This window comes from Mobula hypostoma, chromosome 28 (assembly GCF_963921235.1).
Source record: "Mobula hypostoma chromosome 28, sMobHyp1.1, whole genome shotgun sequence".
Classification (NCBI taxonomy): domain Eukaryota; kingdom Metazoa; phylum Chordata; class Chondrichthyes; order Myliobatiformes; family Myliobatidae; genus Mobula; species Mobula hypostoma.
Genome location: NC_086124.1, coordinates 15,182,474 through 15,243,421, shown reverse-complemented (window position 1 = coordinate 15,243,421; position 60,948 = coordinate 15,182,474). Strand labels below are relative to the sequence as shown.

Genomic DNA, 60,948 nt, shown 5'->3' with positions numbered 1-60,948 from the left:
GGTCTGGAGGGCTATGGGAGTAGGCAGTTTAAATAGTTTTGGCATGGACTAGATGAGCCAAAGGGCCTGCCTCTGTGCTGTACTTTTCTACGACTCTATGAAAGCTGTTTTGCCTTCGTCTGTGGCTGCACAGTGTGATATCTAGAACTGCTGTGGCTTGTTCTTGCGGAAACATGGCTCCAGCACAACATCCATACACCATCAATCTGCAAGCCACGACACTCAGGGACTTGGGCTATATTATTACTTTTGTAATATTATTTTTTTGTAACTATGTTTTTCTGCTATAATTATACGTGCTAAGTGTGTTTTGTGCTACTGTTGGTTCTGCGCTTTGCACCTTGGTCCCAGAGGAACTCTGTTTTGTTTGGTTGTATTCATGTGTATTGTTGAATGATAATTAAACTTCAACTTCTGTATTTTTAATGAAGATAGTAAATTGTTTCAATTCAATCAAATTAATGAACAAAGGACTTTCAACAGGATATGCATTTCTATTCATATCACTATAGGACAGTTGTAAGTCCAATATTAAAGATGCAATATTTAGCAATCCAGGAAAAATAAATTGTTGGAACTAAAATGGGAACGTTTTGGCAGAAAAATAAGACCTATCATTCTACAAAACAGTAAAATATTGCAACTGTTATTTTACAACAAAATTGTGTATTCAAATTTATCTTGCAACCAAATACTGTACAATACATTACATCATTAACAAGGAAGGAGAGAATCGCCAGTTTAACTTCCTTGAGTATTAACTTTTCTATACCAATATCCTCAATCACAAAATTCCGCTTTCAGGGTTTCTATAGTTCTTGCCTATTCCTTCTTTCTGGAATCTTTATGTTTCTTGTGTTTTTTGTGTTTCTTCTTGTGTGACTTTCGAGCCTTTTTTGAATGCCTGTGCATTTTCACATCTGCTCGGTCTTGCTCACTGTTCGTGTCTGATGTCTCTGAAGAACGGGATTTGGCGGAAGCTGCGTTTCCCTTACCCTTCTTCAGTTCCTTTTCTTTCTCCTGCAGGAGATCATACACTTATTTATGATAACACTGGTAAAATAGCAGATATTTCCTTTCACAAATCTGGTTCAAAAATAGCTACACTCTATACTTGTCATTTTTATTGTTATCCTCAATGCTGTCAGTTCTTCCAGTTACAAATATGGTCCATCATTCTTGTCAACATCAATCATCTCAACATAGCCACTAAGTACCTTCATAATGCCAGACAAAAATAAGACCATAAGATATTGGAGCAGAATTAGGCCTGCTCTGCCATTTCATCATGGCTGATCCAATTTTCCTCTCAGCCCCAATCCATCCCTATGTCCCTTCGTGCCCTGACCAACCAAGAAATTATCAACCCCGCCTTAAATATACATAAAGCCTTGGCCTCTACAGCTGTCTGTGGTAAAGAATTCCACATATTCATCACTCTCTGGCTAAAGAAATTTCTCCTCATCTCTGTCCTAAAAGGACACCCCTCTATTCTGAGGCTGTGTCCTCTGGTCTTAGACTCTCCCACCATAGGAAACATCCTCTCCATATCCACTCTATCAAGGACTTTCACCATTCAATAGGTTTTAATGAGGTTACCCCTCATTCTTCTGAATTCTTTGGGCACATGGCCAAGAGGATAAGGTGTTCGTCTAGTGATCTGAAGGTCGCTAGTTCGAGCCTCAGCTGTGGCAGCGTGTTTGTGTCCTTGAGCAAGGCACTTAACCACACATTGCTCTGGTGTCTGTGCGAGGAGTGGCGCCCCACACAGACTTCCAATCTGCGCCTTGTAAGGTATGAAAGTGCCCGACGCAGGCCTCTCATGGTCTGAGTCGATGTTCCCCTCCCTTCTGAATTCTAGTGAATACTGGCACAGAGACATCAAAAGTTCTTCATATGACAAGCCATTCAATCCAGGAATCATTTTCGTGAACCTCCTTTGAACCCTCTCCAGTTTTTGCACATCCTTCCTAAGATTAGGGGCCCAAACCGGCTCACAATATTCCAGTGCTTTATAAAGTCTCAACATTACCTCCTTGCTTTTATATTCTAGTCCTCTTGAAATGAATGCTAACATCACATTTGCCTTCCTCACCACAGACTCAACCTGCAAATTAACCTTTAGGGAATCCTGTACAAGGACTCCCAAATCCCTTCGTTCCTCAGATTTTTATACTCTCTCTCCATTTAGAAAATAGTCAACTCTTTCATTTCTTCTACCAAAGTGCATGACCATACATTTCCTGACACTATATTCTATCTGCCACTTTTTTACCCATTCTGCTAATCTGCCCGTCCTTCTGTAGCCTCCCTATTTCCTCAAATCTACCTGCCCCTCCGCTTATCTTCATATCATCTGAAATATTGCAACATAACCATCAATTCCATCATCCAAATAATTGACATCTAACACAGAAAGAAACAATCCCAACACAGACCCCTGTGGAATACCACTAGCCACTGGCAGCCAACCAGTAAAGGCTCCCTTTATTTCCACTCTTTGCTACTGCCAATCATGTACATGGGCTCATGTATGGCACCTTGTCGAAGGCCTTCTGGAAGTCCAAGTAATCATCATCAACCATTTCCCTCTGTCTATCCTGCTTGTTATTTCTTCAAATAATTCCAACAGATTTGTCAGGCAAGAGTTCCCCTTGAGGAAACCATGCTGACTATGACCTCCAAGTACCCTGGATCCTCATCCTTGATAATTGACCCCAACATCTTCCCAACGACTGAGGTCAGACTAACTGGCCTATAAGTTTCCTTTCTTCTGTCTCTCTCTCTTCCTGAAGATTGCAGTGACATTTGCAATTTTACAGTCTTCTGGAACCATTCCAGAATCTAATGATTCTTGAAAGATCATTACTAATGCCTCCACAATCTCTTCAGCCACCTCTTCCAGAACACCGTTAGATTCGGGTGACTTACCTACCTTCAGACCTTTCGGTTTCCCAAGAAACTTCTTTCTAGTTATGGTAACTTCACACACTTCATGCCCCCTGATACCTGGAACTTCTACCATACTGCTAGTGTCTTCTACAGTGAAGAATGATGCAAAATACTTATTCAGTTCGTCTGCCATTTCATTGTCCCCCATTACTACCTCTCTAGCAGTTGCTTTCCAGCGGAACAACATCCACTCTCACCTCACTTACACTTTTCTGTATCAAAAGAAACTTTTGGTATCCTCTTTAATATTATTGACCTGCTTACTTTCATATTCATATTCACCTTTACCTTCTTAATGACCTTTTTAGTTGCCTTCTGTTGGTTTTTAAAAGCTTCCCAATCCTCTATATCTGCTCTTTTCTTAACCTCTTCTTGCTCTATTCAAAAAATCACGAATTGTGAACAATATTGCAAGTATCATAAACAGGAGAAATTCTGCAGATGCTGGGAATCCAAAGGCATACACTCAAAATATTGGAGGAACTCAGCAGGTCAGGCAGCATCTATGGAAATGAATAAACAGTCGACGTTTCGGGCCAAGACCCTTCTATGAGACTGGAAAAGAAGGGAAAAGATGACATAATAAAAAGGTGTGTCAGGGTCAGGAGGATAACTACAAGGTGATAAATGAAGCCTGGTGAAGCCAAGAAAAATAAGGGGCCAGAGAGAAAGGAATCTGAAAGGAGAGGAGAGTGGACCATAGGAGAAAGGATAGGAGGTGGGGACCCATGGGGAGGTAATAAACAGGTAATGTTAGTTAAGTGGCCAGAGTGGGGAATAGAAGAAGAGGGGATGGGGAGAGATTTTTTTTAATCGAAAGGAGTAATTGATACTCATGCCACCAGAATATAAGGTGTTGTTGTTCCATCCTGAAGGTGGCCTTATCATGGCCACAGGACAACTTGTTGGAATGGGAATTGGAATTAAAATGTTTGGCCACCAGGAAGTTCTGCTTTTGGTGGATGGATCAGAGGTGCTCAACGAAGTGGTCCCCCAACTTACAATGGGTCTCACCAATGTAGAGGAGGTCACATCAGAAGCACCAGACACAATAGGTGACCCCAGCAGATTTGCAGGTGAAGTGTTGCCTCAAACGGAAGGACTGTTTGGGGGCTCTGAATGGAGGTGAGGGAGGAGGTGAATGGGCAGATGCAGCACTTTGGTTGCTTGCAGGGATAAGTGCCAGGATTACTGTAGAGGGACGAATGGACAAGGGAATCACAGGGGGAGCAATCCCTGAAGAAAGCGGAGAGATGGTGGGAGGTAAAGATATGTTTGGTGGTAGGATCCCTTTGGAGATGGCGTAAGTTATGGATAATGATGTGTTGGATGTGGAGGCTCATATGATAGTAGGTAAGGACAAGAGAAACTCTATCACTGTTAAGGCAGTGGGAAGACTGGGTGAGCACAGAAGGTTCGGAAACTGAGGAGATGTGTGGAGGAAGGGAAATCCTGTTCTTTGAAGAAGGAAGACATCTGAGATGTCCTGGGAAGAAAATCTGCATCCTGGGAACAGATGCGGCAGAGACAGAGAAACTGGGAATAGGGAATAGCATTTTTACAGGAGACAGGATGGGATGTAGTATAGCCAAGATAATCATAGGAATTGGTAGGTTTATAATAGACAGTTTGTCTCCAGGGATGGAGGCAAAGAGATTGAGAAAGGGAAGGGAGGCATCAGAAATGGACCAAGTGAATTTAAGGGCAGGGTGGAAGTTGGAGGCAAAGTTAATGAAATTAACGAGCTCAGAGTGGGTGCATCAAGACAGTCAATATAGCAGAAGAACATTCAGATCAGATCAATATTGAAGTGTCTCTTAGTTACTAAAACATCTACTTATAACCTGGAATTACAAGTTGAGCTTCCAACTTTTAAGTAAGTAATTACCTTCTTTTTCTTCTTTGGAGGTTGACATTCAGATTGGCTGGAACAGTTGGCTAATTCCACTTCATCATCAGAAACCAAGCTATATTTAGTGCCTCCTGGCTGCATGAAGCAATCTTTTGCAAAATGCCCTGGAAGGAAAAGGAAGATTACTTACATTCGGTATGAAACTGTGACTCATCCTTATTAATTGCCAATGATACAACCGGAGCACGATCATGCAGCGTGCGGTACTTGTGTGAAAGTAGATTTCCAGCGGCTCCAGTTCCCTCCCACATCCCCAAATCCTGCGGGTTAATTAATCATTGTAAACTGCCCTCTAGTGTTGTCAAATGTTGCCAAAAAGTAGTGAATACACCCTACCCCACAGGAAAAGCCTTGCCCGCCATTGAGCACATCTGCAAGAAAGCAGCATCCATCATCAAGAACACCCACCACCCAGTCCATGCTCACTTCTCACTGCAGCCATTGAGAAGGAAGTACAGGGGTCTTAGGCCCCACAGCATCAGGTTAGGAACAGTTATCACCCTTCAACCATCAGGCTCTTGAACCAAAGGAGATAACTTCACTTCACTTTCCCCATCAATGAAATTTTCCATGGATTCACTTTCAAGGACTCTTCATCTCATGCTCTATATAGTTACTGCTAATATATTATTATTTCATAGATTTGTTGAGGAGGCCCAGAATCCAATGAATCGTTATACATTTTATAGGCATCCGTTAAGTCTCCTGAGACCATGGATTTGCACCTTGGAAGGTTTCCAGGCCAAAGACCTGAGCAAGGTTGTACAGAAGACCAGCAGTTGCCCATGCTGCAAGTCTCCCCTCTCCACGACACCGACGTTGTCCGAGGGAAGGGCACTAGGGTCGATACAGCTTGGCACCGGTGTCATCGCAGAGCAATGTGTGGTTAAGTGCCTTGCTCAAGGACACAACACGCTGCCTCAGCTGAGGTTCGAACTAGCGACCTTCAGATCACTAGACCAATGCCTTAACCACTTGGCCACGTGCCAACACATATGGTAACATACATGTACCTTGATAATAAAATTTATTTTGTATGCATTATTGACTAAAACATTATTGACTACTCAACTAGTCTCATTTTTTTTTGGTCGTATCCTCAGAATGGACTGCCCAGTCCCTTTTTTCCTTTTTTTTTGTATAGTGTAGTGGGGTTTTTTTTTCTTCATTTAAAATTCAAAGCTTTTTCTTTCCTCTTCATGAACTGATAAGAGAATTGCTGTTTTCTTTTTTATTATACATTATATACTAGCTTAACACTACGTATGATTTTGATAATGTCTATTTCAATCTCTGTTTGTATTGTTATTGATATATATATTTGAGATAATTCCGCTCTTGTTTGTATTTATGTTCCTTTTAAATCAATAAAAAGACTAATAAAGAGAGTAAAATTTATTTTGAACTTTGCTTAGACAGGAGTTGATTCCAGCAACGATCAACCTCTCAAAGGACTTCATTACATTAGTTGTGAGTGCCACTGGGCAATCGTCATTGAGACAGCTCACCATCCTTTTCTTGGGCACTGGTATGATTGTCACCCTTCCGAAGCTGGTGGGGAACTCTGACTGCAGCCGCGAGAGACTGAAGATGTCCTTGAACACTCCCGCCAGTTGGGTGGCACAGGTTTTCAGAGCCCTACCAGGTACACCATCAGGGCCTGACATCCTGTGAGTGTTCGCCCTCTTGAAATGCGTTCTGAAGTCAGCCTCCGAGACAGAGACCACAGGGCCACTAGATACTGTCGGGATTACCACAGGTGTAGTTTTATTCTGCCTTTATAAGTGTGCATAAAAAGCGTTGAGCTCAGCTGGTGGTGAAGCATCACAGCCATTCATGATGTTAGGTTTCCCTTTCTAGGAAGCAATGGCCTGCAAGCACTGCCAGAGGGGATGTGCATCCAATTCCATCTTTAACCTCAATCGGAACGGTTTTAAAATAGCTTTCCCCAGGTTGTACCTTGACTTCTTGTACAGCTTTGGATCACTGGTCTTGAATGCCACACACTCAACCACACAGGTCTTGATGAAGTCGGTGACAGCTATGGCGTATTCATTCAGACTCGAAGATGAATCCCTGAATATTGTCCAGTCCGCCAACTCAAAGCAGGCAAACCGATTTCCAAGTGTATCAAAGTGAGATTAACTCCACCTGCATGTTCCACTCGTGTTCAGTCAGTGGACTCAAGCCGCCTTTTGTTGGTCACGGTGATCAGTACAAAGTCAAAATGTGCTTACACTCACAGACGGCTAATTCTCATAGAACTAAAATGTATGCCCGCTAGAAGCATGGTGACACTTGCAGACTGCCACCAACACATCTTCGCACTGTGTTGGTCAATAACACAAGTGACGCATTTCACTATGTTTTGATATATGTATGACAAATAAAGCTAATATTTATCTTTAAGATCTTTAAATTCATTTATCACTCTGGGGTTTTATATTTCAAAGCAATTTGCTTTTGGAAAACTGCCAGGGATGGTGGTAGAGGCATTAATGACTTTTACGAGACTGAGATAGGCACATGGACAAACGAAAGATGAAAGGCTATATGGGAGGGAAGTGGTACATTGATCTTAGAGGAGATTAAAGGGTCAGCACAATACCATGGACAATAGAGCCTATATTCTGCTATTATGTTCTATTGATCCCAAACTGAACTCTGCTAAAACTAACCAGAGTTATAATTTACAGTACCTGAATTCCTGACTTTTTTTTAAAAAGTCTTTTTTTTTCAAACAAACTCTTAATTGCAAATAAGATCAATGATGCAAGTACCTTTACATCCACATTTTTTGCAAACTGTGTTTAGGACTGCTTCAAGTGTTATCTTCTGTGTGGTAAAATCTTTGAACTTGCGTTTTCTCCTCTCGTCCTGGCTGTAAATAGTCACAGAGTGGTGTTAAACTTAGCCACTTTCTGTCTTTCATCTAGAAATATTATGTTGCATTGGTGCTACAATGTAGCATGGTATTTAGTTTCTTTTTGAATAAAACTAATTTCTTGTTCGGATTACAGGAAGCTGCAAAGCATTGTGTGGGAGAAGCACAACAGTAACTGGTAAAATACTCAAAAAATATCCCCATCTCAACTCTGTGGTAAAATTGTTCTAATTCTCAAAGCATACTTAATAAACCAACAGAAACTCATACTCAAGAGCCACGTTATTTGGATCGAGGTCCTTCCCAGTTCCTTGATTGACAGACTTCATTGACAGAGAAAGCTTGACTTTGCCGTCCTTCTCCTAAAAATACAAGTTTTACATTCATACAGCAATAGAAATTTGACCTTGGTCACTTGCAGCAAATGTGTAATTTAGTGACAGATTGACTGCAGTGGTGTGCATTTAAGTGAAGGCAATCAATAACAACTTTCCATCCTAAGGTTGATTAAAAAATGTTCACTGTAACATTATGTGAATACTTTGTAGACTTGAATCTCAGAATTCATGTTCGCATAAATCTTAAAGGTGATGGTATACTTTATCAACCATCATAGATGATGCTATGAATCTCAGAGCAAGAAAGTACATGTACACCCACCTACATCAATCCCACCTTCCAGCACTTGGCCCATGGCCTATTTTGCTTTGGCGATTCAGTGCTTATCTGAATAATTCTTAAATGCAGTCAGCGACCCTACCTGCACCACCCTCTCAGACTGTGCATTCCAAATACCTCTTTGGGTGGAAGAAGATTCTTCTCAGGTTCCCTTTAAATCTCTGACCCGTACCCTACTTTTTCTAGAATGATACCTGGGTTTCATCACCTAAGTTACAGAGAAAGATTGAACAAGTTGGGTCTTTATTCTTTGAAACGTAGAAGGTTGAGGGGGGACTTGATAGAGGTATTTAAAATTATGAGGGAGATTGATAAAGTTGACGTGGATAGGCTTTTTCCATTGAGAGTGGGGGAGATTCAAACAACAGGACATGAGTTGAGAGTTAAAGGGCAAAAGTTTAGGGGTAACATGAGGGGGAACTTCTTTACTCAGAGAGTGGTAGCTGTGTGGAACGAGCTTCCAGCAGAAGTGGTTGAGGCAGGTTCGATGTTGTCGTTTAAAGTTAAATTGGACAGCTATATGGACAGGAAAAGAATGGAGGGTTATGGGCTGAGTGCAGGTCGGTGGGACTAGGTGAGAGTAAGAGCTTGGCATGGACTAGAAGTGCCGAGATGGCCTGTTTCCGTGCTGTAATAGTTATATGGTTATATATATCCTTAGCCTGCCCACTAGCTTTATGCACCTCAGATATGGGGAAATGTTTCTTGCAGTTTCTCCCTAATAATTCAGTACCTCAAACATGTTCAACATGGACTGGATGGGCCAAAGGGCCCGTTTCTGTGATATAGTTTCCTATAACTCTCTGTCCGCTCTTAACTTCCTCCATGGTAAACAGACCTGGCCTCTCCCATCTTTTCTCATAAGTAAACTGCTCCATCTCAGGAAACATCCTGGTGAATCTCCTCTGTATGCTCTTCAGTGCAGTCCTGGTTGCCTCATTACAGGAAAGGTGTAGAAGCCTTAGAGAGGATGCAAAGGAGGTTTACTAGGATGTTGCATGGATTACAGAGTATGTTTCATTAGGATGAGCAAGTTAGGGCTTTACTCTTTGGAGCAAAGGAGGATGAGAGGTGACTATATAGGGGTGTATAAGATGCCAGAAGGCATAGATAGAGTGGACAGCTGGGGCAGAAATGCCAGATACACTGTAGCATAATTTTAAGGCGACACACACAAAATGTTGGAGGAACTCAGCAGACGAGTCAACATTTCAGGCCGCCACCCTTCTTCAGGACTCAGTCCAAAGATGCTGCCTGACCTGCTGAGTTCCACCAGCGTTTCATGTGTGGTGCTTTGGAATTCCAGCATCTGCAGAATTTCTTGTGTTTGAAATTTAAGGTGACTGGTTGGAAGTATAGGGGTGGATGTCAGATAGTTTTTTTTTTATTTTACAAAGAGTGTGGCTAGCAGGGGTGGTGGGAGAGGCAGATACATTAGGGACATCTAAGAGACCATTAGATAAGCAAAATGGATAAAAGAGAAAGGAGTTCTATGTGGGATGGAAGGATTTGATTGATCTTAGAGTATGTCAGGTTATGGATGTGGATGTGGTGAGGACCTATTAGTACCTAGGGATGCATCTAGATGACAGACTTGAGTGGAGCACCAACACAAGAGGCTGTGTACAAGAAGGGCCAGAGTTGCCTCTACTCCCTGAGGAGACTGAGGTCCTTTGGAATATGCAGGCTTCTCTTTCACATGTTCTTCCAGTCTGTTGTCGCCAGAACAATTTTCTGTGCGGTGGTGTGCTGGGGCAATGGCATCAACACAGGCGATGTCAACAGGCTCAATAAACTAATTACAAAGGCTGGCTCTGTTGTAGGAGTCAAACTGGACACACTGGAGACTGTGGTAAAACAAAGGACCCTATGGAAAATCCTGGCAATTCTGGACAATGTTTCTCACCCTCTGCATGCCACCTTGGCTGAACAGAGGAGCACCTTCAGCAACAGCCTAAGACAACTGCACTGCTCCAAAGAGCGCTGTACGAGGCCATTCTTACCCTTGGCCATTAGGCTCTATAATGAGTCAACCTATAGTTGGGAAAGTTAATACCCCTCCTGTTAGCCTGTTTGAGGTAACTTATTTTCTAATCTTTATTACTTTTCTTCCAATATTTGTATATCGGTGCCCTTGTAATGCTACTGTGACACTGTAATTTCCTTTGAGATCAATAATCTATCTATCTGTTGGTCTATTTTGTAATTGAAGGTGATTGACTTCAACGTTGACTTTGCTCTGCTTTCCACAGATGCTGCATGATTTGCTGAGAGTTTACAATATTTTTATTTTGGTGACTATAATACTGCTGATGCTGAAAATCTGAAATAAATATGAAAAATAAAATGCTCAGCTGTAATTGAAGGTTATTAACTTGAATGTTAACTTTGCATTTCTCTCCATAGATGCTGCATAATTTGCTGAGTGAGAGATCACAATATTTTATTTTGGTAACTAACTGTCTTGTACAAGGCACATAGGGAAAATGTACCCCTCATAATGAAGGCTCATTGACCCGCAGATTTTAACTCATAATTCTCTGCCCGCATATGCTGCCCAGGTAGAATGTCCTGCACAGGTTATCAGGATAAAGGAGTTGGGGGTGGAGTGGGAAAGATAAAGCAAGACGTTCCTGTACCTCCTTCCCAATTACTTTAACCCAGACTTTTTCTCCAACATCAACAATCTCCGATGGGTTATCCACCCGACTCGCTGACATTTGCGACTTGTGGACAAGACCTGTGAAAACGAAGCAAGCTTTCAGGGCATTGTAACACACACAAATTGCCGGAGGAACTCAGCAGGCCAGGAAAGGGATAACGAGTCGACGTTTTGGATCAAGACCCTTCATCAGGACTGGAAAGGAAAAGGGAAAAAAGACAGAATAAGAAGGCAAAAGGCAGGAGGCAGAGGAAGAAGCACAAGCTGAAAAGTAAAGCCAAGTGAGGGGAAAGGTCGGTGGGTGGGGGAGGGGGGATGTAATGGATGTTATGGGCGGAAAAGGTAAATGGCTGAAGGTGAAGGGATCTGATAGGAGGAGAGTGGACCAGAGGATAAAAGGAAGGAGGAGGGACATCAGAGGGAGGTGGTAGGCAGGTGCGGAGAAAAGAAGGGGCATGAGGGGAGCCAGATGGGGAATGGAAAAAGAGGGAAGGGGTGAGAGGGGAGAGAGAAATTACCAGAAGTTATAGAAATCGATGTTCATGCTGTATTATAATGCAGAGACCCATCACATGCCCTGTTTTGACCCACACTTCTAAAGGAGGATCTCGTCCCGAAACATCGACTTTTATTCATTTCCATCGATGCTGCATGACCTGCTGAGCTCCTCCAGCATTTTGTGTGTGGTTTCCTTTTCTATTTGAGTTACATTTTTGAGTTCGCCATCTTAAATTTAAAAAATATTTAACTGATAGTATATTACATTAGTAGGATTACTTAATTTGACAATTGTCACAACACAGGATTATATTCATTCAGTGAGAGGAAATGGTTGTTTGTCATAACAAGTATGCGGTTTGTTAAGGATGTGGTTCCAAGGTACATAGAGACACATGATAGTCACGGGGATTTCAATATGCAGGTAGATTGGGAAAATCAGGTTGGTGCAGGTTTCCAAGAGGGGGAGTTTCCAGAATGCCTACGAGATGGCGTTTTACAGCAGCTCATGTTGAGCCCACTAGGGGATCAGCTATTCTGGATTGGGTGTTGTGCAATGAATCAGAATTGATTAGAGAACTTAAGGTAAAAGAACCCTCAGGGGAAAGTGGTCATAATATGATCGAATTCGCCCTGAAATTTGAGAAGGAGAAGCTGAAGTCAGATGTTTCAGTATTACAATGGAGTAAAAGGAATAACAGAGGCATGAGAGAGGAGTTGGCCAGAATTGTTTGGAAAAGAACATTACCAGGGATGACGGCAAAGCAGCAATGGCTGGAATTTCTGGATGCAATTACAAAGGCACAGGATATACACATTCCGAAGAGGAAGAAGTATTGCAAAGGCAAGATGGCACAAACATGGCAAACAAGAGATATCAAAGCCAACATTAAAGCCAAAGAAAGGGCACATAATAGAGCAAAAATTAGTGGGAAGTTAGAGGATTGGGAAGCATTCAAACACCTACAGAAGGCAACTAAAAAGTCATTAAGGTAAAGATGGAATACAAAAGTAAGCCAGCCAATAACTTAAGAGGATACCAACAGTTTTTCAGATACATAAAGTGCGAAGAAGAAGCAAGAATGGATATTGGACAGCTGGAAAACAATGCTGGGGAGGTAGTAATGGGGGACAAACAAATAGTGGACAAACTGACTAAGTATTTTGCATCAGTCTTCACTGTGGAAGACACTAGCAGTATGGTGGAAGTTTCAGGTGTCGGGGGTCATGAAGTGTATGAAGTTACCATAACGAGAGAGAAGGTTCTTGGGAAGCTGAAAGGTCTGAAGGTAGTTAAGTCACCTGGACCTGATGGTGTACACCCCAGGTTTCTAAAAGAGGCAGCTGAAGAGATCGTGGAGACATTAGTAACAATCATTCAAGAATCACGAGATTCTGAATGGTTACGGAAGAATGAAAGATTGCAAATGTCACTCTGCTCTTCAAGAAGGGAGATAGGCAGAAGAAAAAAAATTGTAGGCCAGTTAGTCTGACCTCAGTGGTTGGGATGATGTTGGAGTTGATAGTTAAGGATGTGGTCTTGGGGTACTTGGAGGCACATGATAAAACAGGCCGTAGTCAGCATGGTTGGTTTCCTCAAGGGAAAATCTTTCCTGACAAATCTGTTGGAATTCTTTGAAGAAATAACTAGCAGGATAGACAAAGTAGAATCAGTTGATGTTGTGTACTTGGATTTTCAGAAGGCCTTTGACAAGGTGCCACACATGAAACTGCTTAACAAGGTGCGAGCCCATGGTACTACAGGAAAAATTCTAGCACGGATACATCAGTGGCTGATTGGCAGGAGACAAAGAGTGGAAATAAAGGGAGCTTTTTCTGATTGGCTGCCAGAGACTAGTGGTGTTCCACAGGGGTCTGTGTTGGGACCGATTACTTTTACATTATACGTCAATGATCTGGATGATGGAATTAATGACTTTGTTGCAAAGTTTGCATATGATATGAAGATAGGTAGCGGGGCAGGTAGTTTTGAGGAAGTAGAGAGGCTACAAGAAGAGTTAGGCAAATTAGGACAATGGGCAAAGAACTGGTGGATGGAATACGATGTCGGAAACTGTATGGTCATGCACTTTGGTAGAAGAAATGAAAGGGTTGACTATTTTCTAAATGGAGAGAAAGTTCAAAACTCTGAGGTGAAAAGGGATTTGAGAACCATTGTGCAGTAATCTCTAAAGATTAATTTGCAGGTTGAGCCTGTGGTGAGGAAGGCAAATGCAATGTTAGCATTCATTTCAAGAGGACTATAATACAAAAACAAGGATGTAATGTTGAGACTTTATAGAGCACTGGTGAGGCCTCATTTGGAGTACTGAAAGGAATTTTGGCCACTTATCTTAGAAACGATATACTGAAACTGGAAAGGGTTCAAAGCAGGTTCACGAAAATGATTACAGGATTAAACGACTTGTAATATGAAAATCGTTTGATGGCTCTGGGTCTGTATTCACTGGAATTTAGAAGAATGAAAAGTGACCTAATTGAAACCTATCCAATGATGAAAGGCCTAGATAGATTGGATGGGGAGAGGATGTTTCCTATTGTGGGAGGATCTATGACTGAATAGAGGGGTGTCATTTTAGAATGGAAATGAGGAGGAATTTCATTAGCCAGAAAGTGCTGAATCTGTGGAATTTATTGCCACAGGCTATGGAGGCCAAGTCATGTATATTTAAAGCACAGGTTGATAGATTCTTAATTTGGTCAGGGCATGAAGGAATACGGGGGGGGGGGCAGAAGATTGGGGCAGAGAGGAAAATAGAATCAGCTATGATGAAATGGTAGAGCAGACTCGATGGGCCAAATGGCCTCATTCTGCTCCTATATCTTATGGTTTAATGATACACAAAACAGTAACAGGATGATATACCTTGCCGTTTGCAACCAGGAATTTTAATAAATGCTCCATATTCTGTTACAGATGCAACCTAAAAAGAAAAAAAATTAATTTTATTTTATGTTATTTTATTCTGTACTTTATTATTAGTTAATATTATTATTAATTATTATTGCTAAGTGTGTTTTTAAATGTCGCTGTTGTAACAAAATAATTTCCCACGGGATCAATAAAGTACTTGTTATTATTATTATGATATAGTGATTAACAATTGAAGGAAATCTGTGTGCATTTAAAGCAATAACAGACATACCTCACCCTGGGAGACTGAGTAGATCTCAGGCATGTCATCCATCTTTTTGCAGTAGGAAGAAAGTGGAAGTTCTTGCAGGATTCAGCTATGAAATACACATTTGCCAGGAATACTTTGTTTTTTGCATTTTTTCCCCAAGAGGCTCTATTTGCAGAAAATCAAATGCAACTAATAAAAAAATTGTGTTCTGAATATGACAGAATGCTGCAAAGTTACACCAACCCATTTATGAGGAGATAAGTTTTCACACATTCTCAATGGAAATCAAATACTCCCTAAACTAATACTTAAAATTTGTGTCCCAGGGCACTTGTTTCAACTTCAAACTCAATTATGAAGTATTCTTCATAAATTAGTCAGACATTTTTGAATGTAAGTAAAATCTGTGGGATTCAAAATTTTAAGTGCATTCTGAGCTGCACATCAGAGTGAAAATTTAATTTAGACTTTCATTATTGGCACAGAATCACTGGAGGTTTTGCAAGAGCCACAGCAATTAAATATTTGCAGAACGATTAAAACTACAATCTGAATGTATCACAATTACTTTTGTTTTCATAGAAAACATAAACGTGGTGCAGTAGGATATTCAGCCCATTAAATCTATCCCATATCTCAGAGCAATCACATTTTCCCATCCATTCATTTCCTTGTGACCTATTCTATCTCATCTGCCCAGAGCTCGCAGAACTCCACCTAGGTCACATGTACAGTCGGCCCTCCTTATCCGCGAGTTCCGCAAGCGCGAATTCAACCAACCGCGAATCGAGAAAACTCGGAAGTGCTCTTCCAGCACTTGTTGTTCGAACATGTACAGACTTTTTTTCTGGTCATTATTCCCCAAACAATGCAGTATAACAACTATTTTACATAGCATTTACGTTGTATTAGGTATTATAAGTAATCTAGAAATGACTTAAAGTATACGGGAGGATGTGCGTAGGTTATCGTGGATCGGGATCGAAAAAAAACAGAAGTTCTCTTAATAAGTAAGTTGGAACAGGTACATTCGGTATTATTTGGCATCAGTTAGTCAAATGTTTGTCTTAATATATAGTATTTATTTTACCTTTCTATGCATATAAAACACTTAAGAAACATATGTTTCAGCGCTGGGCTCGGGAACGGAAATTCCTGAGTTCGATCCAGTGACAGACCGCTCCCGAGCGCTCTCCATCCCTGCCGGGCTGATGTGGAGGATCAAAAACCCAAAACCCAATAATTAAACCACTGCGTTGCTTAGTAATAATTGTAGCTTTAATCGGGGCAGGGCTTTACTCACTTCATCCTTTAAAATTGTTCCGATCGTTGACTGACTGTAGCCTAACGCTTTTCCAATGACTGATGGCGTTTCGCCTCTTTCCAATTCGCTTTATTATTTCCACTTTATTTTAAATCACGATCGTGATTATTTTCGTGAACGGAAACACTGCGGATTCAGAGCTCTGCCGCCGGTCCTAATGTCCACCACACTGAGACCGGTTAAATAAGGGCCAGGGTTCTGCTGGGTCCTAGGGTCCTAAGGTCCACCGCATTTAGACAGGTTGACTAAGGGACTTGAGCATCCACATTTTTTGGTATCTGCGAGGGGTCCCAGAACCAATCCCTCGTGGATAAGGAGGGCTGACTGTAATTCACCTAAGGATGGTGTTTGGTAATTAACAGTAACCACTTAGTTCCTAGTCAATGACTCATAGAACAGTACAGCACTGGAACAGGCCCTTCAGCCCACAAAGTTGTGTCAAACTTAAATTAGTAATTACATGGCAAACTAAACTAACCCCTTCTGCCTACACAATGTCCACATATTTCCATCTCCCTCATATTCAGAATCACAATCAGGTTTGATATGACTGGCTTATGTTATGAAATTTGTCGTCTTTGTGGCAGCAGTTCAATACAATAGAGAAAAAAACATGAATTATAGTAAATAGAGAGAGAGATTAAACAGTTAAATAAGTAGTGCAAAAATTTTTTAAAAACGTAAAAAGTAATGAGGTAGTGTTCATTGGTTCAATGTCCAGTCAGGAATCAGATGGCAGAGGGGAAGAAGCTGTTCCTGAATGGTTGAGTGTGTGCCTGCTCCCCAATGTAGCAATGAGAACAAGGTATGTCCTAGGTGATGAGGGTCCTCAATGATGGACACTGCCTTTTTGAGGCATCATTCCTTGAAGATGTTCCGGATACTACGGAGGCCAATGCCCATGATGGAACTAAGTTCACAACTGTCTGCAGCTTTCGATCCTGGGGCTCCCCCGCCACCCCCCATCCCCGTCGCCACATTCCAGATGGTGATGCAGCCAGTGGGAAAGCTCTCTGCGGTACATTGTAGAAATTTTTGAGTGTCTTTTGTGACATACTGAATCTCCCCAAACTGGTCCTGAAATATAGCCGCTTTGTAGCTGCATCGATATGTTGGGCCCTGGATGGGTCCTCAGAGATACTGACACCCAGGAACTTGAAATTGCTCACTCTCTCCACTTCTGATCCTTTTCATGTGCCCATCCAAACATCTCTTTAAAGGCTCTAATATATATTCTATCACCTCCCCATGTAGCACATTCTGGGCACCCACCTCTCTCTGTGTAAAAGAAAACTTGACCCCACATCTCGTTTCAACTTAACCCCTCTCACCTTAAATGCAGGCCCTCTGAATTGCTGTTATTCTTAATAAATCAATTGGGTTAGCCATTTTACATCTTTCAAATATCAATATTTTGAAGAATAAAAGGACTGCATATGATGGAGGTAGAAAGAGAAAATAGTGGAACTATTTGACTAGTTACCTCCAAGAGGACCACAACTTTGTCGTTGGGTTTGGAAGCTTGTGTGCCTCAGTGACCCGGAGAGCTATATTGGCTGGAGTCAGGGATTTATGCTTTGGCTCTTGGTATGGTCACCCATGCCCAACAGGTCAAAGGGTAGAGGTGGTCCGTCGGTCCTCCAGGTTTAGCTCAGGGCTAACAACCCTGACTGTTAAAACAAAATCGTTATGGAAACAACGAAGAATCCTTCTACATCTGAGTGCGACAGTATTCCTGAATCTCCACCCGGGACTTACATGATCAACTGCAGTGAAAACCGAGAGGAAGCTACTGACACGATGAAGGAAGCCATGAACGCCGCCAGAGATGGAGGACCTTCATTGCTGCCCTAAACGCCAGCGGGTAATAGGGAAGTAAAAGAAAACTCAACAGATTAGAGCGAGTTTTGTGAAATAAGAAACAAAGATAATGTTCCCAGTCAATGGTCTTCTATCAGTGGAGGACAGTAATGTGACAATAAGTGCAGATTTTAGAACTACTGACCCAGACTTTCGCATTACCTTCCCTACTCTTCATTCTTCTACATCTCTTCAGAGTACAGGCAGCTATGAGACAAGGGCTACAAGTTTAAGTGAGTCATTCAGCTGAGAGTCCTGCACTTTGGAACATACGAGGACTTCACAATACGGTCTTGTCCAAAAAAAAAGGCCTCCAACAGTGCAGAACTCCCCCAGTACTCAAAGGTTCATTATAATATCAGAGAATGTATACAGCATGCAACCTGAAATTCTTACTCTTCACAGACATCCACAAAACAAGCAACACCATAGAATGCAAACACGAGGAAATCTGCAGATGCTGGAAATTCAAGCAACACACATCAAAGTTGCGGGTGAACACAGCAGGCCAGGCAGCATCTCTAGGAAGAGGTACAGTCGACGTTTCGGGCCGAGACCCTTCGTCAGGACGAACTGAAAGAAGAGATAGTAAGAGATTTGAAAGTGGGAGAGGGAGGGGGAGATCCGAAATGATAGGAGAAGACAGGAGGGGGAGGGATGGAGCCAAGAGCTGGACAGGTGATTGGCGAAAGGGATATGAGAGGATCATGGGACAGGAGGCCTAGGGAGAAAGAAAAGGGGAGGGGGGAAGCCCAGAAGATGGGCAAGGGGTATAGTGAGAGGGACAGAGGAAGAAAAAGGAGAGAAAGAAAAAGAATGTGTGTATATAAATAAATAACTGATGGGGCACGAGGGGAGGTGGGGCATTAGCAGAACACCATAGAATGAATGACAGAAACATCAAAGCCCCGATGACACCCAGCCCTTCTCGCAAAACCTAAAACATTTCAGGATTTAAATTTGAAACCTTCTGACTCAGAGATGAGAGTACTGGCTGTTAAGCCACAACTCATGATACTCTTTACATTTAAGCTCATACTTCTTAGTTGTCATGTTCTCATTTTTCATGTTGATTTTTCTATATTTTTACGATACAGTTATATCACCACTTGTTATTTTGATAACCCAGTAATATTGTATTTGTCACATATCGTAAGTGTTGGGAATCTTCCTCAGGAGGCCATCTCACTGCCTAACAATGCTGGACAAGTTATTCTGCTATTTAATCCCCCTCCCCAACAGCAAAATGTGTACACTTTATTTATAGAATTTGCTATTGGACCAAGAATAAATATAAATTTGGGGTACAGGAGTGAAATAGAGCTGCTGGTTGAGCTCTATTTCAACAACAAGTTCACGCTCAACATCAGCAAGACCAAGGAATTTCTCACGGGCTTCAGGACGGGGAATTTGAGAGAACACGTAACAGTCTTCATCGAAGGGTCAGTGGTGGGAAGAGTGAGCTGTTTAACGTTCCTGAGCGCTAACATCTCGGAGGGTCCCCCACCCCGCAATCACGAAGAACGCATGCCAGCAGCTCTACTTCATTAGGTGTTTGTGGAGTTTTGATAAGTCACCAAAGACTCTTGTGAAATTTCACAGGTGGACAGTGGAGAACATTCTGACTGGTGGCATCACACAGCTTGTTATACAAACAGCAGGCTGAGGAGGGTTGACTTGGCCAGTTCCACCGCAGGCACATTCCTCACACCATCCAGGGCACCTTCAGAAAGTGCCGCGACAAGAAGGCGGCATCCTTCATTAAAGACCCTCACCGTGCACTCCTCTTTTTGGAAGAGAGAAGGTAAAGGAGTCTGAAGACCCACACCCAATGTTTTAGGAATAGTTTCTTCCCCTCTGCCCTCAGATATCTGCACGGAGCATGAATCCATGAACACTACCCCATTATTTGTTTCTGTACTAGTTTATTTAGATGTCTAATTTATAATATTTTTATGTCTTGCACTGTACTGCTGCTGCATAACAAATTTCCTAACAAATGTCAGCTCTGAACCCGGAAGCAAGTTGGAAGCACAGCCTAAAGTACAACGATCACCCTTTACTGATAATAGCGTTAAAATATAAAATTGAACTTAAAATAACACAGACAATTAATTAACAATGAACAAAGTCACCATTCATCCAGTCACCACCATCTTGCTGCAACCTCTGCCATCAGAACCAATAGTAAAGATCCTTACTCAATCCTGACACATCGGATAGAAGATTGGCAGCGGGATTAGACCAATCATAGCACAGGTCCTACTGGAAACCCGCCCACTGTGTATGATTGACATTGAAGGTAGCCTATGGAGCTAGAGATGTGAGTGGCTAACCCGTCACCCCGCGGAGAGGCAGGTGTTGGGCAATGAGGAGGGGCGTTGTTAGGACGTCAGAGATCGGCCTTGACGACGGGCTGTGGGATCGGCGCCCGTGGACGAGATGATCGACCAGAAGCGCAAGGCGCAGGAGATGGCGCTGGTGCAGGTTAAGCGACCCCGTAATGATCTGGTGCCCTCGGCGCAGGGTGGTCCGCAGCAGGCCGTGCTACAGGCGGTAAGTACGGCGATAGGGCATCGGTGGCCACGTTACTGAGCTCGTAGTCAGAGGCCTAAACTAACTTACAGGCAGGAGTTTCTTCCCTCTGTGTTGGTTCACCCGCGGGCTGGAGAAACTAACACTTACTGCAGGCAAGAAGTATCAGCGGGTCAGGCAAGCATTTGTTGAGGGACGTGTGCGTCAGTATTTCAAGTTGAGAATTCATCGAGACTGAAAGAGAGAGGGTGAGAGTCGATCTAAAGGGGTGTAGCAGGAGCTGGCGGATGATAGATGGACCCCGAATCCTATCCTCTGTCACCCTCCGGCTCCTGCTCCACCCCTACCCCTTCCCTCCACCTTTTAAAATCTGCTTTACCCCCCCCCCCAATCCCCGTCTTTCAGGCCGATGTAGCTTGTTGACATGGAATGTTGTCTCCCCATGTTAGCAAATAAATGTTCCTTCAGTGCTTTCTCTGTTTCAGCATCTGCAGAGTCTTGTGTCTCCACTTATCACCAGCTCAGAAAGTTTCCCGTGAGCTGTCAAGATTTGTCTGTCCACAGTGGTTAAGACAAAAAAAGAAACACATAGGAGCAGAAGTAGGCCATTCAGCCCATCGATTCAGCTCTGCTGTTCCATTATGGCTGATTTATTATCCCTCTCAACCCCGTCCTCGTGCCTGCCCCCCATGACTTTTGATGCTTGACTAATCCTATCAACCCCTGCTTCAAATATACCCAATGACGACCTCCCCCGCTGTCCGTGGTAATGAATTCTACAGATTAACCACCCTCTGGCTGAAGAAATTCCTCCTCGTCTCCATTCTAAATCAGTGTCCCCTGTTCTGAGTCTATGCCCTCTGGTCCTGGACTGCCCCCACTATAGGACACATCCTCTCCACATTCACTAGGTGTACACTCTGAATCTAAGTTCAGATCCTTCTTTGAGAATTTAAAATGAAATTACTGTTAATAATGATGACTGAGAAACAATTAAAAGTCCTCCCAAGTGTTGCCTGTATCCATCTCCAGGCCCACATCTTTGACCCTTAACATGCCGGAAAATTGATGTTAAAAATAATTCTGTTCAGAGATGGACAATAGCGGTTTAGATGTGAATGTGGGAAATTTGATTAATACATTTGCAGGTGACAAGGACGTTGTGTTTGTGGGAAGGGGAATCTCAGGCTCTAGAATGATGTTGAAGGAATCTTCAAAAGGCGGTGCCTCAAAAAGGTAGTTCATTTTCAGAAAATTGTAGCTCGGGTGGTTGATGGTTGGGTTCAGTTATTCTCCATTCTTAACAATTTACCTGCAAGTGTTTTGTCACTACATGAGGAGACTTTGTCAGTGTGCTGTTAATTCGGACAATCAGCGCGCTGGCGATGTCTCCTCACATGGTAACAAAATGTTTGCGAGTAAATTGCCGAGATCGGAGAACAACTCAACCCAACCAGGCTGGTCATCAGTAAGGGCCCCCTTTACCCAGGACATGCCCTCTTCTTGTTACTACCATCAGGGAGGCGGTACAGGAGTCTGAAGGCACAAACTCAAAGTTTTAAGAAAAGCTTCTTCCCAGATTCCGGAACAGCCCATGAACACTACCTCACTATCTTGCTCTCTTCTTGCACCACTTATTATTTATATTTTATATTTATTGTAACTTGTATTTCATGGATTGGCGTTGGTGCGTGGCCAAGTGGCTAAGGTGATTGTCTAGTAATCTGAAGTTCGAGCCTTGGCTGAGGCAGCGTGTGTGTCCTTGAGCAAGGCACTTAACCACACATTGCTCTGTGACGACACCGGTGCCAAGCTGTATGGGTCCTAATGCCCTTCCCTTGGACAACATCGGTGGCGTGGAGAGCGGAGACTTGCAGCATGGGCAACTGCTGGTCTTCCATACAACCTTGCCCAGGCCTGCGCCCTGTAAACCTTCCAAGGTGCAAATCCATGGTCTCATGAGACTAACAGATGCCTTTAAATTTCATGGATGGCTACTGCAAAACAGCATGCCAGTGATAATAAACCTGATTCTACTTCTGAAAAGCATAGATAGAATAAAAGATAGGCAATACCCCAGGTTACTGAGAGGGGCAAGTCAAGAGATTGTTGGGGCCTTGACCAATAACTTTGTGTCCTCTCCAGCTGCAGGCAAGGTCCCGGAGGACTGGCGAATAGTAAAGTTATTCCATTGTTCAAGAAGGGAACCAGGGAAAGTCCTGGAAACTATAGACTGGTGAGTCTCCCGTCACTTGGAAGACCCTGGCCCAATTAATGAGAGACAGCATGGCTGTATGGGCAAGTCGTGTCTTTTTGATGAGGTAATGGGAGTGACTGATGAAGGTAGAGCTATGGATGTTGTCTACATGGATTTTAGTAAGGTGTTTGTCAAGGTCCCTCATGGGAGGCTCATCCAGAAGATTAAGATGCATGGGGTCCATGGTGAATTAGCCGTTTGGATTTTGAACTGGCTTGCCCAAAGAAGACCGAGGGTGGTGGTCAAAGGGACTTATTCCAGCCAGAGGTCTGTGATTAGTCGTGTTCCACGGGTTTCTGTACTGGGACCTCTGCTGCTTCTGAGGTGTATAAATGATGAAAATGTCAATGGGTATGTCAGTAAGTTTGCAGATGATGCAAAGATTGGTGGTGGTATGGATAGCATAGAGAAATAGGAAAGATACAATGGAATGAGATCAGTTGCGGATATGGGTGGAGAAATCGCAGATGGAGATTAAACTGGCCAAATGTGAGGTGTTGCAACTTGGTAGGTCAAATATAAAGAGACAGCAAGGCCCTTAGCAGTGTAGATGAGCAGAGGGATCTTGGGGTCCAAATTCATAGTTACCTGAAAATGGCTACACAGGTCGATAAGAAGGCTTATGGCAGACTTGCCTTTATTAGTTGAGGCATTAAATTCAAAAGTCAGGAAGTTATGTTGCAGCTTCATGAAACTCTAGTTAGATACTTTATTCATCCCAAAGGATATTGCGGTGTCACAGTAACATTACAAGTACACAGATATATAAATATTAGAACGAGAGGTAAGAAAGAATTAAAAAATAAGTGACCTCAAACAGTCTAACAGGAGAGGGTCATCACTTCCCCGGCTATAGGTTGACTCATTGCAGTGCCTAATGGCTGAGAGTAAGAATGACCTCGTATAACACTGTTTGGAGCAACGCAGTTGTCTTAATCTATCACCAAAAGTGCTCCTGCGTTCAGCCACGCAGAGGGTGAGAAACATTGTCCAGAATTGCCAGGATTTCCTGTAGGGTCCTTCGTTCTACCACAGCCTCCAGTGTGTCCAGTTTGACTCCTATAACAGAGCCAGCCTCTCTAATCAGTTTATTGAGCCTGTTGGCATCATCCGTGTTGATGCCATTGCCCCGGCACACCACCACATAGTTAGGCACATCTAGAATATTGCATACAATTCAGGTCTCCCTATTACAGGGAGGATGTTGAGGCTTTGGAGAGGGTGCAGGTGTGGTTTAAAGTTGCTTGGTTTAGAGGGTGTGAGCTATCATAAGAGGTTGGACAAACTTGGTTTGTTTTCTCTGGAGGGGAGATCTGATAGAGGTTTATAAGATTAGAAAAGACAGAGTAGATAGATGATATCTGTTTCCCAGGGTTATAGTATCTAATACCAGAGGGCATGAATTTAAGGTGAGAGGGGGTAATTTTAAAGGAGATGTGAGGGGCAAATTTTTTTTACAGATCAGGTGGATTGTGCTGCCTTGGGTGGTGGTAGAGACAGATACATTAGGGACTTCTAAGAGACGTTTAGATAGGTTCATGAATGAAAAAAAATGGAGGGATATGGACATTGTGTGGACAGAAAAAATCAGTTTGGTTAGCCATTTGATTACTGATTTAATTGGTGCTGCACAACGTTGTGGGCTGAAGGGCCTGTGTCAAATTGTGTATAAAATGATAGCGGGTTCAGAGGAAATTCATGAGAATGACTCCAGGAATGAAAGTGTTATCATGTGAGTAGCGATTGAAGGCTCTTTATTCTCTGGAATTTAGAAGAATGAGGGGATATCTCATTGAAACATATTGAATGCTGAAAGGCTTCGATAGAGTGGATGTGAATGGTGGGGGAGTCTTAAGTCCAAAGGACACAGCCTCAGAATAGAAGGATGTCCATTTAGAACAGAGATGAGGAGGAATTTCTTTAGTTAGCGTGTAGTGACTGTGGAATTCATTGCCGCAGGTGGCTGTGGAGGCCAGTTCATTGGGTCTGTTTAAGGTAGTGGTTGATAGATTCTTGATTAGTCAGGGCATGAAAGGATATGGAGAGAGGACAGGAGATTGGGGCTGAGGGGGAAATGGATCAGCCATGAGAAATGGTGGAGCAGACTCAAAAGGCTGAATAGCCCAATTCTGCTCCTATATCTTGTGGTCTTATGGACTTGAGAAGAAAGCTGGTAAGTAGGGTTAGTATTGTAGCCTCCTGGTGAGCCTCAGGCTTGCTTAGCTTGTTTTCGTCTAGGGGGAGCAGCCTTCGGCCCCACCAAACTGGGTAATCAATTTGTGTGGATGCTGTGTGATGTACCCCACCACGCCAAATAACAGTACACCATATGCGATTAAATGATTACACTTTATAAGTATTTGGTGATGGGTCAGTAGAAACAAATACAATAAAGGTGCCAAGTCAGTAACTCTATCAGTTCTGTGCACAAATAATTCGTTGGAGCTCACGAATCAGGTATCCTTTCCTCCAGTCGATGTCCTCCGGACTCCACGGGTTCCGAGCCTCCCCTCGAGGTCCGCTCCGCCAGCCAGCTCACAGCATCTCTCCGTGTGCGTCTTCTCTCTTCATCCCTACTGCTAGATCTGCTCAAAGCCCACGAAAACCAATAGCTTTCGCACACAAGAAAGAGTAACATCTGTTCTGTTGCTCAGCAATGACATTCCAAAGTCACGTTATTTATGATTATAACCCAGATATGCTGCTATAGAGAACCCCTTACATCAGCAGTTAATATTACAAAGAAGCTATTTTATTCGCCTTAGCCGTTAACATGAAAAAGAAACCCCTTACGGTATGAATGGGTGCCAGATGGTCAGCACGAGGATGATGAACTGAAGGATCTGTGCCTATGCTGTCTAACTCTATGAAAGTAAAATACTGACCTTACCAGTGAGACCCATGTCCTGAAAGTTCAAGCATAATACTGTGGTTCTGGAAATGCATACAAGATCATGAAAGATTTCCATCCGTAATCTCTCAGATCAGCAGTAAAGGTATAGAGCTTCAATTGTGTTGCACTCTTCGGTTTCTGGAAATCATAAAATGGCCTAAAATTAACAAAATCATAAACACGAGGAAATCTGTAGATGCTGGAAATTCAAGCAACACACATCAAAGTTGCTGGTGAACGCAGCAGGCCAGGCAGCATTTCTCGGAAGAGGTACAGTCGACGTTTCAGGCCGAGACCCTTTGTCAGGACTAACTGAAGGAAGAAATAGTAAGAGATATGAAAGGGGGAGGGGGAGATCCGAAATGATAGGAGAAGACAGGAGGGGGAGGAATGGCGCCAAGAGCTGGACAGTTGATTGGTAAAAAGGGATATGAGAGGATCATGGGACAGGAGGCTTAGGGAGAAAGAAAAGGGGGAGGGGGGAAAACCCAGAGGATGGGCAAGGGGTATAGTGAGGGGGACAGGGGGAGAAAAAGAGAGAGAAAAAGAATGTGTTTATATAAATAAATAACTGATGGGGTACGAGGGGGAGGTGAGGCATTAGCGGAAGTTTGAGAAGTCAATGTTCATGCCATCAGGTTGGAGGCTACCCAGGTGGAATATAAGGTGTTGTCCCTCCAACCTGAGTGTGGCTTCATTTTTACAGTAGAGGAGGCTGTGGATAGACGTATCAGAATGGGAATGGGACGTGGAATTAAAATGTGTGGCCACTGGGAAATCATACTGCTTTCTAAAGTAACGTTATATTCACAAGGTACCACTAAACAAACATGGTAAAGCTTGATACGGTTGTGGGATAAATACTGGAGGAGGAAGATTTAGGAATTCCCTTAATCGTTGATTGATCTGCCTGTGAATACAGAAAGGGCCTCATTTGTTTCTTGAGAAGCAGCAACACTAACAGTACAGAACTCGCCCTGTATTAAAAATAAAGCTGCTCCATGCTAGAATTCAAATTTGTTTACATCCAGGATACTGGATGCAAGTTCAACTTGTAAACACGAGAGATTCTGCAGATGCTGGAAATCCAGAGCAACACACGAAATGCTGGAGGAACTCAGCAGGTCAGACAGCATCTATGGAAATGAATTAACAGTTGACAATTTGGGCTGAGACCCTTTTTCAGGTCTGGAAAGGAAGGGGGGAAGATAACGGAAGGTGGTGGAAGGAGGTGGAAGGAGGGGAAGAAGTACAAGCTGGAACTGGTGATGGGTGAAGCCGGGTGGTTGGGGGAGGAAGTAAGAAGCAAAGAGATGATGGGTGAGAAGAAGGAATCTGTTAGGAGAGGCGAGTGGACCATGGGAGAAAGGGATGGAAGAAGCACACTAGGGGAGGTGAGAGGGACCTAGAGTAGGGGAATGGAAGAAGGGGGAGGGGGGAAAATTACCAGAAGTTTAAGAAATCGATGTTCATGCCTTCACATTGGAGGCTACCCAACGGAAATATGAGGTGTCGTTCCTTCAACCTGAGAGTAGTCTCATTGTCGCAGTAAAGGAGGCCACGTACCAACATGTTGAAATAGGAATGGACCGGGAAATCCTGCTTTTTGTCAATGGAGCAAAGGTGCTTGACAAAGCATTCCCAATCTATGTTGGGTCTCACCTGTGTAGAGGAGGCTGCATCGGGAGCACAGGATACAGTAGATGACTCTTAACAGATTCACAGCTGAAGTGTTGCCTTGTTTCAAAGGACTGTTTGGGGCACTAAATGGAGGTGAGGGAGGAGGTGAATGGGCAAGTGTGATATTTCTTTCATGGATAAGTGCCAGGAAGGAGATCAGTGGGGAGGGATAAATAGACAAGGGAATCATGAAGGAAGCAATCCCTATAGCAAAATGGAGAATGAGGGGGATATAAAGGTGTGTTTGGTGGTAGGTTCCCATTGAAGGTGCTGGAAGTTACAGAGAATGATGCACTGGATGCAGAGACTTGTGGGATGGTAGGTGAAAGTTCAACTTTATTCGCTCATGCTGTTTTATTATTTCTGAAGGATAGTAAGAGTAGTCCTGCTGAACATTAACAAAAAATGCATTTAAGGTGAATTATAAACCAAAATCCTTACTTTCAACAAATTTTGTATTAAAAAAAATACCTGGGCTTAATGAATTTTCTCGTTTCACTTTGACAAAAACAGGGAAACAGAATAGTTGTTTTGGTTTAATGTTCAGAACTGATAGTGAATAAACACTTTTTTAGTTGCAGTAAGGGGAAATGGAGAGAAGATAGTTTCAGTAATAGGGTGCAGTCAAAATTATCAACAATTACATTTTAATAAAGAAAAATTAGCAGTTGGGACAAAATGATAGAATAATTGAACGAAGAGTATAGCCACATCTTTTGGGGAAGAGAGGGGAAATAAAGGGTGTTATCTAAAATTGTTCACCTGAATATTAAGCTCCAAGGATTGTAATAGGCCTACTTGGTCCATGAGATGCTGTTCTTCAAACATGAGGTTGGCTTTCTTGGAGCAATCTGGGAGGCTGAAGCCAAAAGCCATGTGAGTAGGATGGAGAATTAAGGCGAAAATAACTGAGAGCTTAGGGGTGGCACCATAGCCTAGTGGTTAGCACAGTGCTTTACAGTACAGGTAATCTGGGTTAAATTCTCACCGCTGCCTGTACGTCTCCCCTTGACTACATGGAGTTCCTCCGGGTGCTCCGGTTTCCTCCCACAGTCCAAACACGTACTGGTTAGCAGGTTAATTGGTTGTTGTAAATTGTCCCGTGATTAGGATATGATTAAATTGGGGAATCGCAGGGTGGTGCGGCTCGAAGGGCCGATTCTACACTGTATGTCAGTAAATTTTTTAAAAGATACCTTTTGCAGAGTGGAACAAGGTATTCTGCAAAGAGGCCACCCAATCTGTGTTGGGGCCCTTTGCAAAAAAAATTTATTTGGAAGATCACAGATCAATTTCCCTTGGCCTGTGCAGTCCATGCAAGATCTTTGGAGTGATGGAAGTCATTAGTTCAAAGTAAAATTTATTATCAGACTACATGCATGTCACCACATACAACTCGGAGATTCTTTTTTTGCAGCTGTACTTAGCAAGTCTATAGAACAGTAACTGTAAACAGGAGCTGTAAACAAACTGCAAAATGCAGATAATAAATAAATAGCATTAAATAACAAGCATGAAGTAACGAGGTAAGAGTCCTTCAATGAGTGTAGTTATCCCCTTTTTGTTCAAGAGCCTGATGGTTGAGGGGTAGTAACTGTTCTTGAACCTGGTGGTGTGAGTCCTAAGGCTCTTGTACCTTCTACCTGATGACAGCAACAAGAAAGGAGCATGGCCTGGGTAGTGAGGATCTTAGATGGATGTTGCTTTTCTACGGCAACATTTCATGTCAATGTGCTGAATGGTTGGGAGGGTTTCGCCCTTGATGTTCTGAGCCAAATTCACTACCTTTTGTGGGATTTTCCGCTCAAAGGCGTTGGTGCTCCCATACCAGGCTGTAATGCACACTTTCCAGCACTCATCTATAGAAGTTTGCCAAGGTTTTCGATGACAAGCTGAATCTCCACAGACTCCTGAGGAAGTAGAGGCACTGTTGTGCTTTCTCCATAATTAGTAAGGTGTGGATAAAAATACTATTTTCTTTATGATTTTATGCCAATCTTAGGGTCCTCCGAGAACATCGAGTCTTCAAGCTCCTATAATGCTTTTAACGGGTCACGAGGGAGAAGTTTATTGTTGTAAATTTCACCCAAATGGATCAACACTGGCATCTGCAGGATTTGACAGACTCATCTGTAAGTAAAATAAATCAATTATTTTTTCATTTTGAACTTTCTACTGTTATTATAAGCTATAGTATTTGGTAGATATAATTGAAATTAATATTCTGGAACTGCTTGTACAGGGCTAAGTATTTCACTAATGGCAAGGCAGTTGTCCCATTATACCAATAATCACCAAAGTTTAAGAATCATTCTTTGGTGTTATTACAGTGAATTTGATGATCCAAGTATCAGCCATACAACTTTGAATTCAAGGCAAGTCATTGTACCTTTTATAATGAGTGCAAGAACAGAAACGGATGTCGTGCAGTTCTGTAACTATGGTAGTGATGTGAGCTTTAGTGTAGTTTGGTAGAAAAAAATGACCAAAGGTAAAAGTGCTGTGCCGTGTTGTATGACGTGGGTGATCATAGTCTCCTGACCATGACCGTTCTTGGCAAATTCTTCTAAAGATGTGGTTTGCCATTGCCTTCTTCTGGGCGGTGTCTTTACAGGATGGGTGACCCCAGCCATTATCAGTACTCTAAAGAGATTGTCTGCCTGATGTCAGTGGTCGCATAACCAGGACTTGTGATGTGCACTAGCTGCTCGTGCGGCCACCCATGATGGCACCTATGTTTAATGTCACAGTGTTTTTAAACAGTTAATAAGGGGCTAGATAAATTCCTGTTCATGTGAGTTATGGTAAAATTGCTCTAATTAAGATGCTCCGAATGATAACTGATTTGATAGATATAGTCTCTCAAAAAAGATGTATTAAAGTGAATCAGGAGTGCAGTTTTAAACATTTTTATTCCCTATCAATTAAATAGCCAAAACACTTTTGCACAGAAGATTAGCATAAATCCATAAGACCATAAGATATAGGAGCAGAATGGGCCATTTGGCCTATTGAGTTTGCTCCACCATTTCATCATGGCTGATCCATTTCTCTCAGCCCCAATCTCCTGCCTTCTCCCATAACCCTTCACGCCCTGACCAATCAAGAATCTATCAACCTCTGCCTTAAGTATACCCAATGGCTTGGCTGCCACAGCCTTCTGTGGCAATGAATTCCACAGATTCACCACTCTGTGGCTAATCCAGGGCAATCTCTCCCCGAAGATGTGGATGGAGTGTTTAGGACTAGAATCAAGGGAGTTCTCAAATGTAGGAAAATCAAAGTAATTAGCCATGGGTTTATTGGTTGACATTGTATTCCTGAGGGGGGGAAATTGTTTACCGACACACTTAAATGTTTAAAATACCCAGAAGAACAAATACAGAGCTTTGTCTATTTCGTCTTGTCCCTGGTGATACTGAGCTGTGCAGCACTTGTGAAGGATTATTGTTAGTTGTATAAAGACTAGTTTCGGCTGATAAATTGTGACTCTTATAAAAGCTCCTTTGCAAATACCCTGAGCATATTTGAAACAAAACAGTAAATATCCCTGATGGCAATATTTTAAATATTCTCTTTGAAACACAAGACAGATTTGAAGCTTTTAAAATTGTCTTCTGTCAGAAATGTCAGAGATGGAAATCCACCTTTGCATCCTTTTAAGTGTCTAGCACCAGAAAAGCTAGCCTTTGATAATTGGCTCATTTCTTACAAAATCAAGAAGCAACTGAGCATGTTACAACAAAGGCTGTTCCCGTGACAACGTCCTGGCTGAGAGCTGCTACAAACATGCCTCTGAACCTGCTCCGAAACTTGCCAGAACACTACCATCCAATCTCATCATCATTATCAGGTGCCATGTCCATTTTGAGCTTTGACTGCCATGGCCCATACACTCCTGTTTTGGGTCAAGTAGATCAATTCATTGGTATTCATTTCCAGTTCTCTGGCTGCTGTCTCCATCATCACTTGTCTTTGCTTTCCTCTTTCTTCCCTTCAGTCTTTCTCATAATTACTGTGCATTCTAACTCCTCTTTCCTAATCATATGTCCAATGAAGTTACATTGCCTTTTCATGATCTCATACATTATTTCTCTTTTTGTGCTTGCTATGTTCTTGACATCCTTGTTAGATATTCGTTTCGTCCATGATATTCTTTGCATCCTCAAAAACCACATCTTTGCTACTTTAATTCTTTTCCTCATGTTACTAGATATTGTCCAACATCCGGAGCCATATAACATAACTGGATAAACGTAACATTTCAGTACTCTAAGGCGGGTTGTCATGCCTAGTTTAGTGTTGGTCACTATACTCTTCATTCTCGTAAAGGTGACTTTTGCCATCCTTATTCTTCTTTTGATGTCCATGTCGCATCTGCCGTCTGATGTCACTCAGCTTCCTAAGTAGCAAAAGTTCTGTACTTGTTTTATGTCTTCCCCATTTATTCTCAGCCTGCAGATAGGATTCTTCTTTTTGGATATCAGCATACATTCTGTCTTTTTGCAATTGATTTGACCCACTTTTGTACTTTCTTCAACAAGTGCAAAAAGATTTGTTTGTTTTATCGACTACACAAGAGCATTTGATAAAGTGAAACACAATAAGTTATTCGAAATATTACAGGAAACTCTAGATCTAGATTGGAAAGACCTCCGCCTAATGGAACAAACTACCGCTGTAAGAATAGATGGAGAAGTGAGTCAGTTTACGAAAATCAAGAGAGACATTAGACAAGGGTGTTGTTTCTCCCCTGATTTATTTAATGTGTACAGCCATCCACTCTACAATGTGAAAAATTGTCAAGTGATCCTAAACACAAAGGACAAGTGAAAAACACAAATTCTGCAGATGCTGGAAATCCAAAGCAACACCTGTACAAAGGTGGAGGAACTCAGCACATCAGGCAGCATCTGTGGAAATGAATAGATAGTCGATGTTTCATGTCGTGGCCCTTCGAGACTGGAAAAGAAGGGGTGGGGGGGGGAAGACACCAGAATAAAAGTGGGGAGGGAAGGAGGCTAGCTAGATAGTGATAGATGAAGTCAGGTGGATGTGAAAAGTAAAAGGCTGGAGAGGAAGGAATCTAATAGGAGAGGAGAGTGGACCATAGGAGAAAGAGGAGGAGGGAGGGGCACCTGGGGGAGGTGATAGCCAGGTGAGAAGAGGTAGGGAGACAGAATGGGAAATAGAACAGGAGAGGGGCAAAATTGATATTCATGCCCACAGGTTGAAGCTACCCAGATGTTGCTTCTCCACCCTGATGTGGCCTCTTCAGGCACAAGAGGAGGCCGTGGACCGGCACGTCAGAATGGGAATCTGAATTTAATGCTTGGCCACCAGGAGGTTCCGCTTTAGACAGAGCGGAGGTGCTCGATGAAGTGGTCACCTAACTTACGATGGATCTCACCAGTGTAGAGGAAGTTGCATCATGAGTACCGGACACAGTAGTCGACACAAGTAGATTAGCAGGTGAAGTGTTGCCTCACCTGGAAGGACTCTTTGGAGCCCTGAATGGAGGTGAGGGAGGAGGTGTATGGGCAGGTGTAGCACTTTGGCCACTTGCAAGGATAAGTGCCAGGAGGGACAAATGTACAAGGAAATCATGGAGGGAGCAATCCCTGTGGAAAGCAGAGAGTGGTGGGGGCGGGGTGGCGGGGTAAAGACGTGTTTGTGGTGAGATCCCTTTGAGGATTATGGAAGTTGTGGAGAATGGTGTGTTGGATGAGAAGGCTTATGGGGTGCTAAGCAAGGACAAGACGAACCCTTTATCACTGAAGGTGGTGGCAAGATAGAGTGAGCGTAGATGTTTGGGAAATGGAGGAGATGTGGGTGAGGGCAGCTTCAGTGGTGGAAGAATGGAAAACCAGTTCTGTGAAAGATGTCTCTGATCTTACTGGAAAGGAAAGCCACATCCTGGGAACATGCAGTGGTGACAAAGGAGCTACGAAAAGGGAATACCACTTTTACAGGAGACAGGGTGGGAAGAGGTATAGTCAAGTTAGCAGTGGGAATCAATAGGTTTGTAATTGATCCTGGTCTCCAGAGATGGAGACAGAGATTGAGATAGGGGAGGGAGGTGTCAGAAATGGACCGAGTGAATTTTAGAGACATTAATTGAGTGATTTGATGTCATTGAAGACAAACCCAGCTAGTAGATTAGACTCCTTTACATCTGCTTGAGGGAATAGATGGTGTTGATTTTGTGTCTCACTACTGAAAGACGGCACTTGTGACAGTTCAGTGCTGCATCAATACTACACTGGAGGTCGCCCTTGTGAATCTATCGTGGGACTTGAACATTGGATTGTCTGACTTGGAGGGCAAAGTCCAACCTGCATTTAATCGAGCCTTGTTTCACAATGCCCTGGTAAAACTGAAATAAACAGGCATTGATGGAAAAGCACTCTGAGGGACAGTTCCAAGCACTAAAGTAAGGAAGTTATAATTGTTGGGTGCTAGTCATCTCAAAATCATTGCGGTGCTCTTTGAACCAATAGTCTTTCCTCCATGATATTCAAAGTACAGTGTTCAAATGTTATTTGTAGCACTTCAGATGACGCAGTAGTCTGTGTCCCATGTGCAGCAAGACCCAAGCAATCTTCCCTCTTTGGCTGCTAGGTAACTTCCACGCCAGGTATATGAACATGAAGGGCAGATGTTAAATTCTAAAATATCATCAAAATTTTAACCCCCCCCCCCGCCCCCAGAATGTTCAGCTGAATCACTAGGTTGTGTCTCCTGCTTGCACATTTATTTCCTGGGGGTTACCATTGAACCAAAAATAACTGGGCAATCAAATATTGTGGCGATGCAGGGTGACCAAATAGAGCTATCCTGTGAGCATTGACCACAGTGATTCCCTCCACAACCTGTGCTCTGTGGCTGTACTGTGTGGTATCTTCAAATGCAAATCTGTATATTCCTAAAGTTTTCGGAAAGAACCCAAGATTGAAATGCTCAGGAAAATTTGTTGCTCCACAGTAACTTGTAAACATATGCTTTTTCACTGAAATCTTAGAAGTCTGTGCACTTAAGTTACTTAGAAATGGTGAATCGATTCCATTAACTATGAGGAAATTAGGATGGACATGAGATCCAGATCTTGCCATGAATGCTGCTATCTTCAAGAAGGATTTAGAAATAAAGCTGTGGAGGTTACATTGGTTCGAGGTGACATGACAGATTTAAATGTGTACAAATGTCAGCTCAAATCAAACCAAGGTGCCAAAAACGCGAATATGCCTTTGACGGAAATTAGACCTAAACAGAACGATTGGAGAGTAGAGGGAGAGGAGAACAGAAAGAACACTCAATTCGCTGCTGCAGATGCACAGAGTTTTGGCCTATAGGATTCTTGCAGTGTTTTGGCAGCATGTGAACATCCAGGTAGTTTTTTTTTCACCTGAGAACATCACATGATTTAAAGCTTTTCTGGTACTTGGAGTTTCTGTTAAAATTGTGTTGTTGAGTGAATGAAATCACCAGAGGAAATTATTGGTAGATACAAAGCAGCTTCTTTATTTGACAAAACAAGGTACAGTAGGCATCATATGGAGACACTTTCGGCGGAAAGGTCTGCTGGCCTAACATGGGGCTCGATATTTTATGTGCTAAACACAAAGGAATCTATATTTACAAAGTATAGACAATGCTTTCTTTTGAAACTACGTACAAACTTCACACCGCCTGATTCGCATGCATACCACAGATGCCAGCATCGTCTGGACTGGGATTCACAGCTTTTAGGAATCCATTGTTCAGACCTGCACTCCAAATAAAATCCACAATACATATTCAAAGGTAGAAGACTGGTAGCCAAAGCCATTTGCTAAATGTAAATGACCTAAACCCAAAAATCACTCTAACGTGTTAAATTTTTAAAATTTTCTTACTTTGGATTTAGTCTACCTGCAGGCTGCTGATGTTTGGAAAGTCCCAAAGGCCATGTGGTATGATGTATGGTCTCTTGTTCTTCTGTTTCAGTGTTTTGGAATGTTTATGGAGACTGTGATAATTTTGCTACATTGAAAGGCCATAGTGGAGCAGTCATGGAATTGCATTATAACACAGATGGCAGGTACTGTAACACTATACTTCATTCTCACAATGAAGAGGCCTGTTTTCTTTATTAATAGAAATAGTTTTGCATCAATGTGTAGTGTGTGGTTTTTTTTCCCTCTAAAATTCAGGATGAACTCGGATTGAAGTCTAACGTTCTAGTCTGATTAAGTTGTACTTTCCTTTAAAACTGTTGCAATTTTTAGTTCTAAGAAAATACTAGTTGCCTTGAACTAATTCATATAACTAAAGAAATGTACTATGTAGTATGCCTCACTTTTAACTTTCCTCACTTTGTTGATTTCACCAACTGGGGGATCTTAAGATTATGCAAGAATTTCTCTGCCTTCCCTCCTTCACACAGTCTAAAATTTGGCATCAAACTACTTTAGCTTATTATCATGTCATTTAGACCATAAGACATAGCAAAATTGGGCTATTTGGCCCATGTGCTATTCCATCATGGCTGATTTATTATCCCTCTCAACCCCACGTTCTCATGCTTTCTCCTTTTGGCACACTGACTAATCAAAAGCCTATCCAACTCTGCCTTGAGTATACCCAATGACTTGGCCCCCGCAGCCTGTCTGTGGCAATGAGTTCCCCTTCATCTCTGTTCCTTGTATTCTAAGGCTGTGCCCTCTGGTCCTAATCTCCCTCCACTATAGCAAACATCCTCTCTAATAACTTAGCTTCCACAGCTGTCTGCGGCAGTGAATTCCACAGATTAACTACAAATTCTTCTTCACCTCTGTGCCTTGTGTTCTGAGGCTGTGCCATCTGGTGCCGGACTCCCACACTGTAGGAAACGTCCTCTCCACTGGCCGTCAAGCAGCCATTTACCCTCATCCTTTATTGGTCTCATCTTGCATTTCAACTCTCTTCTCCCCCCCCCCCCCCATTTTCTCCTCAGTCCCATCAAGTTGTATTATTCCCCTTCACACTCGGCACAATTTACCAACTTGCCTGACTTTAAAATATGGGGAAAAACAAAGAAATCGGGAGAATATGCAAAACTCCAAGCAGTCAGTGCTGGAGCTCATGATTGAAACTAGGTTGCTGTGGCTGAGAGACAGCAAGTCTACAAGTTGTATCCCCTTGTATTAAGTAATGTCAAAAGCTGATAATCTTCGTATTAAGCAGTATATATGGGGGAAAACACAGTTACCATTACTGATTGATGACCTCTCATGAGATTTGTTTTTCCATTACACTCTATTGCCTCCGGAGTTTTGAATACAGAATGAGTCACATTTCATTTCATTTATCGAGATACAGCTTGGATACCTTCCAACCCTTTGAGCCATACTGCCCAGCAACCCCCCGATTTAATCTGAGTTTAATCACAGGACAATTTGCAATGACCAATTAACCTACCAGCCTTCGGTTGTGGGAGGAAACCGGAGCACCGGGGAGAACGTACAGCGGCAGGAATTGAACCCGGGTTGCTGATACTGTAAAGCGTTGTGCTAACCTCTACGCTACTGTGCCGCCTATTCACGTGTTCACATCTCTGCCAGCGTAGTATAGGCACTTCGAGCTTTGGGCTGAACGGTATTGCAGTGGGCAGTAAACAAAATCCTAAAAAGAGAAGGCTAAGTTTCATCAGCTTAAGTAAAGTGTATAGTGCCTTTAATAAAAATATCCACTTCCCCCTTTCACCTACTCCCGTTTAATTCCTGGCCTAGTTGTGCATCTGTAGCCCCCCCGGCACGCCTCAGGGTTGCTCAGCTCACTGTCGTCTAGGGAAACAGCCCTCGGCCCCGCCAAACTGGGTAATTAGTTTGTGTGGATGCTGTGTGATGTATCCCACCCAGCCCAAATAACAGACAATACACCAGATATGATTAAATGAATTACAGTTTATACATATTACTGGAACTATATAATTAATAGAGAATAAAATATAAAAGGAAAATAAAAGGCGCCACACTTATCAAAGTTCAATCTCTTCGTGCACAAACAGTTGGAGGTCAGGACCCTCCTTCTTCACCCTGTGATCCCCTCAGGCCACCTTGACCTGCCGCCTGGGACCAACAGCGGTGGTCGACCAGACGCTCCACACGAGTCCGTCTCCGTCTCCATCTCCTCTCCTTGCCGAACACCCTGGACCTCGGACTCCTGATGGGGTTCCGACCCCGTTAGCCGACTCACAGCGCCTTGTCCCCCTTCCCCCTTCCCCCCCCCAAAAACCCGCGCATCACAATAACTTCCAGACACACAGAAAGAATAACAGCTATCCCAATTGGTTTGTTCACCCTCTTATCAGTAACATAATCCAAACAAACTCCTAGCGGGAGGACTTTCCCAGCAGTTAACATAACAAGCCATTTTAATTAGCCTACACAGAAACATAAAAGAAGAAACCCCTTACACATGAACTTACGGTGATTTGTTTTATCCCCCAGCATGCTTTTTTCAGCGTCAACAGACAAAACTGTAGCAGTGTGGGACAGTGAAACGGGTGAAAGAATCAAGAGGCTAAAAGGCCACACATCCTTTGTGAACTCATGTTATCCAGCCAGACGGGGACCACAGTTAGTCTGTACAGGAAGCGATGATGGAACAGTGAAGGTGATCACAATTTAACATTTGAGGCACACTGATTTTTTTTTTCCCAGCCTAATCGTTTACAGAAACCTTGCAAAGCTAAAAATTCGATGGTTTTGTTCAGAAGTTCAGAAGGACTGAATACGTAATAGCACAAAAGAAATACCCTCTACTTCTATGCCTGAATAATTGAGCCCTGCTGATGGAGTTTATCAATGAATGTCTGAGTTGCACAGACTAGACATGTTCTAGATTCTGCTTTGGGTCTATGTTGAATTTGGAAATGTGGAACTACAGTTCTGTTCAAGTTACAATTGACTGAGGTACACAAATTAAGGAGCGAAGGATAGTTGTAACTTTAATTTCCACTAGTTGATTTATATTGGGTAAGATGAGATCTGTATAGTTGGGGCCAGCTGGTGGTGCAATGACATTGTCGCCGGACCCGGGAGCGGAGGTTCCCAGGTTTGAAACTAGTCGGGTCCGCTCCCGAGTACGCTTTCCATCCGTGCCAGGTTGAGTGTCGAGATCGCAACTTGTCCTCGTAAAATAAACGGAAAATACTGAGTAAATGTCTGTGTGAGGAGTGGCGCGCCACAGTCTCTCTCTTGCTTTGTGCTTTGTAAAAGCCATGAAAAAGACATCATCACGCACACACAGACGCGCACAGACTCGCACGTACGCAGCCAAGAAAAAAAATGTTAAAAATGAGATCTGTATGGTTGTGGCAGGTAATCCTAAGGATGCCCACTATCTGGCTTTGTACATCAGGAAATACCATTTGAACAAGTACCAGAAATCTTAGCTGACTGTAGAGCTGTAACATTAAAAAGGTTAATGCTGCCAAGAAAAGAGGAAATGTGAAAGATATATTGGTTGTAAAATGGTATTCATAAAAGATGATGTGAGAAGAAGATTGTGCTTTAATAGCAAATTATAAAGAATTCCAAAGGAGTGTTTCTTCTTGACTTTGCAACTTTTGTTACTTTGAATGTATGTCACAACTAAATTGCACTTATTTTCCTGAACCTAGCTGTGGGACATCAGGAAGAAGGCTGCAATCCATACATTTCAAAACACATATCAAGTACTAGCAACAACGTTTAACGACACAAGTGATCAGATTATCTCTGGTGGCATTGATAATGACATTAAGGTAAGATGCATTTTGGAGTAAATATCTGCACAAGAAAGTAAAATTGAACTCGTTAACAGGGTTAATAAAAATACAAATATTGAGTTTTGGATTTATTTGGTTGTTACTTTTGGTAAAATAACCCTATATTCCTCAAATTTTCTTGGTTCAGTCTTTGTTGAACATCAGCATTCTCTTTGAGATTAGTTTCATCAGGTATAATGGCTGCTTCAGATCATTCCTCAATAAATATTTCAGTTCCATTTCTAACTAGCTGAATGATCTCCCAGTGCTCTCGTGTTATAATGGTAATTATTAAAACCTGTTCCACAGCTGTGACGCCAGGTAGGACAAGCCATGTGTGTTTCTCAAAAGCTGTCTTGCTGATGAATTGCTTCTGGGAATGTTGATTCCTCAAAGAAAAATTCCAATAGCTAGCTGAGGTTTTAATACAATACTGTTCTGCAATGTGGGGTGCTAGCTACATTTTTAATCATCTTGTCCAATTACTAAGCAAGGACACTTCTGAAAGGGGTTTACAGTACTTTATACTTTATTGTCGCCAAACAATTGATATTACAACGTACAATCATCACAGCGATATTTGATTCTGCACTTCCCGCTCCCTGGATTACAAATCGATAGTAAATATTGAAATTTTAAATTATAAATCATAAATAGAAAATAGAAAAATGGAAAGTAAGGTAGTGCAAAAAAAAACCGAGAGGCAAGTCCGGATATCTGGAGGATACGGCCCAGATCCGGGTCAGGATCCGTTCAGCAGTCTTATCACAGTTGGAAAGAAGCTGTTCCCAAATCTGGCCGTACGAGTCTTCAAGCTCCTGAGCCTTCTCCTGGAGGGAAGAGGGACGAAAAGTATGTTGGCTGGGTGGGTCGTGTCCTTGATTATCCTGGCAGCACTGCTCCGACAGCGTGCGGTGTAAAGTGAGTCCAAGGACGGAAGATTGATTTGTGTGATGTGCTGCGCTGTGTTTACGATCTTCTGCAGCTTCTTCTTTGGGGGCTACCATGGGAATACAATTTTATTTTGAGGAGGTGGTGGTTAGCCTCTTTATTTCATCTGGATTTAGACGCCGCAGCTCTGATCCAGGGCTCAGACCCAGTTACTCTGAAGGAATGGTGATGTATTTACAGGTTACTGTGGTTTGTAAATTGAAGGGGAACCTGCTGGTAGTGTTGCTCCCATATGCCTGAAACGATTGTTATTGGTTGTAGTGGCAAATTTGAAAGGTGGTGTTAGAGCAGCCAAGGCAAGTAACTACATTATATTTTATAGACGGCACACTCTATGGTGACTGTGTTCAGATGGAGGAGGGATTGAATCATCATGATGCCTGCTTCATCCTGGATAGTTTTGAGCTTCAGAAGTGTGATTGGAGCTGCACACCTCCGTCACATGTTTGATTTGTGCCTTGTGAATGGGCTGAAAGGTTTTTTAGGTGTCAGGAGCCAAGTCATTTGCTGCAGGATGCCCAGCCTCTGATCTGCTCCTGTGGCTACAGTATTTAACTTGCTGCTCCAGTCCAGTAATTCATTTTCTGGTATGTGGTGTACCTGCTCATCCATGTAGGTGCCCCTCGCACTCACCCAGGATGTTGGCATTGGGCACTAGGTAATGCCATTGAATGCCCAGGGTAAGTAGTGAACCCTCTTTTTGGAGTTGGTCAATGCCTGGCCTAATTAATGGTGTGAAAATTATTTTTCAGTTAACCACTCCATATTGTAAAACAAAATCCTCTGTCAAAAGTGTGCAGTTATTATGGATGAATAAGATTAAACTCATCCATAAAATCATAATACAGGCCATCAAGTCTGCTTCACCATTTCATTCAGTCATCAAGTCATTCAGGCCATCAAGTCTGCTTCACCATTTCATCGTGGCTAATCCATTTTTCCCCGTCAACCCCATTCTCTTGCCTTCACCCCATAACCTTTCAAGAACTAATCAAGAATATATCAATCTCTGTCTCACATACACACAATGACTTTGTCCCCACAGCTGCCTGTGGCAACAAATTCCACAGATTCACCCCTCTGGCTAAAGAAATTCCTCGTCATCTCTGTTCTAAATGGACATCCCTCTATTCCGAGGCTGTGCCCTCTGGTGTCTGACTGCCTCACCAAAGAAAACATCCCTTTTACATCCACTCTATTGAGGCTTTTCAGCATTTGATAGGTTTCAATGAGTTCCCCTCTCATTCTTCTAAATTCCAGCAAGTACAGCCCTAGAGCCATCCAACACTCCATACGATCAGCCTTTCATTCCAAGAATCATTCTGGTAAATCTCCTCTGAACCCTCTCGAATGTCAGCACATCCTTTCTTAGATAAGGAGCCTAAAACTGCTCTCATTACTCCAGGTGGGGCCTCAGCAGTGCCTTAAAGCCTTAGCACAACATTCTTGCTTTTATATTCAGCCTTCTAGAAATGAGTGCCAACGTTGCGTTTGTCTTCCTCACTGCCAACTCAACCTGCAAGTTAACCTTTAGGGTATCTTGCATGAGGACTCCCAAGTCCCTATGTACCCTGGGTTTTTGAATTTTCTGCCCATTAAGAAAATATCTACACTTCTGTGTACCAAAGTGCATGACCATACACTTCCTGATACTATTCCATCTGCCAGTCCTTTGCACATTCTCCAAATCTGTCTTTAAGTCCTTCTGCCTCCCTAGTTCCACAAAACTACCTCCTCCTCCACTTACGTATCTTTGTATCATCCACAAACTTGGCCACAAAGCCATCAATTCTATCATCCAAATCATTGACGTAAAACATTTAATAAAAAAGCAGCCCCGACACCAGTCCCTGCAGAACACCACTCGTCAACGGCAACCAAACAGAAAACGTTCCCTTCATTTCCTCTCTTTGCTTCCTGCCAGTCAGCCAATGATCTTACTAAGCAGCCTCATGTGTGGCACTTTGTCAAAGGCCTTCTAAAATTCCAAGTACACATCATCAACCAATTCTCCTTTGCCTATCCTGTTTGTTATTTCCTCAAAGAATTCCAGTAGACTTGTCAGACAAGATTTTCCCTTAAGGTTTCTCTACCTTAAGCTCCCTAATCAAATCTGGCTCATCACACAACACCCAATCCAGAATTATCTTTCCCCTAGTGGGCTCAACCACAAGCTGCTCGTAAAAGGCCATCTCGTAGGCTTTCTATAAATTCTCTCTCTTGGGATCCAACACCAACCTTATTTTCCCAATACACGTGCATATTGAGATCCCCCATGACTATCGTAGCATTGCCCTTTTGACATGTGTTTTCTGTCTCCTGTTGAAATTTGTAGCCTACATCCTAACTACTTTTAAGAGGCCCATCAGGGTCTTTTTACTCTTGCAGTTTCTTAACTACCCACAGGGATTCTACATATTCCAATCCTATGTCACTTTCAAACGATTTGATTTCACTTTTTACCAATAGAGCTATGCTATCCCCTGCCTACCTGCCTGTGCTTTTGATACAATGTGTATTGTTGGATGTTAAGCTCCAACTATGATATCCTTTCAGCCACGACTCGGGGATGCCCACAATATCACACCTACCAAGCTGCGCTACAAGATCATTTACCTTATTCTTGCATGGATTCGAATATAACATCTTCAGTCCTTCATTTGTCAACCTTTCCAATTTTGTCCTCATATTACGCTGCTGCTCATTCCACTGACTGCAATTTTGCCCTATCATCTGCAGTCTCATACAAATGTCTGTCAATTTGTTTTTCATTTTCTCTACCTGTCACTAATGTTTTAAAAGGGAAATGGGTGAATAAGTGTGAAGGCATCTCAGAGAACTCCTGGTTATGAACATCTTAAAATAATCACAATCTAGGCCATTTTATTTGCAGTGCTGTTCTGAATAATTAATAAAACTCTTCAAAAATAAGTCAGAACTCCTGCCAAAAATGAAAAATCCGTGCATGAATTGTTGTTTGGATGTACATTGATCAGGTTAACTTTATATGTTGTAAAAGTTGTTTTTTTTTATGTAAAAAAAACAGTTGGACAGTACTGTAGGTTTGTGACTTGTCAGGGAGATTTCCACATTCCTGTTACATGATGCAAAATCCAAAGTTTTAACTGCAAAATAAGTGATTTTAAAATACTTAGTCACTTTGCAGGTAATGTAAAGTACAGCAAAAATAGCAATGGTAGATTTTTAAAATATTGCTGTGTTACATTACCTACTGATAACTAAACATGTTCTATGCTGTTTCTTTGTGTTGTAGCTTCTGTAAGAAGACGAATCTCAAGGTTGTAAACTGTATATACAGTGGACTTTGATAATAAATGATACTTTAATATATACTTTGAACTTTGATCTGAACTTTTCTATTTAGGTTTGGGACCTCCGACAGAACAAGTTAATCTATACCATGCGTGGTCATACAGACTCGGTGACTGGTTTGGCTCTCAGTGGAGATGGCTCTTACCTTCTTTCTAATTCTATGGATAATACAGGTAATAAAAATGTATTTTAACAGGAAGGATGAGTGACTATGGAGTATAAAATCAGTAACTTACGAATGATTCTGTGACTAGTTTGGAAGTCTTGTGTGGAAAAAGTTCTTGTCATTCAGTAGTTTGCCACATCCTGTTCATATCCCATCAGATCTCCTCATATCCACTGAATTGCCTCACTTTTTAAGTGTTGGGCATGTGGCCAAGTGGTTAAGGCGTTCGTCTAGTGATCTCAAGGTCACTAGTTCGAGCCTCAGCTGTGGCAGCGTGTTTGTGCCCTTGAGCAAGGCACTTAACCACACATTGCTCTAGTCTGTGTGAGGAGTGGCGCCCCACACAGACTTCCAATCTGCGCCTTGTAAGGCATGAAAATGCCCGACGCAGGCCTCTCATGGTCTGAGTCGACGTTCCCCTTTAAGAAGGCAGTTTTTAGACAGAAAATGTGCTCTCAGAATCGCACAAATAGAATGTCATTGAGCGTTGAGTGAAGGTGTCTGTGCCAATTCCATTTTGGAAATATCTGCTTTGACTGTTCTTTCTCTGAAGTTTCAGCTTCATTCAGTTTTGAACTTTAACTGATGAATCTGCTTTTGCTGTACTTTAAGACAGAGTATTCCCAATTATAAATCCTATGATTCAGATACAATCTTCCCTAGTAATGACAGTACTTTCAGTAAGTATTGTACCGATGTATTGCCTAGATTATAAACTGACATCCTGGAATAGCTCCGGAATCTAGAATCACTTCTATCCCAAGAAAGAACGACAGCAAGTTCATGGAGTCAAGTGCTTTCTGAGTGTTTTTCTGTTGTCCTTCATGTGCCCAACTGTTGCCAACCAGTTGCAAATCTGTGTAGACCAGAAATCATACTTGCATATTTAAGGTCTTGATGACTTACAAGAACCCATTACACGTTACTGTCATTTTCTGCATTCTGCTTGTGGTGCAACTAATTTTCTACCCATTGCCAGTGTCTCCACTTTGATGTGCAGGTCCATGGGTATCAATTGTACTGAGCCATTTCTTTTATAGTTGGCAGTTTGGCACTAGAAAAAGTTGGAAGAAAAAGGAGCAATGCAATATATAATTGATTCAACTACACTTTCTCCTAGGTGCAGGTGTAGCTATGGGAATTTGCGTAGCCCAAGCTAAAACAGCCTCTATGGATATGGGGTAATAACCCCTGTTAGGATCCTTCCAGTTTTACTCAGACCTCCATCCCTGATTCTTCTGTGACATCAATAACTGTATAAGTACTGCTTCCTTTGCTAGTATTTCATTTAAATTTAATTATCTTTGCTATCAGTTTTCACATTTCCCTCATTTTCATATAGTCCATATCTGAATTTTCCATTCCCTTCCTTGATATCTCTAATCTCTTTAGAACATAGAACAGTACAGCACAGGAACAGGCCCTTTGACCCACAATGTTGTACCGAACCGGCTAAAAGCAAATCAAAAACACCCAAACACTAACTCCTACCTACACAATGTTCATCTTCATGATCAGGTAACACACATCAAAGTTGCTGCTGACCGCAGCAGGCCAGGCAGCATCTCTAGGAAGAGGTGCAGTCGACGTTTCAGGCTGAGACCCTTCGGCCTGAAACGTCGACTGCACCTCTTCCTAGAGATGCTGCCTGGCCTGCTGTGTTCACCAGCAACTTTGATGTGTGTTGCTTGAATTTCCAGCATCTGCAGAATTCCTGTTGTTCATGATCAGGTGCCTGTCTAAACATCACTTAAAAGCCTCTGATGTATGTGGCTCTACCAACCAGGCAGTGCATTCCAGGCATCAGCACTGAGTAAAATAAACTTGCCCCTCACATCCCCTTTGAATCAACCCCTCTCGCCGTCAATGCATGCTGTCTGGTATTAGACATTTCTACCCTAGGGGGAAAAAAATGCTCCCTATCTGCTCTACCTATGCCTCTCATAATCTTATAAACCTCTGTCAGATCTCCCCTCAGCCTCTGGCACTCCAGAGAAAGCAACCCATGTTTGTCCAGCCTCAGACACCCTCTAAACCAGCATCCTGGTAAACCTCTTCTGCGCCCTCTCCAAAACCTCAATATCTTTCCTACAGTGTGGCGACCAGAACTGTATGCAATACTCCAGATGTGGCTTAACCAGAGTTTTATAAAGTTGCGATGTATCCTTCATTAGGAAAAATTAGTGCAACTCTCTCCACAGCACCTTCCACCTTGCTTCCTATAACAAACAATGGAATTCACCAGCTATCACTGTTGCTATTCCATTCACTAACTTCCTCTGTCTTTTCTGAGGTATTAAGGTGTCTGGCTTTTCCCTTAACCATTGCTTTTACTCCTTGCCATAGCCTGCTGGGTTCGCAACTTCAATTTGATAAATGTTGTAAATTTCTGCTCTTGGCTCCTCTTCTCCCAGTCAGAACACAGATGGGGTCTTCATTGCCTTCACCAAACCTCCAACTAAACTCTACGTTCAACAAATCTTTCTCCATAATTTCTGTCACCTCCATCAGGATTCCACCATATGATTCACTTGCCCCTTTCCAGTTTCTTGCTTGTCTGGCTGTACTTTTCCAAATCCTTCAACCACTTCCCTTCCCATCCATTGACGGGCATGTAATACTTGTCCTTTAACTATTCTTTTTTGGGTGAAGCAGCAATTCATTGACTTTATCAGCAGTGATTCAGGCTGCTAATATTGCATTTAGCGCTCAAAGTGGTCACCTATAAATTAGAGAAACTGCAATAGATTTGATGATTACTTTGCAGAATACCTCTGTTCAATCCAGCGTGATTGCAAGCTTCCTGTCACTTCAGTTCTCTCACTCTGACCTCTCTTTCAGTTTGTGGGACAGTTCTTCATTTTCTTTCTGAGCATATTGCAACTTGTACTTAATACTGAATCGAACAATTTTAGATTACAATCTTCCTTTCATCTTCACAGATTGTACTTTTATGTTTCAGATGTGTTTTAGACCATAAGATATAGGAGCAGAATTAGGCCATTTGGCCCATTGAGTCTGCTGTACTTTTCTTCTCAGCCCCTGCCTGCCTTCTCCCTATATTCCTTAATGCCCTGATCAATCAAGAATCTAACAACTTCATAAAGACTTGGTCTCCACAACCACCTTTGGCAACAAATTCCACAGATTCACCAATCTGGCTAAAGGAATGCCTCCTCATCTCCGTTTTAAAAGGACAACCTTCTATCCTGAGTCTGTGTCCTCTGGTGTTAGACTCTCCCACCACAGGAAACATCCTCTCCCCATCCACTCAGAGTATCAAGGCTTTTTTTTTATTATCTCTTTGTCTTGAACAGCTGCTTTTGAAGTGATTACTATTCCTTCACAATCTTCCTCTGCATTCTATCACTGGAAGTTCTGTCCATCTCTGCTCCTCTCTGCAACTCAACATGCTAGTTTTCTCACTTCTCCAATTCTGATGAAAAATAATTGACGAGGAACATCGATTGGGATGACTCCCCCATGGATGCTGCACGAGTTCTTCTTCACTACCTCCAGCACTTGGTTTTGTTTAGGATTTCCATCATTGGCATATGGTTATCCTTGTCTGGATATCTATGTAGACTTAGCTAGAATAAGTGCATCAAAATATGAAATGGGAACTATTGTTTTTCCTTCCTACTGCAGAGCCATCAAGACCAAATGTAGCTTCCATTCCAGTGGTTCTATTGTGATTGATAAAGCTCAACACAGTAAGACCAGCTAACTTCCAAATCGTGCTGAACCAAATGTACAGGGTGAGGGGAGTGATGCTTCCTTGCATCTTGTTTTCACCTGTGTGTGCTATGTAAATTGGTACAGGTGGTGGATGAGGTTGCTGGAGTCTTCAGTATTTGTGCTATATTTTTATCAAGAAGTATTTCTGTATTGGAAGAAAAAGTCAATTGTAGTCTGATTTGATTTGCAGTGAGAGTTTGGGATGTGCGACCATTCGCTCCGAAAGAGAGATGTGTAAAAATATTCCAGGGTAACGTGCACAACTTTGAAAAGGTAGGTGCCTTTATCTTAAAACTGTGTGGGCTTGGGAAATCAAAAATAACTTAATGGGACAAATGTACTTTGAGAATAGTAAGCAGGGATTTAGTCTGTCATTTTGGAAGTTTCCCTTTCTGCAGTTACCCTTTACTCCAGAAAAGGGAAAACAAATGAAAACAACACGGGTTATTTACTCTTACTTTGATTATCATAGCTGATTACAATCAACACTTAATATTTCCTATAGTGGATGAGACTGGGAACAGAGGGCACAACCTCAAGTCAAAATATAGGGACCACCATTTAGAACAGAGATGAGGGATCTGTTTAGCTAGAGTGTGGTGAATCTATGGAATTCATTGCTGCAGGTGGCTGTGGAGGCCCGGTCAGTGGGTGTATTTAAGGTGGAGGTTGATAGGTTCTTGACAAGTCAGGGCATGAAAGATTACGGGGAGAAAGCAGGGCAAAAGGGGTTGAAAGGGAAATAGGTCGGCCATGACCAAGTGATTGAGCAGATTCGATGGGCTGAATGCCCTAATTCTGCTCCAATACCTTATATTCTGAATGATTTCTGACTTGGTAACATGTGCAAGTGCTGTAGATCATGGAGTATTTTATTCTATATCTCTAATATTTGGAATAAGTTGCTCTGAATTATTAGTTAACTGGTGCAAGGTGGGGTCTCTCTGGAATATAGTTATGCCCAAATGACATTATGCAATTTCTTGTAGAACCTCTTGAGATGTTCATGGTCAACTGATGGAAGCAAAATAGCAGCTGGATCCGCAGACAGGTGAACACATTGATTATATCTTATCCATTTATTATTATTCACTTCCATTTGGTTTGTGAAGTGAGAACTTCTGATCAGTCATTGGACCTGATTATGTTTGGTTGTACTGTTTCGCTGTTGACTGAATTGTATTTAGAGCATCCTCTGAAGGTCAGGAAAACTGGGTGAATGAAATTAATTTAAATTTCATTTGCAAAGTGGTGAAATCTATTGCAAAATGAGTAGCACAGTGTGGTGAAAGTCTACAAGTTCTAAAGCTTTGATCTTAAAGTTGAGGAATATATGTAGATTAGGTTAAAGTATGAAAAAGTAAATTAGATATCAGTCGTTTTTTATTGGCAAAGCACATATGTCTGTTTCATTAACTTACTGTGTCAAAAATTTCCTGTTTTCAAATCAGTCTTGGTTTCACCCTCCCTCTATGTAATCTTCAACATCAACTCTGATACCTTCTGTTCCCTTGGGTGTCACCTGCTGGAGCTGAAGCTGCCAAAATCCCTCTGCATTTGTCACTGTACTCATTTTGAGGATTATCCTTAAAGAGCTATATTTCTCCAAGCCTTCTGGCATCTGCCAAAAATCGCTGTGATTTTTAAACATGGCTCTTCTTGTCTGGTTAGACTGAAGCACCTGAGTGATATTCACTATATTAAATCAATATAAATGAATGCTATTGAAACTTTGAATCCACAGTGAATGTTGGCATTGTTTCTTCCAGATTTGTCTATGTCTGGGATACAACATCACGAAGAATTTTATACAAGTTACCAGGACATGCAGGCTCAGTGAATGAGGTGGCATTTCACCCTGAAGAACCTATCAGTAAGTTGATTTATTGGGATGCTTTTAGACAAATTCAGCTAAGGTTCTGAGATGCTGCATGTTACTGCTGAAATGGGGCAAGTGTCTGTTTCCTGCCTTCTAACACAGATGACTTCTTGACTGTGTCCCACCTTACTTGAATTGATTGGCCAGGAAGCACTTTAAAAGACCTCAGTGTGAAATATGTTTGATAAATGAAACCTTTGTGAATTTGCAAAAGTTTCCTAATGTCATTCATGCTGCAGGGATCTCTGAACCACAAGCTGAGTTTGTTTAGAGAACTTTGAAATCCTAGATTCAATTTTGACTGTTCTTAACCCTGATTTATACTTCTGCGTCAACGCGATGCCGTAAGTACTGCGTCACCGCAAACCCTACACAAAGCCGCCACGGATCCCTACGCCAGAGCCTACGTTGCTGCGACAGGCACCTCTCCCAAAATGTAACCGCGCGTCGCAGCAACGCAGACCTTAAGAACTGTGATTGGCCCGCTTGGTAACATCGCATTTCATCCTACACTGCAATAGCTTCCCATTGGGCGAGGGCAGGGAAGGAACTCGGGCTGCAATGCTTTCCATAAAGCTTTACAGACCTCCGTAATTACGGAGGACACATTTTGCTTCTGCGAAAAAAGATGCTTGCTTCTTGTTTACCCTGAGAAAGACTACCATGACCATGATGCCTTGCACAGGCAGGTGTGTGCGCATGCGTGACATGCGCAAATTGCAGAGCGACGCAGACACACCAACGCACAGGTATAAATGCTCACAGCACGCGTAGGTCGTTACGGCGTCGTGTTGACGCAGTAGTATAAATCAGGCTTTAGATGTAATTAATACAGTATTTGACTCATCTGCATGGTAGTGTAGGGCAACAAGGGACCCAGGTTCAGTTCCTGCTGCTGCCTGTAAGGAGATTGTACATTCACCCCACGACCGCGTGGGTTTCCTCTAGGTGTTCCGATTTCCTCTCACGGTCCAAAGACATTCCAGTTGGTAGGTTAATTGGTCATTTTAAATTTTCCCATGATTAGGCTAGAATTAAATCGGGGGATTACTGGGCGGCGTGAATGGAAGCACCTATTCTGCACTGTATCTCATTAAATAAAGAAGTTTATGAAAATGCTGTTGAATAGCTTAAGGAATTAGGGATATATGATTTAAAATTTATGTATTGAATTTTTTTTCAGCAAAAGCAGAGTAATCTTATGCCAGAATTGTGTGGCTTATTATAATGTAGCTCTAGTGATGTTGAACTTATTTTGCTATTCAGTGAAGCTTTTGTGTAGCAGTGATAGATCAACTTTCTGTTTTATTCCATCAGTTCTGTCAGCCTCCAGTGATAAAAGGCTCTACCTTGGAGAGATACAATAAAGAGGAACAGTTTGTGCAGAGGAACTTCACCTGACTTCTATCTGCATGGTGCCCAGAAACTGTTTGAATCCCAAGAAAGAAAGTAATGCCAAGTTTAAAGAAAAAAAACGTGTATACAATCAACTGAGTTTCTGGTCGTTTGTGCACCAGCCACACGAATGAAGGGTCTTTGTTACAGAATCTGAATCCACACAGTTTCTGTTCTTGTAAAGTCTAGCCCATGTTCACTTTTATATAATAACTGTATAGATCTTTTTATATTCTGAAGAAATAAATTGTTGTTTCTTTTGCTTAAAACTGACTGGAAGTTGCTGTGAACAGTGTATATCTTATGAAAAGATCCTTCATATCTAAATGATTAAATAGAATAATCATCATTACGAGTACATTATCTAGAAGTTTTATATTTTTGGACTCTTAACTAATTACTAGTTTGTATTAATGATAGAATATAATCATATCCTCTTGAAGGAATCTCGTTTCTACAATTGGTTAATTCTAATTTAAGATCTGGCACGGAAGCAGAAAATGCTAGAAGCATTCAGCAGGTCAGACAGCATCCATTTAATGAGAACCAGAGTTAACACTTCAAGTTGAAGACCCTGTAACAGAATTCTTTCCAGAAGTGCCTCCTGACCTAAATATTTCTAGCATTTTCTATATTTTTTTGATATCTACATTCCCAGTTTTTCTTTTGATTTTCGTTTATAATTTGGCAACGCGAGTTAAAATACTGCCGCACCAGCTGGGGATTTTAAATTCTGTCAAAGAGCTTGCTTCTGTGATGATTTTTTTTTTAAAAAAGACTTGCAGTTATTACCTTGATGTTATTGTTCCTTAAAACTCAGAAGGTACATCAATATGTTTAATTCAGGAGTCCTGATAAAGGATCTCTGCCTGAAACGTCCACTCTCTATTCTCATCCATAGATGCTGCCTGACCTGCTGAGCTCCTTCAGCACATTGTATGTATTGCTCTCTATTTCCAGTATCTACAGTATCTCTTGCCTATGCTTAATTCTTTACTGGCCATTGCAAAGGCTAGCAGGCCACTCCAATTGAAAACAAGAATAAAACTGCTGCAGTCAGTCTGACTGGAAAATGTGACAAAGATGCACACATGTCAATTCTACAAGACCTTTCACATTGATACCTACAAGTCTGTCAGGTAATTCTTGGGAGCAGCCTCAGAATTGAGAAGCGAATGTATGGAGTTGTCTGTCTTTGGCCTTTTGCTCAAACTCTTTAGATATGGTTCTGTTCTGGCATGTGACAGTAATGAATGACTGAATACACTGGACAACAAAGGTTTTGCTCCTGAATACTTTTGGGTGTATCTTATGGATTTTGGTCTGCTAATAATGATAATCGCCATGAAGTTTTCCTGCCATGTACCTTTTTTTTGAAATTGTCTATATTTGTTATTTCAATTCATAATTTAAGTTGGGATAACTGATGCCAAGATTAAAGAGGTCATTTTTGATGGTCCACACATCAAACAGGTCATCAACTGCTGGTTTAAGATGGCGCTACCAAAGACGTGGTGCCAAGAACAGGTTTCATCACTTAAGTTGCAGAGAAAGGTTGAACAACTTGGATCTTTATTCTTTAGAACGTAGAAGGTTGAGGGGGGACTTGACAGAGGTTTTTTAAGTTATGAGGGGGATAGATAAAGTGGACATGGATAGGCTTTTTCCATTGAGAGTGGAGGAGATTCAAACAAGAGGACACGAGTTGAGAGTTAAAGGGAAAAGTTTAGGGGTAACATGAGGGGGAACTTCTTTACTCACAGAGTGGTAGCTGTGTGGAACGAGCTTCTAGCAGAAGTGGTTGAGGCAGGTTCGATGTTGTTTAAAGTTAAATTGGACAGCTATATGGACAGGAAAGGAATGGAGGGTTATGGGCTGAGTGCAGGTCGGTGGGACTAGGTGAGAGTAAGAGTTCGGCACAGACTAGAAGGGCTGAGATGGCCTGTTTCCGTGCTGTAATTGTAAAGAACGGTTTCTTCGGCAACAAAATCCAGATCATAAGCAAATTGCTGGGCAGCGTGTTCTAGGGCCAAAGCGATTTGCCGCGGAAGGGTACAAGATACAATACGCAGTTCGGATCATTTAAACGCCGCTCCAAATAGACTGGAAGGCAGGGTGTCAAGGGTCGGGTGAAGTTGGATATGTTCTAGATGCCAAGCTGATTTGGGGAGTTCGAGAGGGACTTCTCTGGCAGCGAAATCTAGGCCCAGAATGGATCTGGGGTCTCCTCTCTATGACACTAAGGCTGTGAGTCTTCCCCTGGCTGCTGTGCTTCGTGTCTGCGAACTTTGTGGTGATGTGCCCTGCTAATATGATGAATTGAATACCGAGGTTTTGGGCCTATTCCAGGCTGCTCCAGAGGTTTTAGATCTAAGGACTCAATTTGGTTTGGAATACTGCTGTTGCTTGCTTCTATTTGTTTACATGATTTGTTGTTTTTTATTCTTTGTGGGCACTGGGGCGTTGGTCTTTTTCTTAAATTGGGTTCTTTCAGGTTCCTTGCTTTGTGGCTGCCTGTAAGCAGACCAATCTCAAAGTTGTATAATTTATACATTCTTTGATAATAAATGTGCTTTGAATTGAACTTTGAAATTGAATACCAGGCTCTTCAAAGAACATCTCATGGGACTGGAGAAAATCCCAAGGAAGGCATTCAAGGATGTTGTTGAAAATTTTCTTGGCAGCTGCAGAGCACCAAACTACATGCAGCTGGTTGACAACATGCTTCAAGCATACAAAACCATGAAGTGCAACATGTCCCTAAAGATTCATTTTCTGCATTCCCATTTAGACTTATTCCCTGCAAATATTGGCACTGTCAATGACGAACACAGTGAAAGGTTTCACTAGGACATTGTGGTCATGGAGAAACGGAATCAGGGCGGCTGGAATCTATCAACGCTGGATGATTATTGTAGAACACTTAAAAAGCCTAAGATGCTGAGTACAAACAAAAATCAAAACATTTTTAGCTTGTGAAGCACTCTTGTTTCCTCGGTTGCCCCAAAACCTCCTGTTTATGTGGATGCTGTGTAATTTGTCACCCTGTTACAAATAAATGCCATGAAAAAACAAAGTATACGGCATACAATTAAATGGTCTAAAGGGATAGTAAAGAAAGAACAAAAAGAAGGGCCTATTTTAATAAAACATTCTGATGTGCACAAGTTGGAGCTCACGGTTTCCCCATCGCCGCTCCTCCATTGATCACCCCAGGCTTTGTCAAATCACAGTCCCGCTCCAGGTCTGATCCTATGACCTCTTCTCTCCAACGTCTTCTCTCTAACAAAAGCCCCAAGCCCAACCTTAGTGTCTCTCACCAGACAAACCTTCCCTTAATCTGACCATCCTAACTGGATGGCACACAATTCTATCTCTTATCTACAACAGAAGCCCAAACATAAGCTGAAAAACAAGCAGCTCGCACAGAACGGCATAACAGAAATAAAAATGAACCAGGGCATTACATTTAGTTGAAATATTGCAAAGCGTCAATTTAACACATTATATTCAATAAAAGTTAATTTCTTTTTCCCCCAAATTCCTAGGCTATTCAAGTAGTCTGAAATTATATTTGTGTTCAGCTTCAAGAATTCAAAATACTTGTTGACAGAGATGTTCTCCTAATCGATCAGACGGCGTCATTTCTCATCATATCAGATCAATTACCAGCAGTGAAATCCCACTGCCAGCTATTGCACTCTACTGATGAATACTTATTTCCCTCAAGTTGAACACGAACCATAGCACAGCCATCCAACTAATATACATTAATGTAAGTCACCAAGAGTGGCTTGTACTGCTGCTACTGCATGCTGAGCTCGTAATTACATAGCTCTGACTGAAATTGCAGTAAATGCTGAGAGGACCAAAATGGGTGGGGAGAATGCTGCTGACTTTGTTCTTACAGATTCACACATCTGGTTGTGCCTACTGTAAGAAATGACAACCGTCTAGTTCTACAATATGACTTAAGCTCTGAGGATTCACAGTACTTTCCAACTATGCTATGCTGAAGGGGGTAGAACCTAAATCCATGTAGCACCTCAGCTGTAATTTACAATGTATTATAGTCCCAGCAGGAGTTGAATTGTAATCTTCGCAATCTATAAACTCCTGGTCATTGGGTTGCACATTATTAGCAAAAGATAACTAGTAATGCATACTAAATGGCAGACGCAGCATGCTGCTGATCGTACAGTCTCAGCCAGCTGGAAATGTATTAGCAATGCAGTTTGCTGGGTTCAATCCTGGCCTACTCTGTTGCCAAAGGAGTTAACAAGTCCTCCAGGAGGCTGTGCTTCATTTTCTTCTGGGTGTTCTTGTGTCCTCTCACCTTACAAAGTTGTGCAGGTTGGGAGTTTAATTGACAATTAAGTCCGTAGGACACAGGAACAGAATTAGGCCATTCAGCCCTTCGAGTCTGCTCTGCTATTCCATCATGGCTGATCCCGGATCCCACTCAACCCCATGCACCTGCCTTCTCTCCATATCCTTTGATGCCCTGACCGATCAGGAAATGATCAACTTCCGCCTTCAATATATGCATGGACTTGACCTCCACCGCAGTCTGTGGCAAAGCATTCCACAGATTTACTACTCTCCAGCTAAAAAATTTCCTCCTTACCTCTGTTCTAAAGGGTCGCCCCTCAATTTTGAGGCTGTGCCCTCTAGTTCTGGATATGCAAATGCATAAGAAACATCCTCTCCACATCTAGTCCTTCCAACATTTGGTAGATTTCAATGAGGTCCCCACGCATCCTTCTAAATTCCAGTGCGTACGGGCCCAAAGCTGCCAAACACTCCTCATATGTTAACCGCTTCATTCCCAGAATCATCCTCATAAACCTCCTCTGGACTCTCCAATGAGAACACAGACTTCTTGAGATATGGGGCCCAAAACTATTGACAATACTCTGTGCAGCCTGACTCGTGTCTTATAAAGGCTCAGCATCATCTCTTTGCTTTTATATTCTACTCTATTCCCCTCGACCCAGAGCAGAGCCATGATTCGACAAAGGTCGGGGAGATCGAAGGGGGATTGGCGAAGGGGAAACCATGAGCTCCAACTTGTGCATATTAGACTGTTTCATTAAAATAGGCCCTTTTTCTTTACTAACCCTTTAGTCAAATTAAGAATTATAAAGCTAAATCATTTAATCGTATGCAGCGTGCGGTCTATTATTTTGCGGTGCTTATTTGTAACAGGGTAATGAATCACGCAGCATCCACACAAATGTAGTTCTGATGGGCTTGGGCTTCAATCTCCCACATTTGGTGGAGCCGGAGATTGTCTAACCGACTTGCGCAGCCGATAGAACTGGAGTGTTTCATATATAAATGATTTAGATGATGGAATAGATGGCTTTGTTGCCAAGTTTGCAGATGACATGAAGATTGGTGGAGGGGCAGGTAGTGTTGAGGAAACAGGTAAGATGCAGAAGGACTTGGACAGATGAGGAGAATGGGCAAGAAAGTAGCAAATGAAATACAATGTTAGAAAATGCTCATTGCGGCCAAGAAGTTCTATTTTAACTTCATCAGTCCACAGGACTTGTTTCCAAAATGCATCAGGGTTGTTTAGGTGTTCCTTTGAACCTTTTGAATAGAACTTTTAGGCCGCAATGAGCGGAGGTATGTTTGGAGAAAAAAGGGTGCAGAATTTCATGAAAAGAACCCCTCTCCAACTGTTAAGCACAGGGGTAGATCGATCATGTTTTGGGCTTGTGTTGCAGCCAGTGGCATGGGGAACATTTACTGGTAGAGAGAAGAATGAATTCAATTAAATACCGGCAAATTCTGGAAGCAAACATCGCACCGTCTGTAAAAAAGCCAAAGGTGAAAAGAGGACGGCTTCTATAACAGGATAATGAATCTAAACGCACCTCAAAATCCACAATGGACAACCTCAAGAGGTACAAGCTGAAGGTTTTGCCATGACCCTCGTAGTCCCCTGACCTAAACATCATCGAAAATCTGTGGATAGACCTCAAAAGAGCAGTGCATGCAAGGCGGCCCAAGAACCTCACAGAACTAGAAGCCTTTTGCAAGGCAAATGGGCGAAAATCCCCGAAACAAGAATTGAAAGACTCTTAGCTGGCTACAAAAAGCATTTACAAGCTGTGATACTTGCTAAAGAGGGTGTTACTAAGTACTACCATGCAGGGTGCCGAAACTTTTGTTTCGGGCCCTTTTCCTTTTTTGTTACTTTGAAACTGTAAAAGATGGAAATAAAAAGTTTTCTTGCTTAAAATATTAAAGAAATGTGTCATCTTTCACTTTGTGCCTTTTGGAAATCAGTTCATCTTTTACTCGCTTAGCTATTCACAGTAACAGAAATTTTGACCGGGGTGCCCAGACTTTTGCATACCACTGTATGTACTTTGATACTAAAATTTACTTTGAACTTTGTTCACCCATGAGTACAGATGAGGACTTGGTTTAACACTTCTGAATGAAGACTCTTCAAGTTGTGCAGGACTTCCTCAGTGTTCCATTGGAGTCACTGGAGAAAGTTTAACCCTCAGGTTAATCTAACTAGAGACATAGAAACTAACAAGGCTGTTCCCAGGTCTGGAAGACCTGAATTATAAGGAAAGTTTGAATGTTAGGACTTATTCCTTGGAATGTAGAAGTTTGAGAGGAGATTTGATAGAGATATACAAAACTATGAGGGGTATAGATAGGGTTGATGCAAGCAGGGTTTTTCCACTGAAGTTAGGTGGGACTACAACCCAGAGGTCATGGGTTAAGGGTGAAAGGTGAAATGTTTAAGGGCAACATAAGGGGAAACATCTTCACTCAGAGGGTTGAGAGGGTGTGGAATGAGCTGCCAGTGTAAGTGGTGCATGCAAGCTCGATTTCAATGTGTAAGAGAAGTTTGGATAGGTACATGGATGGTAGGGGCATGGAGGACAATTGTCCGGGTGCAGGTCAATAGGAGTAGGCAGTTTAAATGATTTAGGCATGGACTAGATGGGCCAAAGGGCCTTTTTCTGTACTGCATTTCTCTATGACTCTATGTGTGTATTGAGTAATACCAAACCAAATAATTTCCTGTAGATTCTTGCATTTATGCTCCTAAAGCATTTTTTGTTAAAAAAATAAACTTTCTCACTTACTGTAACATCCTTTTGTAAATAAACCAAAAACTAAACTGTGTGGTAGCAATTATACAATTTATTGCTTTGGAGAGTTGAATTGGACTTATGGGAACTTGGTTAGCAATATACGAATGAATAAGGTAATTGTAGCCCCCATCAGAACTATTAATGCAACTGTTATACAGCTGATTAAGCCAACGGTGACAATCAACTCTTCCACGCCAACATCGTCGCTAATGACACGCTTTTGTACGTGCAAACTCCTGCAACCTAAAAGCAGAATCGAGACGATGAGTGTTAAGTGAGCTGCCAGTACGATAATGACATCACGCTCCAGGTTGAATGGTAAGGTTGGATGGTTTACGTAGACCTCTGCAAAACAAGAGAGAAAGTGCATTATTATCAAATTAATTCTTGTTCAGCAATAACTTTAAAAGAATTGAAAAGTATGCAGCTGGAAGATGTCTTTCACTCAGATGGGACTTTTCTTTGGCATGGAATCGCAGTGGTTACTTTTCCGTTGACAAGCAAGCGCATTTTGCTTCAGGTAAAATTTCACAAATATTGATCAGTAACTGTTAATTTACTATCAATTGTGTTGATTAATAGATCCTGTTCTTTTGAGAGGAATTTTCATCATTTAATTCAAATTTATGTAAGTGTAATTTTGTCGTTGATCAAAAAGCAGACGGTGATTTAAAGAAAAGGCCATATTTCTGATTGAGGAAACTTTCTATTGTGTGTTGTATTCAAGAAAAGTCCTGCAGCAGCTGCCATCATAATTTCTGATCATGCCCCTTCTGCTATGAAATGGACACAACAAAGTGGGCTGGACAGCACACACAAAATGCTGGAGGAGCTCAGCAGGCCAGGCAGCATCTACGGAAAAAAGTCCAGTCGACGTTTCAGGGCAAAAGCCTTCGGCAGGATGGGAGGAAAAAAGCTGAGGAGTAGATTGAAAGGTGAGGGGAGAGGAGAGAGAAACGCCAGGTGATAGGTGAAACTTGGAGGGGAAAGGATGAAGCAAAGAGCTGGGGAATTGATTGGTGAAAGAGACAGAAGGCCATGGAAGAAAGAAGAAAGGTGGGGGGGGGTGGTGGAGGAGCACCAGAGGAAGGTGATGGGTGGGCAAAGAGATAACATGAGAGAGGGACAAGGGGATGGGAAATGGTGAAGGGGAGGAGGGTGGAGGCATTACTGAAAGTTTGAGAAATCGAGGTTCATGCCATCAGATTGGAGACTACCCAAACAGAATACAAGGTGTTATTCCTCCAACCTAAGTGTGGCCTTATCCCAACAGTGGAGGAGGCCATAGATGAACATATCGAAATGGGAATGGGAAGCAGAATTAAAATAGGTGGCCATTGGGAGATCCCACTTATTCTGGCAGATGGAGTGCAGATGCTGGGCGAAGTGGTCTCCCCGTCTACGTTGAGTCTCACCAACATGCAAGAGGCCACACCAGGAGCACTGAACACAGTATATGACCCTAATAGACTCACAGGTGAAATGTTGCCTTACTTGGAAGGACTGGGACCCTGAATGGTAGTGAGAGAGGAGGTGCAGGGGCAGATGAAGCACTTGTTCCACTTGTAAGGCTAAGTGCCAGGAGGGAGATCAGTGGGGAGGGACGAATGGACAAGGGAGTCACATACAGAGTGATTCCCTGCAGAAAGCAGAAGTGGGGGGGGGGGGTGAGGGAAAGAAAAGATGTGTTTGGTGGTGGGATCCAGTTGGAGGTGGCAGAAGTTTCAGAGAATTATGTGCTGGAATTGGAGGCTGGTGGGGTAGTAGGTGAGGACAAGAGGAACCCTATCCCTGGTAGTGTGGTGGGAGGATGGGGTAAGAGCAGACTTGTGTGAAATGGAAGAGATGCGTTTGAGAGCAGTGTTGATGGTGGAGGAAGGGAAGCCCTTTTTTTGAAAAAAGAGGACATCTCCTCCATTCTAGAATGAAAAGCCTCATTCTGAGAGCAGATGTGGCGGAGATGGAGGAATTGAGAGAAGCATTTTTACAAGTAGCAGGGTGGAATGAGGTATAGACCAGGTAGCTGTGAGAGGCTATTGGTTAATAATAGACATTGGTGGATAAGTTGTCTCCAGAGATGGGGACAGTGAGATCGAGAAAGGGAAGGGCAGTGTCGGAAATGGACCAGGTGAATTTGTGGGCCGGGTGGAGGTTGGAGGTAAAGTGGATAAAATCGATGAGTTCAGCACGGATGCAGGAAGCTGGGTGCAATCTTTGACACAAAACAACACCACATCCAGCTGGTGCCATAGAATCGTACAGCATTGGCCCTAGTGGTTCTTGCCAACCATCTAAGCTAGTCCCATTTGCTCATACTTGGTCCATATCCCTCTAAAGCTTTCCCATCCATTAACCTGGGAAGTGTCTTTTAAATATTAATGTACAAGCCTCAACCACGTCCCCTAGGATTTGTTTCCATATACAGACCACCCTCTGGGTGGGAAAAAATGTTGTCCCTCAGTTTCCTATGAAATCTCTTTCCCTCCATACCTATGGCCTCAAGTTCTTGAAAAGTTTCTGCGCATTCACCCTATCTATCCCTGTCGATTTTATACACCTCTATAAGATCACCCCTCATTCTCTAATTAAGAGTCCTAACTCGCTCGGTAACTCACTCCCGTGAATCCAGGCCTTAAACCTCTCCAGCTTAATGGAGTCTCCTTTTACAGGGTGACCAAAACTAAACACAATATTTCAAGTGCCTCCTCACCGACGTCTTGTACAACTGCAACATAATGTCCCACTACTGTACACTGCGCCCTGACTGATGAAGGTCATTGTGCCAAACGCCTTCTTCACCACTGATGCACTATCAATTACTCCAAAAGACTGGAAGTAGAGTAAATACTGAAAGGCTTTTATTAACAGTAAATGGATCAACAACCATGCTGAGGATCTGTCCTGGACTGAGGGAGGAGCAGTGGCACAATCGCCTTTATTCAGGGGTCTGTGGGAGGAGCCACAGGAGCAGTCAGCAGAGGGGCGTGTCCAGACAGGTACCCCAGTTACAACCTAAATATATATATATCTGGTTTACCACAACCACCCAGACTATACGATACCACTTTTAGGGAACTACCGTGCTGTGTGAAAGTTGTAGGCTCACATATCTAGCTCGGTTGCTAAAGACGTTTGTACAGTACTGTTGTAATTTTATGTATTGCACTGTATTGCTGCCACAAACAAAAAACAAATTTCATGACGTATGTGAGTGATGGTAAACCTGATTCTGATATGGGTCTCTGCTGTGGACCAAGAGTGGGAAGGAAGGAGGGAAAGGGGAAGGGGAAGGGAACGGGAAGCAC

At 42.4% G+C, this 60,948-nt stretch overlaps 2 protein-coding genes across 5 annotated transcripts; one reads left to right on the top strand and one right to left on the bottom strand.

Annotated features, from left to right (window-relative positions):
• Positions 1-390: 390 nt before the first annotated feature.
• Positions 391-20,109, bottom strand: zcchc17 (zinc finger, CCHC domain containing 17). Of its 4 annotated transcripts, none has more exons than XM_063035459.1 (9): positions 20,052-20,067; positions 17,815-17,906; positions 14,754-14,897; positions 14,474-14,531; positions 11,066-11,166; positions 8,019-8,110; positions 7,645-7,745; positions 4,841-4,968; positions 391-1,020 (listed from the first exon to the last, which is right to left on the bottom strand). In XM_063035459.1, exons 3-9 carry the CDS (start codon positions 14,793-14,795, stop codon positions 823-825), a joined length of 720 nt encoding a protein of 239 aa, XP_062891529.1. In that variant the 5' UTR covers positions 14,796-14,897; positions 17,815-17,906; positions 20,052-20,067; the 3' UTR covers positions 391-822. The 4 variants fall into 4 exon arrangements, with proteins under 4 accessions (XP_062891529.1, XP_062891531.1, XP_062891530.1 ...); XM_063035461.1 differs by lacking the exon at positions 20,052-20,067 and adding an exon at positions 17,540-17,726 and having other exon boundaries at positions 17,815-17,859; XM_063035460.1 differs by lacking the exon at positions 17,815-17,906 and having other exon boundaries at positions 20,052-20,109.
• A 191-nt stretch (positions 20,110-20,300) lies between these two features.
• Positions 20,301-53,106, top strand: snrnp40 (small nuclear ribonucleoprotein 40 (U5)). The gene is made up of 10 exons (XM_063035074.1): positions 20,301-20,472; positions 29,284-29,413; positions 35,268-35,361; positions 37,751-37,916; positions 38,926-39,048; positions 43,388-43,508; positions 47,430-47,512; positions 48,229-48,290; positions 49,009-49,112; positions 50,436-53,106. The coding sequence occupies exons 1-10, from the start codon at positions 20,359-20,361 to the stop codon at positions 50,483-50,485; spliced, it is 1,047 nt and encodes a 348-aa protein (XP_062891144.1). The 5' UTR covers positions 20,301-20,358; the 3' UTR covers positions 50,486-53,106.
• The last annotated feature ends 7,842 nt before the right edge of the window (positions 53,107-60,948 follow it).

Coding starts and splice junctions, on each gene's coding strand:
- snrnp40 (XM_063035074.1), top strand. CDS start 20,359: ATGATCGACCAGAAGCGCAAGGCGCAGGAGATGGCGCTGGTGCAGGTT. Junction 39,049..43,387: donor GCATTGATAATGACATTAAG/GTAAGATGCATT, acceptor TTTTCTATTTAG/GTTTGGGACCTCCGACAGAA. Junction 47,513..48,228: donor ACGTGCACAACTTTGAAAAG/GTAGGTGCCTTT, acceptor AATTTCTTGTAG/AACCTCTTGAGATGTTCATG.
- zcchc17 (XM_063035460.1), bottom strand. CDS start 14,795: ATGGATGACATGCCTGAGATCTACTCAGTCTCCCAGGGTGAG. Junction 14,532..14,753: donor ACTCAGTCTCCCAGGGTGAG/GTATGTCTGTTA, acceptor TTTTCTTTTTAG/GTTGCATCTGTAACAGAATA. Junction 8,111..11,065: donor TTAAAGTAATTGGGAAGGAG/GTACAGGAACGT, acceptor TTGTATTTTTAG/GAGAAGGACGGCAAAGTCAA.